The sequence below is a fragment of the Quercus robur genome, chromosome 6, assembly GCF_932294415.1.
Source record: "Quercus robur chromosome 6, dhQueRobu3.1, whole genome shotgun sequence".
Taxonomy (NCBI): Eukaryota; Viridiplantae; Streptophyta; class Magnoliopsida; order Fagales; family Fagaceae; genus Quercus; species Quercus robur.
Genome location: NC_065539.1, coordinates 51,633,282 through 51,705,370, shown reverse-complemented (window position 1 = coordinate 51,705,370; position 72,089 = coordinate 51,633,282). Strand labels below are relative to the sequence as shown.

Here is a 72,089-nt window from a genome sequence, read left to right as displayed (position 1 = left end):
GTCAAAAAGCTTTTTATAAAAAATAAAAAAATAAAAATTTAAAACAAAAAAATTTGCCTCACTATCATGAAATCTTCATGAAATGACACGTGTACAATCAGTTGCTACGTCATCACTTGCCTCCGTGGCTTTCTGTACGACCGTATACTCTAGCTCTAGCTCTAGCTTTAGCCGTCTAGAGTCCTATCTAAATTTTTTATTATATAAAATAAAAGTTAAAAAAAAAATTTAAAGTAAATTGAGTTCAATCTGTATTATTATTACTTTAATGGGAGTAAAAACAATTCTGAAACCCGTACGTATTTTAAAGTATTAAGTTTAATGAATTTTATATTTACACATCTTCTTTTTGAGGAATATGCATTATTATACTACGGTAACCTATTATATTGATTATCAAAATAAAATTAATATTCTATTGACCTGATATTGTAAATAAATGAGCACTAATTAAATAATGTTTCAAATTTTATTTTAACGTTTTTTAACTCAAAATGTTCAGAAATGCTGTCGTCTTTGTTGGGGTAGGGGCAATGCAAACTTTGATCAGAAACAATAAATCTAGTCACATTTTCTTCACAAAATACGTACATATATATATATACACACACATATACATATATATATATATATATATATATGTGAATAGAAAGAGAGATAAAAAAAAAAAAAAATTGTTTGTGTGGCATGTTCTGATTGCTTTTTATGTCCATTTCACCATTTGGTATCATATTTTGAAACTACTTTTTATTTTATTTTTTTCTAAGTAGGGCTCAATTTTTTATTGAGTTGATGCTTTTTTAGAAGATTAATGCTAGAGATACAAATTTTTTTATAAAAAGTTTTACAAACTACCTGTGTAGTGAGTAGTTATTAATAAATAAAAAAAATGATATTAATGGTGAGGTTAAATGAAAACTAATAAGAAGTTGATCACATCACTAGTATGTAAACATACTATAAAATAGTTGGTGGCTATAGTTTTACTCTTGTAAGAAAAAATCATTTCAAAGATCTAATATAATTAATAAATAAATAAGTTGTACCAAAATAAAAACGTTGTGAATAATTAGCTCATGACTCTATACGAAAGTGGTGTTGTTCTAATCAAAACTTAGCCCCTTAACAATTTCTTGAAAAAAATTTGCAAACATTTTATGTACATAACATTGCTTAGCGCTAAAACAACAGCCATGTCTTTTTAAATTTAATAATAAAAATGAATTTGCCACTTAATAAAAAAAATTAAAATACTAAGTACAACCTTTAGGTAGGAGTAATTTCAGGTATTTCTCGTGATGGCATATCTCTTGTGCTCCTTACACATTCCTTATTTGCTCATATGTTCCCTTCTCTATATTCTAATTGAAAAATAGATGCTCCTCTAGTCCTCTTCTCTATGTTTATATATTGACATAATGCCTCCCCAACCATATGTAGTATTTTTTTTTTTTTTTACTTCTCTTGTCACGCAACAAAATGCCAAACCATTGACTAAAAAAAAATGAGATACTTGGGCCTCCTTCATATATAGAGAGATAATGAATTTTTTGCTCTTGCTCAACCTTTGAAGGAGAGTATGGCACCCCGCTCCACATAGCAAGAACTCATACGAGAAAAGGGGTTCACCTTGGCAAAGTCTCCTTATAAGAGTAATCTCGATCTTTTGTTCTCAATTTGTTATAACAATATATGTCATAGTTGTTAGACATTTCATAAATCTCTCGAAATTCATATGCTTACCTTTTTCAATTTATTTCCAATTCATATTATTCACTACCTCTCAAGCTGCCATAATATTGTTTGTTATTAGTCTTTTTGGGATAGAAGTGATTTGAATCTCAAAGATCATTTAATAAAGTTTATCTAATCTATTGGCCCATAATTTTGAAATTGTTTTATAAATCACATTGCACAAATTGATTGTCATGTACTCTGTTCAGAAAGATAATTCTCAATCAATAATATCACACCCTACAATATGCTAAAAAGTTTATAGAAAATGGTAGACAAATCATCAAGCACCTTCGATTTTTGTGGGTTGCATTTGGATGATAGCCTGAGCAACCTCTTTATCTCTGAACTCCTACAAAAGCTCTGCATTCATATCAACTATGACTTCTTTAACCACCATAACTAGCAGATGATCAACACGCTAAGGTTAGGAAGAAGTATAGTTGATTCTTAATTATTAACAATATCTTGCTTTCCCTTTTCATTTGTTTGTCACACTCCCATTCGCTCAGAAACCTTTTTTTAGTGAGTCATTTCTTCATTTTGAGTTGACATTAGACTTTCTCAAAGCTTGTTTGATCATGTTAGAATAATATTTAAGTATTAAATTCATTGTTTTCTATTAACTTAAACTTTTTAGAATATTTCGTAATTTATTATGGTATTGGAGCATATGATTCTGAGTTTAAATCTTATCTTTGCTCTATCTACTGTTTAATAGTTAAAATTTTCACATGTTGAGTTCCACTTACTAGGGAGAGTTTGGACCCACATGTGAGACAAAATTATAGAATAATAATCAAATTATTAAATTTAATATTTCTTGAAATAATGGTCAAACAATTAAATTCATTTTTTCCTATCTACAATTAGTAATTTATCATGTTAAAATAATAATAATAATAATAATTAAATGATAGATTACCGAATTCCATTGTTAATTGTCATAATGCCTTTGCAAATTTACTATTTTTTTTCTCTATAGTTTCCTCTATCCCAGCATGCCTCATCCACATAGCCTCAAACTTGAATCCCAGTTGCCTTCTTTGGCTTGTCTTAGATATCCTAAAATGATTATTCACAACAATAGTTACCTATATATAATAGTTTACCCAAAAAAAAAAAAGTTACCTACATATAATAAGTTATATGATTCAAATCAATCTATTACCTTATTGATTTAAAATTAGCAAAGATCCATACTATTAGGATATCACCTTTTTTTTTCTTTAAATAAAATTTAATAATTAAAATTTTCACATGTTGGGCTCCACTTATTAGGGAGAGTTCGGACCCACATGTGAGACAAAATTATAGAATAATGATCAAATTATTAAGTTCAATATTTCCTAGAATAATAGTCAAGCGATTAAATTCATTGTTTCCTATTTGTAATTAGTAATTTATCATGTTAAAATGATAATAATTAAATGATAGATAACCGAATTCCATTCTGAATTGATATAATGCCTTTGCAAATTTACTATTTTTTTTTCTCTATAGCTTCCTCTATCTCAGCATGCCTCATCCACATAGCCTCCAACTTGAATCCCAAATGCCTTCTTTGGCTTGTCTTAGCTACCCTAAAATGATTATTCACAACAATAGTTACCTATATATATAATAAGTTATATGATCCAAACCAATCTATTACAGTATTGATTTAGGATTAGCAAAGATCTGTATTGATTTAGGATTATCAAAGATCTATACAATTAGGATATCACCTTTTTTTTTTCTTTAAATAAAATTTATGGTGAGAGTTATTCAACCATAATATGGTTGATAATGTATCTTAGCACTTTGTTTGAGAGTTTATAAATAAACAATAGAATAGTATTTGCCAAAATACCAGCTTGATAATAGTAGTAGTTGTTGATAAGCCTAATGTTTGTATTTGTAGTTATTGTTAAAATATCAATTGATTTTTTCCATAGTTGGGTTCGAACCTAAATCTTTTATTTGACTACAAGAAACTTTATCATTTTTTAAAAAATAATAAATTTTATTATTTAAGCTAATTGGATCCCATATACTTAATCCTTTGAATACCAATGTTGTGCGACTTGTGCTTCACTTGGTGCGTTATGTGCCATAACTATGGTGAGTATACTCAGCAAAGTATATTAAAATGTACAATCACTGCCAACCCCTAGACCATTTTTTGGTTGCAAACTTAATGTACTTCTTTATTGTTGTTGGACCAAAAAAACTAATCTAAAAGAAGATCCATTACTTAGTTAATAATTATTATATATATATTGCTAGACCTATATTTGCAGACAGCTAAGAAGGACTAGTTACTACATAGTATTCCCCCCTTTTTTTTTCTTCTCTCCAATTCTATTTATTTTATATATATATATATATATATATATATATTTTGGCTGCTACTCCTTATTTTATATTTTGAGAAAGTTAAAAGAACTCACAAGTCACAATGACCAAGTATTGAGAAGTTGGTAAGCAATTCACATGGCCTCCATACCCAGAAAAAAATTTCTTTTTGCTTTTCTTTTTTTTGGTATGGAGGGGTCTAATGGATGAGAATTTGACAAGGCCCAAACCTTCAAATCGACCAATGTTGTGTTGCAATATTGTTTGAGAGTGGAATCTTTATGAGTTTGGAGGAAAAAGAAATTTTGTATAAGAAAGAAGGTCCACAAAGTGGGACAAAGCGTGTAGTATCATACAGTTCCTTTTTAACCCCACAATGTTAAAATCCTTTTCTTTACAATAAACAAAGTTTCCTACTCTTCATCATGCCCTTTATCTTTTGTATACAATAGAAAAGGGACCTATCCTTGATTTTGTTTGCTAAAATACATGAATCATTTCTTTAAAGCCATTGGGTTTTTAAAATATAGTATTATAGTATGTTATTTTTTTTTTGTAGGTTTGTTTATTCTATTGGAAATTGGATTATTTTGAACTAACATGGCCATTTGAACAATATTTTATCCCTTTAAAAATAATAAATAAATAAAACTAATTTGTGTGATAGTGGCACACGACAAGTTCTCTCATGCTTACTAAAAAAAGGGAAGAAAAAACACAATTATCTTTGTATTAAAGTCCACAAGATCCGAGCCTAAGCTATCGACAAAAGAATTAACATATTATTTTTATTTTGACAAATTACAAAGAGAGGGGATGGGGTATGTGATATGCCACGTGGGCATGGCCCCACGTGGGAAAATGTAAGGTATAGTGTGAAATCGGTGATGTCAGAATTGTTATCATATGATATCAACTTTGCCTTTGTTGAATGAAATTGAAATTTATTGAAAATAAAATAAAATTTCAAAGAAATTGTATTGAAGTTTAAAAAGGCGGGGGTCATTGGCCTCTTTCTTTGTCAAGTGGCAAACAGTCACATTTCATTTTTATTATTATTTTTAGAAATTTTTTTTAAATATTATAATATTAATTTTGTTTTACAATAGTAAAGAAAATTGTTTTGTGAAGCCAGCTAATCTCAAAGTTGGAATTTGTTATGCTATGATGTCACCAACTGCAAGTAACTTGCATGGACAAAGCAATTGAAAACTCGCTACAAAGAGTTGTCGATCCCAAAAAAAAATTTAAAATAAATCTAATTTTGACTACTACATTTTATATGGGACAAATTGATAATTTATTATAGTATATATATAAAATATTTTGTACCCAAAGTGATTCCAACAGATGTTCGTTTCTGAATTTTTGTCACCTCTTAAAAAAAATTATTTGGTAAAGTTTACAAATATTCATTATTAATTGAACTATTTCAAGGGAAAAAAAAAAAAAAAAAGTAATGCTAGAGATACAAACTTTTTTACAAAAAAGTTTACAAACTGCTGATGTGGTGAGTAATTATTGATAAATGAAAAAATAATATTAATGGTGAATCTAGATGAAAACCAGTAAGAAGTTTGTGACATTAACAGTTTGTAAAAATATTGTAAAATAATTTGTATCTATAGTACTACTTGAAAAAAGAAGAAGGCAATTGAAACAAAAATCAAAATTTTAGAACTTGTTAAAAATTTTCATTGTAATTGTGAGGACGAGGATGCACCTCGAACCTCAAGGACGGGCACTAGCTATGTGAGACGCATAAAGTTAAAACATCAAAAATGAAAGAAAGCAGGCTTGGCACAAAAATACGAGAAGGATGAAGAAAGAAGAGTGTATAAGTCATCCCCTCCGCATTAAATACAAAACAACCACTCCTCTGACCGCATTAATGAGGAAATAACCATGAGCAGTGGTGGCACAGCTAATATTGCAGGGTAAAACTTATTAGTGTATTCTGAATGAGACAGGAGTCCTAGGAGTACAATCTCAGCCCTCCAAGTATAAGATTAAGATGCTCTGTGGTTAAGTATAAAAGGAAAATGAAGAGAAAGGGAGGAAGGGGAGTTGGGTAGCCAAGAACTAAAACTTTAGGGGTGATAGGCCCAGTAGTAGGTATCTATGTATATGTTGGGCTGGAAGCTCAATCTGAGGACGGGTAAACATTGTCATGGGAGTCCGTGTTAGTGAATGGAGAGGTGAGTTTTGGTCATAAGATTCCAAGAAGGTGGTCCGAGGATGAATGCATCCTCGGCTGAGCAAAGCCAAGGTACAAGGGTATGGTTTGCCATCCAGGACAACGTTCCGAGAGATTCTATTGGTAAAGATAAGCATCATAGAAGCATAGGACAGAAGGAAGCCATAAAATATCTAAAAGAAAGCTGCTACCACCACATTGAATACTCTGTAGCTAACTCTCTTGCCACATTAATGAGAAAGTGATACCTAAATAGTAATTTTTAGTCTTACAGCTACTCCCCAAAGATTTCAGGAAGGTGCTGATGGGACAATAATCAACATTAGCAATCTAATCTATACGTGGAGGATAGAGATGAAAGGAGGAAGATAATATAAAATAGAAAGAAAATCCTAAGGGAAAGGGATCGGGAAATTAAGAGAAAAACACTGTAACAACAAGAACTGTGCTTGTAACTAAATTTAAGAAATATATACAAGAGCTGATCTCCTTGGATTGTGCCAATGACGATTTTTTTAAGATAAAACTAGTCAGTCTTTACTTTATTGTGATTTGGATCTATTATAATTGTTACCCAACTCATTAGAGCCTAATTTTCTGATCCACTCTCTACAAATTCATTGTATTGGGTTTTTTGGGCCTAGATCCTTTTACTTTTTGGGCTTAGGAACCAAATTGTGTCCTTACAAAAACATTTGTATAAGTCAAAAATAAACACATATATATCAAAATATACTTTCCTTGGGCTTGACCGAGGAGTGTTTTTCCTTTCAAAATTGCTTGTCTTAATCATTTTCTTTACTATCTATCCCATTGTGATTAACATTTAGCTCATTGAACGATTGTTATTCAACCTACTCTCTAACAAATCTATTGTTGTGGGCTTATTGGACCATTGTCCAAATCTCTTTTGGGTCATGGATCAAATTGGGTCCTTACAGTAATTTATACATTAATTAATAATAAATTTGGTAAGAAATTTTAGATTACTTTCAATAGTGAATATAAGTTTAGAAGTAGTTTTAAATGAGCTTTAAATATGAGCAATAAGTAGTTATGGATGGGCTTGAAATAATTTTAAATGGTGTTTCCAAATGAGACATTTAGTGTTCAAATGCCTTATCCTTTACCTTTTAAAAAAAATCCCTTATCCTTTAATTATTGAATTATCAACAAAAAAAGAGCAAAAGATTTAAATGGGCTAGAAATAATTTTAAATAAAAACGAAACTTAGCATAGAATTATAGCAATTGAATTACAAGTAGAATGATGCACGACACAAAAGTAGAATGCAATTAAAATATAATTTGACTAATTTATTAAGTTTTCATTTTAATATATTATACTAATCACTAAGGATGTGCAATATATGCATAAGAAAGTTTGATAAGAAATTATATATGATGCATATTTAATTAATTAGTATTGGGTTAAAATAAGTTATTTTAGGATTATTTGTAACTCTAAAAACCAAATTAAAAATATGTGTTTTCAAAAGTTTACGTGAGTCATGACAATAACAGAAGAAGTTAACAAAAAATCAAAGTTATTTTATTTATTTATATATAATTAGTCGCCAATTTGTACAATGCATGGGAACATTTGACAAAAAAATATTTATATATAATACATGTTTAATTAGTAAATATTAATAAATAAAATTTAAATCAATTTTTAATAGAACATAACTTTCATAATTTAATTAGAATTTGTTTAATGTTGGGTTGCTTTATAAATAAATAAAAAGAATAAAAATATATGATAAGTTAACAACATGATAAAATGTGAGCTTTTAAAATTTGATGTGGTAACATTAGAAGAAATTAACAAAAAGTCATGAGATTTTCATTTTATTATAAATTTAAATCTTCAATTAGGGCTTAAAATTGTATAATATTTAGATAGCAACCCAACTGTATTGAATTGACCTTGTGAATAATAATCCTAAATTATGCCTAGCTGTTTGGTTTAACTGAACATCTTTCGAAATCATTTATCATTTTCTTCACCAAGACATATAAGAACAAAAAATATACACATTAAACCACAAAAAAAAAAAAAAAAAAAAAAAAAAGAAGAAAGGGAAATGCACAAAATGAAAACCATTACGTTTCTGAAGTTGACATGAACTGATTGAAAACTTCACTTCAATATGAAATTTGAAAATTAAAGATTGAATGGTCAAGTTAGCTTCATATGCAAGTAAATTTGGTTAAGTGCACGTAAAATTAAAGATAAACTAACTTAATAATGTAGGCCAGTTAATAGAATATTAGAAAAAAACTGAATATTGCAATGATGAGGCCACACTCTTTCAATGTTATCATCATACTACCTTCAATATTTTAAGCAGGAAAATTCATACGAGAGCAAATGATTATCTTTTATTTGCGGGAAATCATAAAATAATGTGATTGAGTAAAAGCAACAAGAAAAAAAAAAAAAAAAAGATTATTATTGTACGGGCAAGGGCCCAAAATAGTATATTGGGTCTTGGACTTTGTTTGAGGGTATTGATAAGTCCGAAGAGGAGCAAATAGTTGTTAAATGTTCCCAATTAAAGTCTCAAAGATAGGGAGCGAGTGAGAGGTTGTCTGAGGACGAATTCCTTCTCGGATATGATGAATGTAGTTCATAATACGTAATCCATCTGTTAGCGTAATCCTCCAAGAAGCTCCAACGATAAAGACATGCTTCAAGAATATATGAGAAGGAAGAAAACCTAAAAATATATAAGGGAAAGCTGCCACCGTCGCATTAAATGCAGTGCAGCTATTTTTTTGGCCATATTTATGTGGAGAAGACCTCTGAACAGTACTACTTTGGCTATCACAATTCACAGAAAACCAGAGGGGGTGTTTGATGGGACAGATACTCAAGTAAGAGCTCGGATGATCAATAAGTGTAGGGTGAAGGTGGTTCAAATGAGGATATATAAGGTGAAAGACTCTTCATAGAGAGGGGATCGGAAAAATAAAGAGAGAACATTGTAGCAATCTAAATTGTTTTTGTATCCAACTTTGATCAATACATATAATTATGGCCTTCTCGGACTGAAAGTTTATTGATATTAATACCTCTTATTTGTACTTGATTGTCATTTAATTCCATATTAGCTGTTTTTTAATTCATTAAGGCCTAGTTCTTTGACCCACTCTCTACAAATTTATTGTATTGGGCTCATTGGGCCAAGATTACATATATTTTGGATTTGGGCCACAAATTAGGACTCTACAATTATTATTATTTCTATTTTGATAAATGAGGATAGCAAAATAAGTTTGTTACAAGAAATTCCCTCTTTATCAAGGGTACATTGTTGATCCACCATATAGGTGGTGGACTTGAAAACAAAATAAAGGCATCAACACTAGAATTGCCTAATCTCGCTCGAGCATCCGCGTACCGATTTACTTCCAAAGAAATATTATTTTACTATTACTAGTATGGAAAAAGTTAGCAAACTTGGACAATATAATAAGCACATGTGATTCAACAATTAGTTTAGAAAGAATTCTTTTCCTATTAGTATTAGGTTATCGAATTATGACATGCATGGATTTGAAGGAAAAAAAAAGGGGGGGAATATTTATTTGAAAAAGAAGAAGAAGCTAATATATGAGAAAACAATTAATGACCATATAAAAATAGCTTAAACCACGACACCATGTAACCACAAAGGCACAAACTGTAGGTTAAACTTCTAAAATTGTTCTAACAATAATAACTATGTTAAAGTTGGTTAGCATTCAATACAATAAAATAATATATTTACTACATTTAACAACAACAACAACCACCACCACCACCACAATAAAATAATATAATTTTTAATAAATTTTTTTTTTACCATCTAAACTACAATACACAGCCATCTTTGGCTATGCACTATAACTCAACAACATTTTTCTTTGGGGGTTTCCCGCTTTTTAGTATAGGTAGTGCTAAAAATAGCAATATAACATTTTAGCACCACCAATACTAATGCTTTTATGAGGTATCAAAAGTTTATATGGCACAATATTAATAGGTTTACAAAAGTCAAATGTTTTATTTTTTATTTTATTTATTTATTTATACACACATGTAAAAAATAAATTATATTTATCAACACATATATTTGTAAACATACATAATAACATGAATATGGTCACAGTTTAAATCTTGTGTATTTTGATCTATGGAAAAATGCATCACTTTCTAAGTTAACAACTTTTAAAAGTGATTAGGATAAAAAAGAGATGCTTACAGATTTACTTGCCTAAATCTTTTTTTTTTTTTTCTACTTATCTCAACCTAAACACAATGCGAAGTAAATGAATTTAAAATTAATTAAGTTTGTTGAGTTCTATTAAAAATCCATCTAATTTCCCAAGTTACCAACTAGGTAAATTTTAATAATTTCTATCTGATAGGTATAGATTAAATGTGCCAAAATTCAATGAAAATGAGGAATCTAGTGTGTAGTTTAACTGAATCTATAATCATTTATGAAAAAAAAAATTGTTTGATAATTTAGATTAATTATTGAATATATTCTATTTGAGGCATTTTTTTATTTTATTTTAGATGATATAGATAGAAGATATAGGGAGTGAGAAGCTGTTTGAGACAGTTTAGGATATTAAACTCATTAGGAGTAGGTTTTTTTTTTTTTTTTTTTTAATATATTTAATGTGACTAATCAATTATAACTCTAACATGGTAAAACAAATTTAAATGACTTTTCCCATCATTTAGGACTTGCATTGTCATAACAACATTCTCTTTAATTATTACTATTTGATATATTTTAAATAATTTATTAATTAGAAATGAAGGATTTGAATCTTGATTATTTCAATTGAAAATATTAGGAAATATTAACAAATTAAGCTATAGCCTATAGGACTCTTAGCTTCTATTTGATGTCAGAAAACTCGGAACATAAATTAATTAATATCTTGCTTGATTCATAAAAAAACGGGGTAGGGAGGGAGGGGTTGTTATAAGTTTTCAATATACTTTTACCTCCAACGTTGCTAAGGTTTTATTACATTGTAGTATTGTACAAACTATTGCACGACTTTTTTTTTGATAAAAAAATTATTGCACGACTTGAGTTGAAAAGCTGGGTTACTTACATGACACATTAAAGAACCTAGTTTTATTGTTTGTAAATTCAAGCTAATGGGAAAACTCAATCAATTGATGTTAATAATATTATAAATTTTACTAAATGATTTTTAAGTTTAAAATATAAAAATAAAAATAATTTATTGTGTTGTTCACCTGCTCTTGTGGCACTAATAACATTTATCAACATTTTTTTGGTAAAGTTGGTAGTAATTTAGCATTTTGCATATTCAATGAAAATAAAATACTATAATAATCTAATTTAATACTTGCCTTTGGTTTAGCAAAATAAGAAAGAAAGAAAAGCTTGCCCCTTATTTTAATAAATAAACAATAAGCTAGGTTCATAACAATTTCATAACATACTTCAATTTTGCTACCACCTACCACCTCACATGTGGGTCTAATAACTTCACCACAATCTTCCATTTAATTTTTTAAAAATAATTTATGTGTGAGGTGATAGGTAAATTGTGAAATTGTTTTGAAGGATTCATAAATAAATGCTTTATCAATAAAAAATGATTCTATACTCAGTGTTTAATACAAAATTCCATTAACCTAGAATCCTATTTTGAATTTTGTCAAATCATAAAAAAATATGTATAAATAGTTTTAGTCCTATTCAAAAAAATAAAAATAGAGGTTAAGTGATAGCTTAATGGTAATAACATTTTTTGTAATGTTTCATATTTGTGACTCGAATCTCACATCTTCCTCCACTACTATCTATCTATTTATAAGTAAATAAAATAAAAAATAGTTTGATCAATATTTTTTAGTATTCAAAGTGTTACTTAATATATATATATATATATATATATATATATTCAAAGATTGAGTTATAAGTTAGTCCTTTCTAATCTATATATCCTAGCAAAAAAATATTAAATATTACATCATAGTTTAAGTTGAGGGATGTAATAAAACAAGGAGAAATGCATCGTGGATCACTAAAATCATCCATGAAGGTTTGTATAAATTTATGAAGGGTTGCCAAGTTTTTGTGGTCAAGTTGATAGTGGACTGTCTCTTCAAGAACACACCCAGGGTGGTGGATTCAATAGATTTGAAGGAGTGTAGTAATCTAGATATTGCAAATCCCATTTACTACACCATTGTTACGTTAGATTTTTCAGAGTGTTTTATGAGCAGAGACTATAATACTACTTCTTTATAATTTTCTTTATTATTATTTATTATTTAAAAAATCCATAGTGGGCTGCATGAAGAAAGTGAGGTCAAATCAAAATTAAAAAACCAGTATATGGGCCTCTGTATGAAAAAAAGGCCATTTTGGACTGCAATGGTTTGTGGTGAGCCCATATCCTACGCAGGAGTTGATTTTACAGTAACCCTTGAGGTCTTCTCCCATAATCATAGAAAAAAGCCCAAAGCACACAGCAATGTGGGCATTACAATCACCATCTAATGCTGCTAATGCACTTATTACATTGATTTATTTGGTGATGCCAATAATGGCTACAATTACACAATGACTGAAAGGAAAAAATTACATTTTCCGCTTTACAAGAGTAAGGGGGTATTTGGTAATGTTGTTCTAATAACGTCTGTATTTTTTGAAAATACGTGTGGGTAAAAAAATACGTAAAAATACGTGTAATGTTGTTTAAACCTGAAAACTGTTGTTCTAGTTACACTACCAAACAGATCCTAAGTTTTTGATACTCAATAAAACCATCACAAATAAAGTCTACACCATAAATGTTTTCTATCTCATTTTCAAAGTCACAACTAAACACGGAAAAATGAGTTAGTTTTTCTAGAAAATGATTTTTAAATAAATAAGTTTTTAAAAAAAAAAAAAAAAAAAACATTTTTGTTGAAACCAACAGAGCTCTATGTAAACCTTGCAAGGAAGAAAAGACCTATTTTTTAGGTTGAGAAACAACCAGTGGGATTGGTAGTAACTTGTAAGCCCTCCAATGGTTCAAATAGCATCTGATCTGAGAGAATATTCAAAAGAAAACTTTCTAAAAGTGACAATTGTAGTTAGAAAAACATACCTTTAAGTGATTCAAGAGGGGTATTAATTTATGAGATTAAATTATGTAAGGAGGTGATGTAAAATTCATGTTTTATCCTTCAAATCCTAATATGCTACATCATTTTATCACATATTTAAGAATAAGCACAAGCACATCCAATTAATTCTAATACCCATATATAAATTCAACCAAATTGGGAATTTATTGAGATGTTATTAGGTGTCGTAGGATCTATTGAAATTTAAGTAAAATGCTAATATGACAATCACTTATTGGATGGTGTAAAACATGAGTTTTATACTCCATCCTTACCAAATTCGGACTCTTAATTTATAGACAGAAAATCTTGAAGTTTTGTTAATGGTTGGAACTTGAAGCGGTTATAAAGAGTGTTTTATATATAATGGATGACTTTTATGGGTGGTAAAATGAGAATTGATGATTATTATGACAAAAAGTACACCAAGTAATATTCTGATGGGTAGAAATTTCCATCCTCTGTTCTATGGTGCTTTCCCCTATTTATTGAATTTTTTTAAGTGTTTATAAGCCTTACCAGTCATGATTTCGGAGATTCAATCTTTATCATTTATCTCAAAAGGGGCTATGGGAAAATCAGAAATGCAAATTGAAAAGAAAAAAAAAAAAATCTCAAAATTTTCCTGAGCTGAAGTGCTAATTGACTCTCAGGAGCCGAATGTGTACGCAATTGGTAGCCAATAAAAAGACTAATTTCTCAGAAGAGTGAGATTTTCCCCCCTTATAATAAGTGACCATTGGAAGTGGGGATGTGAGAGGAGCAAGTTGGGAACTTAGTTATCAATCTCCCAATATTTGTTTTAGGAAAAAAAGTTGATGGATTCTTTAAGGGCATTAGTTTAACAAATATTTTAGAAACTTTTTATGGGAAAAAAAAAGTATCTAATTGTAAGGACTCGATTTGTGACGACCCCAAATTGGTTTATTGGGTTCGAACGTTAAAGGCCCAAACAATAAATTTGTAGAGAGTGGGTTAAAAGGCTAGGCCTTGGTCACCGGACAGTGGTTAGTCATGGTGTTCATGCTGGACGCACAGAGATGAACTAAGTTTGTCCTTGGACCTCGTCCATTGAGCTTAATGTTCTTATTATTCCTTTTATTTTTGGTTACCATCGTTCAAGCGTCCACCCCCCCCTTTTGGCGCATGAATTCTTACATTATATAGCCCCTCTCAGTTGATCCTGACCTTCCATCTGTTGATCAGGCAGGTAACTACTCAAGTGTCTGTCCCATTAGCCGCCTCCCCCCACTTTCTGTTAGTTGCAATAACCGAAGCCACACTGTTCAGGGGTCTTTTCCCATCAATGTGGCTAGGACGTTTGTTGGCGCATTCAATGCGGAGGTGACGTCTTTTTCTTGAACCACTCCCACACTGTACCCCCATGCGAGTCTCATTTTACTTGCCTTTTCTTCTGGGAGCGCTTTGGGGGATGCCTTTGATGACGTGTCGTTCTTCCCTTCTAGGCCTAGGGATGCCGAGGACAGGGTCATCCTTGGCTGCATCTTTAGGCCATTTGGACTTTCGCTGCATGTCCTCGATAACGACTCTCCTCGGCACGGGCCTTGGGCCCTAATGGAAAGTGGGTCGGGACCACAAATTCTCTAGCCCTACACTAATTTTTTCGATTTTTTATTTTATTTTATATTTTTCATAAAAGTGGTATAAATTTTTTCTCAAAATAGTTCATTAACAAATACCCTAATTAAGGGTATCCACCTTTTGTTTTATTAGGATACACTTGTTTGGAATTTTGTTGACTTCTTTTAATGTTTCCATGTAAGTTTTTGAAAGCTCACATTTTCAAAATCATCATTATAATAATTATATTTTTAATTTAGTTTTTAAAGTTACAATTAGTGCTAAAAATGTTAGTTTGAACTAATAAAAAGTTCCCTATATTTTTGCGTGTGGATAAATCAACTCAATACTAAACAAATTTTGACCAAATTAGGTTTTGTCTTCTTTAAATAAATTATAATTAAATTAGAAAAAGTATTTTCTACAAATTTAATATTTGACCTTTTAGTTATTAATCAAATATGTATTATATAAAAATAGTTTTGATAACTTTTCTACACATTTTACAGGTTAGTGACTAATAATATAATATGATGGTGTTCAAGGATCTACTAAATAAATCGGCTTCTTAAAGGCTTAAACTCCTTAATACAACTCTGTTAAAAATGGTACAGTTTTGATGAAAGCATACATTTCAACTCAAAAAGAAGGATATTATTATGTCCATCTAGGCATATCTAATAGTAATTTTTTTTGAACTTGGTGAGACAGTGTAATTAAAGTATGTGTGTGTGAGTGTGTAGCGGTTGGTTAGTTAGTTTATTTATTTATTTATTTATTTATTTTTTAATCTTCTAAAATAAAGTAATCATTTGAGAGAGAGAGAGAGAGATTACACTACCTAATAACTTTTTATCGAATTTTTTTTTTTAATTTTTACCATTAAATTACATGTTCTCTATAATTTTACATGCATACCATGTTCTTTGCCAATCTAATACTATTTTATATTCGATCTAAAAACTCATATATTATACAATTTTAAATACAAAAAACTTGTAATTTTTACAGAAAGTAAATCAAGTAAATTAAAATCAAACCGAAAAACCATGACCCTAGTGCCCTTTCTCCAAGTTTATTTCACATTAATTTTAATAGTTAAATTGAAGGTTTTGTCAAGAGTCTTATAACTTAATTGACACATTTTCACACATAATGTGTTTGGGGGTCTAAAAGGAAAAAAATTCAAATTGGGGACTTATTAGCATATTGTAACTATCTAAATAAATTTAAGATTAAATCAGATAAGAATGAGAGATAAGCTCTAAAAACATGACACAATTGCTCTCCTTCTTATCATTGAGAGTGTTAAGAATATAAAGTGTGAGAAAGATTGAATAGTCTGTATATTGATGTGTATAAAATAATGTACAATAGATAGCCTTATATAGGCTAGATATGTGTGCAGTACAAGTAAAAGGAGTAAACTACAAGTATAGTATACTAGGCTAAGCCCAATGGGCTAAACTAGTCTAAGCTATACACTAACAGAGAGCAGTTGTACATGCTACAACAGCCTGATCACTTAATCTCAATCTATTAATACTCACACTTTTTTTGTACCTGTAAACTGTAATATAGGAATATAAAACCTCTGTCGTATTTTTTTTTCTTCTACTTTTTACTCCTCCAATCATATTTAACTTATCATGTATTATTTTTACTTTCCTAGTACAATTATCAAAGTTTAAACTATAAACAAATAAGAAATATGACATACTTTCATTAATAGAGTATAAAGTAGGACACAAATCTATTCTATTGCGATTTTCCTTCAACAACAACCAAAGAAAAAAAAAAACTCTGTTTCCTAGACCGCATATATTTTTGTTGTTGTTATTTTTAGCTTGGTATGATTTGTATGCAGCTGTAAGGATCAGAATGCATGTAGACTAATCCAACTTTAGTGAACTGCATTTTTTGTAGGAGCTGGAGCACCTAAAGTTGGATTATGTACAGGCGTTAGGGAACTCGTTCCTCATTGTCACTATAAAACCGCCCATAGACAAAATAATTAACGTTGAAAGGTCATTTTAGGCTTTCCTTCTGCCAAATCTTCGACTTGGCTGTGGTGGTGCTTGTCTCCGAACCCCGTGCCATTGGAAGCTGATTGTTAAGAGCTTTTGCCTGTTAGCTTGCTTTTGCTTTTGATTAATCGTTGATCATGGCAGGAGGGTTTGCACCGGCGGCTAGCACCACCACGTTTGAGGCAAGGATTACACCTCTTGTTATCATCTCATGTATTCTAGCTTCCACCGGAGGCCTAATGTTTGGTTTTGATGTTGGTATTTCAGGTACATGTTTAATTCACTTGATCTCTCATTTTTATGGATTCTCTGTTGATCATATTGTAAATAATATCTAATTGACATGAAGTTTGACATTTGTATTAAGAGCATAAAGATTACATAATCCAACGGTTAGATTTTCAAAATATGTAATAATATTAATGATATTGAATAAAGTTGTAACCTTAAATTATAACTAATTTTGTAGTTAAACTTTTTCCTTTAATCATTTAATTTAACAATTTATAAACATTTTTTTTTTTTTGTAAATTATTTATGTACCATGAAACATTTATTACTAATTTTGAATCTTTTATTCCCTTCCACTTGGGCCAGCAGAAAATAAATTCATGCATGCATAATACATTACCATTTAGTGCATTATAACAAAACCTCTTACCGTTGTCTGAATTGTTTTTATGCATGCAGGGGGTGTTACTTCGATGCCATCTTTCTTGGAAAAGTTCTTCCCTGTGGTATACAGAAAGACCCAGCAAACCGGACTCGAAAGCAACTACTGCAAATACGATAATCAAGGCCTTCAATTGTTCACTTCATCTCTTTACATTGCTGCTTTAATAGCGACTTTCTTCGCGTCCGTCACGACCAGAAGGCTAGGCCGAAGGCTAACCATGTTGATTGCTGGGGTTTTCTTCTTACTCGGAACTGTCCTAAACGCAGCAGCAGTAAACCTTGCCATGCTCATTATTGGAAGGCTCCTTCTTGGTTGTGGTGTTGGTTTTGCTAATCAGGTATTTTAAATTTTCACCCCCATAAACCAAAATGTCATAATCATAGAAATCTTTTTTTTCCTTCTTCTTCTTTCTTGTTTGATCATTTGAAATATCAATTACCTAACAGGCTGTGCCAGTCTTCCTTTCGGAGATTGCACCAACTAGAATTCGAGGAGCTCTTAACATATTGTTCCAGCTCAATGTCACCATTGGCATTCTTTTTGCAAATATCATCAACTATGGCACTGCCAAGTAAGTCCTCTATTTCTTCTATTCTTTTTGCAAACCTTAATTATCTATGGTACTGTTAATTGATTAGTTTTCTTATTGGAAAATACTAAATTATTATCAAAATTGTACTACTAAATATTTTGAATGCTAATATAAAAAAAAATGTGATTGGTGCAATTTTAATAATATAATAAATGAATGTCCATTATTTTTTTTAATATACAAAAAAATCTACAATACATTGGTTTATAAGGTTTTTATAGTAAAATTTGTATTTTCCCCAGACCTATGACATCACTCTTTGTTACAAATTAACATTCCAATGGATAAGGTTTGTACTAAATTAACTACATAATAAATAAAGTTTATAAATAACCTTTTATTTGAGTAATGCTAAAGTTACAATGAATTTAAAAATATATACTTTATAAACTGATGTGATACCTTATTAAATATAATAGAAAAAATTCATAATTTTGTTATAAAAAAAAAATTCATAAATTTATTTATTATATATGATTGATGTGACATGAATCATATTCATTACTATCAATTTTTCTTTTCTGCTTTGTGTTTGTATTTTAAAAGAAAGCACATAGTTTGAAAGCCCTACATCGTAAAATTTGTATGAACTATAGTATCACCATTCTTGTTAACTTCTTTAAATGTTTTTGTGCAATAACAGGATCACAGGGGGATGGGGTTGGAGGCTATCTTTTGGTCTGGGTGGCATTCCAGCATCTATGCTGACCATAGGGTCTCTCATTGTGACTGACACTCCTAATAGTCTGATTGAGCGTGGTCACTTGGATGAAGGAAAATCTGTGCTTAGGAGGATCCGTGGCATCGAAAATGTCGAACCAGAGTACATGGAGCTTGTTGAGGCAAGTCGTGTGGCCAAAGCAGTGAAGGCACCAGTCAAAGATATTTTGTTGAGGAAGTATCGTCCTCCACTTGTCATAGCAATTTTGTTGCAGGTCAGTCAGTGTTCTTCTCACAATTTAATCTGAATATATATATCTCCCTTACTGTTTAGTTCTAAGTGATTTTCCCAAAAACATACATTAAGCACATAAAAGTATATTCACAGATATGATTGTAAGACAAACTGGCATAACATAATATGATTTGAGGAGTTGAAGTATAGTTAAATTGAGAAAAAAAAAGAAAAAAAAAAAAAACTCTGTACCCTATATTTTATCCAAATTGATCAAACTACTTAAAACTATCAGAACTCTTTCATAAGTCATGCATGAGACTAGTATATATTATACAAATTTCTCAATTCAATCTCTTGGTATATAAACATTTATATGACATTCCAATATTGTAAATTAATGTTTTCTTTTCTTTGTGTGTTTGCAACAGATCTTCCAGCAATTCACTGGCATCAACGCAATCATGTTTTATGCTCCAGTGCTATTCAGATCTCTTGGATTTGGTGGTGATGCATCCCTATACTCAGCTGTGATAACAGGAGCTGTTAATGTCCTCTCTACCTTGGTATCCATCTACTCGGTGGACAAAATTGGTCGTCGACTGCTCTTACTTGAAGCTTGTGTCCAAATGTTCCTTTCTCAAGTGGTGATAGCAATCGTCCTAGGATTCAAGCTGAAGGATAACACTAGCGACCTCTCAAAAGGGTTTGCAATCCTAGTGGTAGTTATGGTTTGCACTTTTGTTTCATCTTTTGCATGGTCTTGGGGACCTCTAGGATGGTTGATTCCTAGTGAGACATTCCCACTAGAGACTCGTTCTATTGGGCAGAGTGTGACTGTGTCTGTCAACATGCTCTTCACTTTTGTTATAGCACAGGCTTTCCTCTCAATGCTGTGCCATCTCAAGTATGGCATCTTCCTGTTCTTCTCCGCTTGGGTGTTTATCATGGGACTCTTCGCGTTTTTCATGCTTCCTGAGACCAAAAATGTCCCGATTGAAGAAATGACAGATAAAGTTTGGAGGCAGCATTGGTATTGGAAGAGATTTTTTGATTGATAAACTAGAGCAAAGGTGAAAAAGGCAAAACAAACCCTTTTTTATTTACTTTTTCTTTTTTATGCATTGATAGTTGAGAGTGAGTGATTTGAATCATAAATGTTTCGGTTTTTCAAGAGGTGCCAATTGAATCACATGACTCTTGGTAAGGAAAATTACACTTTTGAAAGTGATAATTTTGCTCAATTCTAATTTCCTAATTAGAGCTTTTATTACCAATGATCCCTGAGTCGGTTGGCACCTCTTAAGTCTCCCGGACAGGAAGGTTCAATATATGATCCTCTCTCCTATCTTAATGCAGGGAAAGAAAAAAAAAAGAAAAAAAAGAAAAGAAAAGAAAAGAAAAAGACTACTTTTACTTAATTACTTATTCGTTCAAAATAATGAGAATAAATGTGTAACTTCAATTGCAAATACGATAATAAACCTTCATATTCTACTGATGTATTTATTTCTTTTTGGGTTCGGTAGAATTTGGAGATTTACCGTGGCTTGTAATTTATAATTATCTGTACCAATTCACATAATATATGAGAACTTATAAGTTTTTAGGTAAAAACCTTTCAACAATTTACCCCTTTTTTGTTTTAAATTAGTTTATAAGTACTTTCTTTGTACTTTAGGAAGTCCTTGTGGGGATCAAAAGGAAAGTTCAAAGTTAATCAAAAAGAAAAAAAAAAAAAAAGAGAGGAAGGTTTGGAACTTGGAAGCTTGCAATTACTACTTTTTATTTTTATTTTTTTTATTGGACTTGCAATTCCTACTTCACTTTAGAGTTTAGAGTAGAGTGCGTCTGGTCCATACCCTTGTACCTAATTTCTCTAGAAGATTTTAATTGAACAAATTGCCATAGTGGTCCCCATCACTTCTTCCATTTTCCTTCACAAATGATTAACCTAGTACTTGAAAAGATAAGAATAATTAAGCATTATATGATGAAGATAGCTTAAATTTCAAGTAGCTGCACTTTAATTACTATTTCTATTTCATAATGTCATTTGGTCAATGTAAAATGATGATAAGTTACCATGTTTTGTGCGCATAGAAAACTTTAGAAAAGATGCTCCTCTGAGTTTAACCACTTGATTTATCTATTGGCCACTACTGGTACAATTTGCGACATTTTTTTTTACTGGTGAAATATAAATGAATTGGTTTATTTGAATAAATGGCGTCCTTAGTTTTTAATTGACCAAGACCTCTCGCTTTCTATAGGAATTTTATGATTACTCATCAAATAAGAAAATCAATATAAAAAATACCTAATTCATGCTTATTTAAAATGGATTCATGACAAATAAAGATATAATTATGTTATGTGCTGCTATTCTAAGATGGTATGATAATTTTGGTTGTCCCACCTAAATAATTACTAAAATGCTATTATTTTTTTTTCTAAAGTTATAACTACAAGTATAACTATTAAAAATTTTGTTTATTTTGTTTATTAAAAAAAAAAATAATAATACTTATTAGAATACAAGAACACGAAAGTATTAGTACTTATTTTATTTTAATTGATTGTTTGATAGATTGGGATTTTATATTATTGTTTTGTTAAGCATATTGGTATGCATTTTGTAGTTTGTACTTAGTGTTCAATATTTGGTTTTGTTTCAGAATTTTGAGTATTATTTCTTGGTCACAGCTATTGGTTATGCGTTTTTATGTCGGTAAATTAAGATTTTGTATTATTATCTTGTTAAACAATTTGGTATAAATGAAAGGTTGTATTTATATTAGTATTAAAGATTTACTTTATAATATTAAGCATGCTAAATAACAAATTACATCCTGGCATTTTTTCAATCAAATTCTCTATTTCATTCATTTAACTTTAATTTGTTGTAAGTCAATACTGTCATTTTGTCCACTTTTATTAAGTAGATTGTTGTTAAGTGCCAAAAAATTTTGATATTTTTTTTTAGTTTCATAACTTAAAAAAAAAAATGATAAATTTTTTGAGTGGAAAATATTGAAAAATAGAAATTTCAAATTGAGGGAAGAACACAAAGAAAAGAAGGGGAAAAAAATAGAGAGTAAAACTCTTCCCAAAATTATAAGAATCTTTCTCATTTTTTTTTTGTTTCGAGATTGAAAAACACCAAAAACCGATTAGTGTTTTGATTTGATGATAAAAAATATAATCATCAAAAGTAGATGTCATAGGTTAAAACTCTATATAAATTATAAAAAAATAATCTTAATATCTTACTACATACACAAAAATTGCTATGTGAATACAAGGTTTCTATACCCATATTCAACCAAAAACCCCACTACACATATTCTACCAAATTAAAATTTCTAATGCCCGAAATTCCATACAAAAGTCCAACAAAAACCAGCTCGTTAAGACCCATAGCAACAGAGAACCCTCGAAACAACATCAAACTTTAAGCTTTTTCAATTTCCTCAATAAATTTAATTGTAAAAAATAAAAGCTTTTTTAACATCTAAACTAAAGGCCTTTATATATCAGCATCACTAGAGGGACGACTGAGGAGGGAGACTGTTGCTAAAGGTGGAGCATCTGAAGTATGAAGGCACCACCAAGGGAGTAATTGGAGAACCTGAGAAGTCAAATGGTGGAGCCATTAGAAGGGGGGATTGGGATTGTAGGACTCTATGTGAGCTATCTTGATTTCAAAAACAAAGTTGTAATTAAAGTGACTGTATTGAGACAAAAATCTGGGTCGCGATAGGTCATGAGCAGATCTAGGTCAAGATAGCTTAGGTCACGAAGACAAATGGGCGAAGAGAGAGAGAAAGGCAAGGAAAAATATTTATTTTTAAAATTTTAACATAATTTTAAACAATTGTTTGAATAAAAAATATTTTTCCTAATTTATTTTTACGTTTGAAATCAGAAAAATAGCAAGACAACGTCATTTCAAATAGACTTAATGGTGTGTATTGGATAGAGATGAATGGAAGAACTACATTGAATTTGGATATGAATGGAAGTTGTTGAGGTATAAATTTTTGGGTCTTAAATTCTTTAGCCCACTCACAAAAATACCCACATGAGCCAACACATTATCTTAAGTCTACATAAATATTTCCCGCATATTACTCGAATATTCTCCATGATATTGGGCTCCCACAAATATTTCTTATATAAAGCCCCATAAATTAATTTGGGTCCTCTCACAAATATTACCCATTACATCCCACAAAAAAATACTCATCATGTTCTACCAAAATTGGGCCACAAAATTATACTATCTCCATAAAAAGCCCAAGCTCATTTACCTTGCGGGCAAAGCTCAAAAGTCCAACAAAATCTTTGCAAAGACCGTTGCTACACGACACCTTTAAAGCCCGCTATGATGCGGCATCTCTAAAGCCCGTTATTACATGGCACCTCTAAAGCCCGGTACGATCTGGCACCTCTAAAACCCACTACGATGCGGCATCTCTAAAACCCGTTACTACACAGCACCTCTAAAGCCCGCTACGATGCCGCATTTCTAAAACCCATTACTACACGGCATCTTTAAAGCCCGTTGCTACACGACACCATTTACAAAGCCTGCTACGATGCAGCATCTCTAAAACCCGTTACGATACGAAAATATTTTTACAAAATCCTATAAAGCCCAAATACTAATTTGGCATCTATTTTCGTAAAGCCTAAATGCTAATTTGGCATCTATCTTCGTAAATCCCAAATGCTAATTTGGCATTATAAAGTGGTGGGTTGTGCTAGTGGTGTTGGGCTGTTTCATGCGGCACTAGGCCTAAGTTTTCTGGATAAGGGAGTCGGGACCGGTCCAGCTGTAACTCAAGCTGGTCCGGCTTGTGCGCAAACTAGGTCAGGTTTGCTAGGAACGTGCTTATGGCAGGCAGAACTGTTTCAGACAAGTTGTGGCAGACAGACATAATAATAATAAAATAAATAAAATATCTAACCACTCAGTGGGAAATGACCAAACAACCCTCACACACAATTACAGCAGCAATAATAATCATTTTTACGAAAGGGAAAGAGAAGAACAAAAGTGAACAAGTATTAATATATATGAGTTAATCAAAATGTTAGGAAATCAACTAAAGTTTGGTCCGTAGGAGCAGAGCCAGAGAGGAAAGAACGTTCCTTCTCAACGCAATTAATCTCTCAGGAAGAGTCCTGCCGTGGAGATTAACTGCCCTGAAGGAAACGAGCCTGAGTGGTTTATGCACAGAGGCTCCTTGTGGTTTTCACAGAGAGCAAGACTTCATAAGGGAGAGAGGGAATCAATCTACTAGTGCATGCCTGTCGTTCTAATTCTCACTTTGTTTTCTTTTTGGTTGTTTTCTTTCTTTCTTTCCCATTCGTTTCTTTTTCTATTTTTTGGTTTCTCTTTTCAAATTTCTATTTCTTAGTCAAGGTTCACGTTGTTACCCCTGTTTTTCTGTTCACGGCAAGACCTTTTTATAGTGCCTACCGTGACCGGATTTTACTGTTTTAGCCCTTAACCTCCTTTGTCTGGTCTAGGTGTACTGGCTGACCATCACTGTTCCGTCTGTGTGCAACCCCCCCATCACCAGATAAAGAAGAGTATTTTGTTTGTTTGTCTGCCGTGGCACCCTTTCCTGCTACGGTCTGGGTTCTTTCTCTCTCCCTATCCCTCATGGTATGCACCTAGTGGTTCCCACTCAGCTTGCTTCTTTTGGATAGTAAGTCATCCCAACAGTACACCTCCTTGAAAGAGCCTGAGCTAGAACCTCAAAAATAGATTTTTCCCCTCTCCCCACCACCAAACCATGCCCTCTGAATCTTTGACCCCCGACCTCACCATACTCTGTATTGGTTAGGTACAGGCTGATGGTACCTGGGCCTTGCGAGTGCCTTCCTTCCATATATGTCCAAAATCTGTCTGCTGCCCATTCGTCTGCCATGGTCTGGAGGCTTGCCTGCAAAGTTTGCCATTCGTTTTCTTTGACCTTTTATGTGGGCTGCTTTTTGATTTCCTGCTCCTCTTAGGAGCTGGGCTTTACTTGATGATGGACCTTATATTTCTTTGGCCCACTTCTTGATTTCCCTCATTTCCTGCCATATTATTCTGTTATTCCTGCTGTAATGACTCAATTTTGCTAGGCCTCTTTAGGCCAGCCGTTTACTCTTTCCCCCAGCGGCTTGGTATGGCCACTGGTTTTTTCTTACTTATGGGCTCTTGTGTCCCTTTTGTTTTTCTCTTGGGCATCCTTGCCCACTTGCTTTCTTTGGGCTTCCTTGGCCCTTTTACTAATTCTGCATTCCCATGGATTTTTACAAACTTCATTGGGCTTCCCCGGCTCAATTACCTTATTCTCATCCTTGGGATCCATTGGCCTGCCATAAACCTCTTACTTTCTTAGTTTGCATTATTTTTGGTCTGCGGCAACTCTTTCTCACTTTTCTACATCATACACTGCCCATGGGATGTTATTTCTCTCTTTTCGGGCTTCTTTAAGCCCACTTACCTCTTCAAGACCCATTTGTTTATTTCATGGGCCTATGATCCATTATTCCTGCTACTTGGGCCTAATGGTTTTACTATCTGCTTGCCAATTCTTTGCTACCCTTGTTATTGGGCTTTTCTTCTTCCTACTTGGATTCTCACAAATAGCCCTCAACAGGCATCTATTTTCGTAAAGCCCAAACATTAATATTTGGCACTTATTTTACAAAGCCCAAATCTATTTTGGCAACTATTTTACAAAGCCCAAAATAATATTTTGGCAAAAACAATTACTTTATGCTCAAAACCCAAATACTAATTTGGCACTTATTTTACAAAGCCCAAATCTATTTTGGCAACTATTTTACAAAGCCCAAAATAATATTTTGGCAAAAACAATTACTTTATGCTCAAAGCCCAAATACTAATTTGGCACTTATTTTGCAAAACCCGAATATTCTTTTGGCATATATTTACTAAATCCCTCACTCATGGGAAATATAATTGTTCATCCCTCAAGAAATACCTCTCTTACAAGATTTATAAAAGCTCATAAATATCACCCATGACAAAACTATTCATTTTGTAGGGGTAACCAAGCCCAAGAAAGCTTAACTACAAAGCCCAGCTAAGTTAGGCCAGCCCACACACAAATCCCAGCAGCTAGAGGTCACGTGAACTGACCAGCCAAATTTCAGTAACAACTGAATAGTTAGAGCCCCTTCCCATCAAGTCCTAACTTGTCCAATCAGGCCAGAAGATGACATGTGTCCATCAAAGGTTGAACCCTTCCTTTACAAGCTGAAATTCCATTATCTCTCATGTGACATAAATCTGAAACTGATGTGACAGAAAGCTAGGAAGTTTTAGCTAGCTGTCCCTTTTTTCTTCTCCAACCCAGCCAGTCAAAAATCAAGAGTAGCCATGAACAGACCACTAAAGCTCCTGAAACAAAATGAAATCAGCTCATTTTCATACTAAAAATGTGTATTCTTCGGTTCATGGACCAAGCACATGAACCCCAAATGGGGAAACTTAGGGAAATGTGGTTTGGAGGGCACCAAGGGAATCCCAACAGAGTTCCCAGCAAGGGCTCCAAGGTTGACACCTGGCTTGAGGTGGTCCAATCTGTCCTAGGGAGCTTTGATTCTAGTTGCAATACAACCAAGATCATTAGCCTAAAGCATGCTCTAATCCCATCAGCCAAGGCCAATCGGCATTCAATATTAAGTCAGAATCCTACCTGTTATTACCCAAAACAGTAAAAACCTTCTAAAGTTGAGCTTATTACTCTTAGCTAAAATCCTAAGAACGATTCTCTAAGGATTTTCTGAAGATTGAGGAAGATTTAGCAAAAATTATTTGCTAATTACCCCCTAAAACCCAACTATAAATGGAATTCTCCATTAAATCTTTAGAGGACACTAAGCTACACACCAAGACTTTTCCTTAACCTCTCTGTAAAAGGGTCTTCTCTAAGCTTTGAAAAAAATATTGAATTCTTAGTTTTTCAAGCTTAGAAACTAAGTTCCACAGCTTATAACTCTATTCATAAACACTCGGCTAACCCCAGCAAAAAGTCCCAACAGTCTTAGTATACACTCCCACTTACTACTCATACTACTTACAAATAACTCTCACTACTCATACTATCTGAAATATCCCTCACTACTCACTATATTCATGAGCATGTCTTGGCACCATAATGATCTTGCTGCACTAGCTGGGATCTCTCTCTCTCCCTTCATCTCACACTAAGCTTTTCTCATTATTTGTCATAATGGAGCCCATGATATTTACTTATTCATTTACTATTGATGGCTATGATGTAACTGTTACTATAGCATTTTTCCCTCATGTTATTGTATTGGAAGACTCTTCTCTAGAAATAATTGATGATGAGTCTGAAAATGTAGACATTTTCCTTAATCTGTGAAATAGCTAACAGCTGGAGATTTACACCGTTTTATCTTACTTATCACTGGGACATTTTACCACTGGACTATTTTCTGTAGAAATATTTTACCACTGGGCTATTTTCTGCAGAAATATTTTACCGCTGGGCTGTTTTCTGCAGAAACATTTTATCGCTGGGCTATTTTTTGCAGAAACACTTTACTGCTGGGTTATTTCCTACAGTATATTTTTTTAACCGTGCTGATGTGTTTGCTGTAGGGATTGTTTATGGGCTACTCTTGTCAGTCCCAATCTAGGCCCAAGGCATAAAATATAGTGGATTTCTTGGATCTTCACCGATAGCCTTTAGGCCATGCATCAAGCCCATCGTCGAGTTTCAGTTTAGACCCTCCAACCCAACATAAATCTCATTTATCGGAAAGGAAACTTTTTTGCCCCCAACAGAATAGTTAAAAGACTGAAAAAAAGAAAGAAGAGTAAAATTAGAGGATTGAATTAAAACCAAACTAAGGTTAGAGGGGTAAATTTTAATTTAGCATATTAAGTATTATGTTTGGTAAATGTTTTATTTATGTTATTAAATATCAATTTTTGTATATTTTAAATTAGGTGTGGGGCAAAGCCCTATGAGGCAAAGTGAGGTAGGATTTCACAGGGTAAAAACATGGTGGCGCAATAATAGAGCAGGGTAATGCCCCTATGGGGGTGGGGACATGGGTAAGGCACCCTTGATCCAGATCTTCCTTGCCCCAATGTCATCCCTAATTTTATGTACTTTAATCATATCTAAGATTGTATTTTTGTCATTAAGAGTGAAGTAAATAGATAATAGTACGATAAACTGTTATATTAGTTTTTGAATAAATCATATATACTTGTAGTAGATAGGAATGTGTTTATTTTAAATTTGAATGTTGTGTTTACTTTGTAAATTCTTCTATTTATATGACGTAATATTAAATAATAGCGCAAAAAATAAAAATAAATAAGTAAATAAACCTTATTATTAAGTGAAATTTCACTTTAAAAATTGGTTTCCCTAAAAAAAAAACCACTTTTGTTTTATAAAATGATTTTGATCAAGAGTTCAATAACTTGGCGGCATTTCCTAGTTAAGTTATCCTACTTAGAAGAATCTAGTGTTGAATCTGATGCAAACTGAGACCGGCTAGATAGATTGTATCAAAGATTTAACCTAATAATAGGATGAATAGTTTAGGAACACTACTATACCGGAGGTAGCAGATGTCACTCAACGCGACCAAGTCACACACTTGATTGTTAGGAAAAATCACTCAACTCTAAAGCAAGGACACTTGCAAATGATTTGTCTAAATAGAAACTTTTTTTTTCTATGATTATAGGTGAATACATTGCATGTGAAATAAATGTCTGCACTAAATGCTTGATAACTTCCAATACAAATGACAACTCCTTAGATTGACTTTACATCACCCTATGATCAGATTTATTAGGCTGAAACAATTACTAACAAAACTTATAATTAACTTTGACTAAATAATAAAGATAAATAAAAGATAGATGGACTTAAAAAAAAAAATGACACAAATTGCCTATATAACTGCCACATAAGTTGTCATTATGCTCCTGCATCAAAATCCCTTTCCCTCACTTATAATTGCCCGTCGAACCCACTGACTATGTTAGTTGGCTTTTGATATATTTTTCTTTCTTTTTTATAGTTTGTTTTGATTCCTGGGTTGCATGCCACTGTGTTTGGCTATCTATGTACGACCTCCAGGCATTGGGACGTGTACCTTTCTTTCTTTTTTAATAATATACTTCTATCTTTTCTGTCAAAAAAAGAAAAATTGTAAGGTAAAAAAAGTAATTTTGTTTATTTGTGAGGTGCCACGCATGTAAACATTCGAGAGTATGTTCATTTTTGTGGTGCCACACATAACAAATTCAGTTCTGACCTTATAGCCATTGGTCAACTAGCTAGCATTCGTCAATCTCTTGTGAGGTTATTCAAGGGTCAAGGCACAAGGTGGTGAGTGCAATAATTTCTCAACCCTTTAGCTCATGAAATATGTTAGTTTTGCGAAATCTTGTGGCAAGAAACAAGCTATCATGCAGAGAGTTACAAAAATATTCGGCATGGTTTTCGTGTCAAATTGTTGATAGGTTATACTTTTGCTCCAATTTTTTCTTTGTCAACCAACGAAAGTCGAAACCCCATCTTATTTGGGGGCTGAAAGTCGAAATCACAACTCCTCCGCACGTATCCTTTGCCTTGGCGGCTTACCTAGGCTTGACCCGTCTCAAAATATTGTGTGCTGTGCATGAAATACAATAAAGATCAAAGTTCGATGAAAGTTCCAACCTTTGGCCTGCGAAGTGTGAACCCTGCACATTCTTGTCCATACATAAATACTTTCCTTTTTCTTTCTCTAAAGTTCAGTTTCCTCGTGAATGACAAAAGGTTCTGTACCAATGTTTGATTGTTTTCTTCTCATCTTATCCAAAAGGACAAAACTCTATAATCAAACTCGATGTGCAATATGCTATTGCTAGCTACCGTTGTTTTTGGACGTTGAAAAATATGGTCAATTTTGGTGCCTCCAAAGTCCAAATCACACATTGGCTTCATGTATATGTGTGTGGACATACGTGGACGTACGTGTGTGATACTGATGTGAATTGATTAATGATATTTGTAAACTTCAGTACAGTTACAGAAATCTACGGTTGCTGAGTTGGTCAATAGAAAACAAAAGTCGACGGTGGTTGTGGTAGAATTTGCAGCCATTTGGAATTTAAAAAATTGTTGTAAATTCAACTATTTTCTATATTAAAAAATTTATTTGATAGTGATGAGTTAGGAAACAAAAAGCAAGTGGAATACATCCAAGATAATAAAATAAAATAAAATAAAACAAGAGGACATGAAAATTCAAGTTCAAAATATTAAAAAATAATTGTCAGTGAAAATCAAATACATTGTAAAAGGAAGTCTTACGGTATTATCATCAAGTTATTTACTTAAAAAAAATTATTATCATATAATTTACTTATGAGTTATGACCTTTATTTCTTCTTTTAATCAATACTAGCTACTTAAATAAAAGCAAGGGCAGCTGTACATTTAAAAGTATTTAAAAATTGTGCAACTGAGCCTTAATTTCTCATCAACGATTAGAAATATAAACTGCAAATATATAAATAAAGACCATGACTTGAGAAGGACGCATTAAACTTCAAATTAGAGTAGTAATGTTACTTTCTCAATCTTTGCTCAGTTGTAATAATAATATAGAGGAAATTCAAAACATGGAAAGAAAATAAAAATTACAACAATTAATTCCATTATCTTTCATGCTATACTTTAAAAGGGTTAGTAACAGATTATACGCTTAAAAGGGTTAGTAATTAATAGCACTTACCCCTACTATTAGTATACAGACATAAAGTGCGGTCGTCTTAACCCTTTGAATGAACCTTCCTCAATTGGACCCTATCAAAAAAAAAAAAAAAAAAAAAAACACCCAATTAACAAAATTGATCCAAAAGGGTCTAAAAAGCACACAAAATCAATTCAAAAAACAAAAATATGAGACAAAGTAATTACTTTCCGCTGCCAATGAAATCGTCTTTTGTATTGCTGTTCCAAACTGCAACACTTATCTCTCTAAGGCCTTCAATTAATGAAAACACAACATTCTCTTGGAATACCGGAGTATTATGACCATCTATACACACACACACAAAAAAAACAAAATCAACATAACTCACTATAACTCTATAGAAGCCTCAAAAATATAAAGAGAAACTAAAGGGGTGGAATTTGATATTTACGTTTGGAGAGAGAGAGTTTGCAGAAACCGTGGCTGTATATTTCTTAACTTGACGTGGCTTTATATTTCTTAACTTGAGAGAGGGGTAAGGTTGCTAGGGTTTTAAGGAGTTATAATGTTTTTATTTTTATTTTTTATTTTTTAAATATTGTGCTGACGTGGAAAATTGTGGTGCCAGCAGAGGCTTCGGTTTTATATATATATATATAGATTATTACTGCCCATATTTGTCTGTTTGCCTCAAAATCTTTTACTCTTTTCTTTTTGTATTATTATTTATTATTTAATTCATTTAACGAAACTAACTTTTAATTTTTTTTCACACATTTAACATAAAAGCTATCGAAAAGAAAAACGCTCATATTTTATTGGCATTTTTTTTTCTTTCCTTATTTTGTTCAATAGGTTGAATTCAATAGATTATGAATGGATAATGGAATTCAATTTCTCTACAATCACGAATATATGATGAAAGTGCATATTGTAAATGGTCGGCGTGAAGAGCTTCAAGTCATATTCTGTTTGAGATCGAGACTCCAGTTGTCCAGAAAAGAACAAGATGATGATCACATGTTTTAGGTGAAAGGTCACGTGTAAAACAAAGGACAATGTTCTTTAATTTATAATAATAATACGCCAAACTATCAGATTTCGAATGCTCAACTTGGCCTACTAGTTTAAGGAACAAAAAATAGCTGCCAGCCTGCCACCTTAAATCATTTCCTATTAAAAAAAAATCTGAAATCATTTTCATATATTTTTTAAAAAAATCTTTAATCATTTTCGATAATATATAAAAATACCCATTTTTGAGACTTGAGAGGAAAAAAAATATTAAAAAAAAAAGAAAAAGAAAAAGAAAAAGGTAAGAGCACCTCTAATATTATATAGTTAATTCTACACATGTTAAATTCTGGATAGTGTCATCGACAAATCAGCATGACCATCACTTAATAATTTAATATATTAAGTGCATTTTCTTTTGATATCGAATTTATATGTCCTTATAAATTTTGCTTGACTAATCCTATAGTATTTTTTTCCAATTAAAATTGGGTTAGGTTTATAGGGAATATAATCATATATCCATGATTCTATATAATAAGAGCACTCTCCATTATTTTTTTAATAAAAAATATAAAGAAGAATCATACTCAATATTTTCTTTTAGGTACAATAGGGGTGGAAATTTGGAAACAATGCTAAAGGATCATATTTTTTTGATGATTGCTTAACTTCTCTGTCAATAAGGTCTTTTCTTGTTCATTTTTTTGTCAGCTCCCAGTAAACTTGGCAATCACTTACACGTTCTTCTAGGAAAGTTATAGTGATGGCTTCTTGGAAAGGAACTTGGAAAGTTATAGTGCTCAATTATTTGTGTTGTTTGAGTTGGAGCTTCCACAAATTATTTGACCTCTCATGAATTTTCCTGTACCGAAGTGGATATTGAATCATGTGAATTTGACCATCATTGCATATTCCATTTTTTTTGAGGGGCCAAAATTCCTAGAGTGCATAATTACAACTAAGTCGAGACTGTAACTCAAAAAAGGTGGCTGTTACTTTTCTTTTGATTCTAGTGGTGGTGAACAATGTATCACCCAACTTGGCTTGATGGAAAGGGTTTTTTTTTTTTTTTTTTTTTTTTTTTTTTGTAGTTTAATTGATTGACCTAAGTAAAAGTAGTAGCTAGCAATAGTTCCTTGTATTAACTTGTATTTCACTACCTGACCCAGAATTTTTTTTATTCTTATTTTTAACTTTCATTCTTATTTATTAGTATATGCTCTCTAGTGTAAATCAACTTTTTTTTTTTGTCCATTTTTTATCAGTATATTCATTAGTTTTTTTTTCTTTATTCAAGAATTTATAAGATAGATGGGATTATGAATTAGAAGATAACTATATGCAATTATAGCATAAGGAAAAAGTTTGATAGATGGGATTATGGATTAGAAGATAACTTTATACAATTATAGCATAAGGAAAAAGTTTTGGATGTAAACTAGTTTGGAGTGATTTTGTTCCAATACATGATGTGGCAATTAAAAATACTATTTATGTGTAGCTTTAGTCACATGAAGTTTTTAATGAGTCATGTGACTTATTTGAATAATAAACATAGATAGTCTTATTATCATGTGTTTTGGTTTGATTTATCTGTTGAGTTTATTTGGTTATATACAACAATTTCAAGTCTTACATATTTTTAAGAATAATTATACTTTTACTCAAGTTAAGCAAACAAGGATAAGGAAGCTCCAAATGGTTTGGACTATCTATGAATATTATTTACACAAGTCACATGACTCATTAAAAAAATTATATGACTAATACTACATATGAATAGTCTCTTTAATCGTTACATCATGGATTCGAGTAATATGGCTCCAAATTGTTTGAAACCAAAATTTTTACAACAAATAAACGCAAGAGCCTTTTAACTCAATTGAAACTTATTGGTATTTTCAATTGAATTATCCAAGATTCAAATCCCTCATTCCTGATTGTAGTGTTGAATTATTAAGAAATAAAAAGTTAAACAAATAAATGTGTTGAATTTTAAATAAAGTGATGAATAGATAGGTCTACTGAATGTTATAGTAATTAAATTTATTATAAAGTTTTCTGTCCATAATAAAATGATATTATGGTTCAATTTTTTTACTCTTAAAAAGTCCTTTCCAATAAGGCAAAACACACACACACACAAAAGGCAATGGGATTTGATGATGATGATTACCAAATTAATTTTTTATGAAAAATAATAATAATAGTAATTGAGGAAGAGAGAAATTGAATTTTAGATAATTGGTTGTAAATATTAGAAAGTAACAACTTCGCTACAACTTTGAAGCTTCTCAAAAAAGGATTTTTTTTTTTTTAATGAAAATCTTATCTGGATGACCATGTTTGAAATATGTAAGATGTAAGTTATTGTGGGTTGGTGTACGTGTAACTGATGAATCCACCTACAAACCTTAAAAGCGTGTTGTTTTTTTAGTGTTTATCCTTTTATCTACTCAGATAAAGGGAAACAAAAAAAGTCATATAATTTAATTACTACTTACAATGTTCTTAAACATTGCCACCAGTTGGCATTGGTTTGGGTTCCCTTTTTTTCCTGAACAGACCATAATTGTCTTAGTTTCTCTAAATTCTGAGAAACTGCACTTTGTTTGGTATTAGTTTTTCTTGCCATAAATTAATAACAGTGGATAATTGGATATAGTTTTGTACACGTCATAAATCCTTTTGTGGTTGACTTTATTAATTTGTTTCACACCTCCTTTCCAATAAATAACAATTATCTTCAACCGACATCAATTTTCCACAATTACGTACGTACCATTAATTTAATAAAAAAAAAGCCAGAGTTTAGCAATACAAATTTGTAGCAGATTCCTCCAAAGTACATTTAAAACCACACTAAAAAGAAGTGGATAATGATCTCAATTATATACTCACCAACTTGAAAATTCTTCACAATTACAGAAATTACTTCCTCCTTCGATAAGATGCAACCAGAAAAATAAAAAGTTGTACCTAATCTTACTCCCAAATTTTATATTATTTTAATTTTTTTTGGAGAGACTTACAAGATACCATACTCTCAATAAATACAAAGAAAAAATAGCACTTCCCCCTTTTATCTATAAACTTATGAAGTGATGCACAATTATCCTCTAAACTATAAAATCAAGCAATGTTCCTCCTCCACTAATGAAAATTAGCAAATACCCCCTTAATTTAGTTAAACTGTTAACCCATAATGAAATCTTTTGATGTTTATAGTATTTCACAATAAAATTACTAAAATGCATTTGATCAGGCAAATTGAAATAACCTAGTAGTTAAAGGAGGGAAAGTTTAAATGACTAAATAGGTAAAGGTAGAAAGTGTAATTTACCTTATTTTTAATATGTTTAAATACCATAAGGTCTTTCTTATAAAACCTCTTGTATTTACACACCCTGTTAGAATATTGCCACATCATATTTTCTTTAAATGAAATAATAAATGACTTCAAAAATAAACACAATCGTAATAGTTACCTCTTAACAAGTATCATAGTTATAAACTTTCATATTTAGAAAAAAAAAGAATATTATAATATTCAACAAAGATATAATATTATATTCAACAAAAGTAAGCAGAGCTTAAAAAGTAAAAAGCAAATGGTAAAGCATAAGTGCTATATATCTTAGATGCCACGCATTAAGTTTTCTAATCAAAATCCAACGCATAGTTGCGTTAATTTAATTATTCTTAGAAATGATAATATTGTTTGTATTATATTGGTGAGTAAAACTAGGTGTTCAAATTTAATTAAAAAAAAAAAAAACCTAATGTATTGCACCCTACTTACTTTTTCCTATAAAAAAAAAAAAAAAAAAAAGAAGCTACCATACTTAGGTTTTGCCCTTCAACAAAAATATATTTATATGAAAGTTGATAATTATGACACTTATTTATTATGATTATTTATTTATGAAGTTATTTATTACATCACTTAAAGAAAATAGGATGGGATAAGAAATGTAGAGTGTAAATATGGAAAGTTCTTATAAGAAATCCTTATCACTACTACATTCGATCTAAATTATTGGCCTTGTTTAGAAAATTCAACTTTTTAAGGAAACATAATTTAATACATTATTTATCAAAAAAAAAGTACAAATTTCCAAAATTATCCTTATTAATTTAAACTTTAATGAAAGAATAATACTGACTTTTTAAATTAAGAATCCGTTAGGATACCGCTTATTTTGCTGAAAATTGAAAACTGATAAAAAAAAAATTAGAAAGTTACTGTTCACACGTTTGACACTATTCATAAAATTACTGTTCATGGACAATAAACAGTGCTACATGCGTGTCTAGGAAAAAAAAAACGTGGAAAACGCATACGCCATTTCATCTGTATCCAAACCGCACCTAAGTAAGAGTAATGTTACAGCCACAAAAACTATTTTATAATATTTTTACAAACTATTGATGTAGTCAGTTTCTTATTGATTTTCAGCTATACTTACCATTAACATCATTTTTTTATTTACCAATAACTACTCACCCCATCAACAGTTTGTAAAATTAGAATACTTCATTTTAGGACATCCTAAACAAAAATAAGGACCAATCATTTAAAAACTGAAGTAGTAATACTTAAACATATTAAAAAAAAATTCTCTCAAAAAAATTGGTGTATTATTCTTATAGTAAAAACATAATTGTGTGTTATCCAAAAAAAAAAAAAAAAAAAACGAAAATTAGTTAAGGGGGGTTGACTAGTCAGCCCCAAGCCCCCCAACTAAGAATATAGTCACCCATTGGAAACTGCCACGTCGAAAGATCAAACGGTGGTGCCCACTAAATATGGAAGCATCATCCACTTTCTCTGTTCACTTTTTCCTCTATATAAAGAGCTACAAGTCCTCTGTCATTAACACACACAAATAGTCCATTTCGTATTTCACTCCATAGTCCTAAACTCCATTCTTCTTCTTTTCTCTAAACCTTTGTTTGATTGGATTAGTCCCAAAAAAAAAACCTTTTGATATATAACACAGACATACGCAACCATGGCCGGAGGATTCGGTCCAACAGGTGGTGGCGCCACGGAGTTTGAGGCCAAGATCACACCTATTGTCATCATTTCCTGCATAATGGCCGCCACCGGTGGCCTCATGTTTGGTTACGATGTTGGTGTTTCTGGTAATTATAATTACCTTTCCATTTATTACTATACCCCTTTTTTTTTTTTTTGGTATACAAAACTTTTCGAGTATTTAACTATATATTTTTTGCGTTCTTGCAAAGTCCCATATAAATAATATATAATATTAGATCTTGTTGAATACGTGTTTTGGGAGATTAGAACTTTTTTTTTTTCCTTAAAATCTGGCTTTTTGAGAGACAAGAAATTGCTTTGCTCGGTGTTTCCAAGAACCAAGCAAAGACACTTTCATGAAGATCTATCAGTTACATGAGTAACCTACAGACATATATTTATTTTTGTATGAAGAAAATAACTGATGAAAAACTTGTATTTGTTAATTTGTTTGGCTTTTTCTTTTAGAGATTACTTTAAGAAAACAATTCATTCTTGTTTTGTATGAAAAATCAGATATATGTTTTTAGTGAGAGTTTTTAGTTTTAAATTTTTTTTTTAAAAAAACCTCCACTTTCTGAGGACTGAGGTGTGATCTTACTCAATTAGATCACATTTAAGATCTGATAACTTTTTCTTTTTTCCTTTAACATGAGAGTTTGGTGAGCTTATTAATTACCCAAAAAAGAAGAAAAATAAAAATGTTTTATCCAATCTTTTGGGTTTTGAATCTGTGACTAAATACAGAAAGTGGGTGATGCAAAAGTAAAAGCTTTTTTCTCTCCCGCCAAAGTGGGAAACAGAGCAATAGGTTTTTTCTCAACAAGGAAAGAGGGTATTTTGGGAATTTCACATAGTTATTCATCATGAAGGTCGTTGACCCATTTTTGTTTGCTTTTCAATCTGAGCATAATGACCAATTGAATTTTGTTGTTACCAAAAGCCTGTAACCTGTGTACCATGTGCTCAATTTTCACGTTCTTCCTAAAATTACATTTATACCCTTCTCAATTATCACTAATTTTTTTTTTATTGTTAATTTGATGTAGGTGGTGTTACTGCTATGCCTGACTTCTTGAAAAAGTTTTTCCCAGTGGTTTATAGGAAGACTCTGCAAGGAGATGACAGTAATTACTGCAAATATGATAATCAAAATTTGCAATTGTTCACATCATCGTTGTACCTTGCTGGTTTAACGGCGACGTTTTTCGCGTCCTACACGACGCGAAAGCTCGGCCGTAGGATAACCATGTTGATTGCTGGGGTTTTCTTCTTAATTGGGACTGCTTTTAATGCTGCGGCCCAAGATCTAGCCATGCTCATTGTTGGTAGAATCTTGCTTGGTTGTGGAGTTGGTTTTGCTAATCAGGTTTGTTTGATAACCTATTTACTATGTTATATATAATAAAGCTTTATTATAAAGTATAGTATATAAGTAATTTTAGTCTTTGACATTTAAAGTGAATGTTTTTACCATAAACTTGCATGTCATCGTTGCATTAGATACAATGAAATACAATTACTTTTATGTTGTTCAGGTACTAAATTGATTTTTTTTTTTTTTTTTTAAGTTTTTTTTAGGGATTACAAACAATTATTTTAAGTTTACCGAGAACTAAATATAATCACTTTAAACTTTAAGGACTAAACCTTGGAATTTTTTAAATAAAAAAAAAAAATTATGCCAAGGCAATTTTAGAAGGAGGTATGCTCATGGGGCAAGGCAAAATATGGACTTAATTATCAACGTCATTTTCTCAAGTGTCAACCATAATATTCTTTAAATTGTATATATATGATGATGATGATGACTTGGTGATATATAATAACTTTATGTGGGTTAGGCAGTTTTGGAAGTTAGGAGTCAAATACAGGCTTATTTAATACTGTTGTAGTCTTGTGTAATTCTTTCCTTTGAAAAAATATATACAAAAGTTAAAAATTAAAAAAGAAAGAAGAAAAATAAAGTTTTAATAGAGAAAAGGAGGACTAATGCTTAATTTGGTGGGGATAATTACCCACGAGCTGCCTCAACCATTGGATCAAATACATGCTCATGATCAATAAGCTAGGAGCTACGAAAGTTACAAGTTTTCTTTTTGTAAACACAAGTCATAATCATCCACAAGTTGTTCCAACTCTTTTTTGCTTTATATGTTACATATATATTCTAGCACATGAGGTCAAGATAAAGACTTTGTGGTATCTTTTCCAGTCGGCTTTTGCTTAAGAAACAATACATAATAAATATCATTTTCTTGGATTCATACTGAGAAAGCCGAGTCCAAACAAAGACTAAACCCCAGTTTGTTTGTATCTTCCTTTTATGCTATAGAAATCAATTTTCTTTTGTAAAGTCCTTGGTTTTTTATGTGAAATAACGTGACGTTTTGGACCCTTTTTTTCCTTCCAACTTTCTTGTCTTCGCTTGATACTCTAAATCTTATCTTTTGTGATTATTAATTTGGACCTTAACTTCAACTGTCTACTTAGGCCGTAGCTGGGGCACGTAGAAATTGATCCTAATTTGATTCTGTAGGTGACAAATTATATGTATTTTATGAACCATGACAAATAATTGCTTTATTAGTAGTGCGATACCATTCTTAAAATTTGAAAAATAAATAAATAAAAATGCAAGTTGTCATGTATTCACAAACATGCTTGGACCACCAATATAATTTAATTGTTTTCGGTAGAAATTTTAATTGCCAGGAGGTAGAAGGAATCTAATTTAAGTAATGAAATTAAAAATTCAAATTGACCCCTAAATTATAATTAAAGGTCCAGGGCATGTGCAAGCTAATAAGAAGGGCCAGGTGAATTTGTTGAATTTCTTCATAAATTATTGCTCTAATAAGTTGCAATATTTTCAATGTGTCACAGGCAGTTCCAGTGTTTCTTTCTGAGATTGCACCAACAAGGATACGTGGAGGATTGAACATTTTATTTCAACTCAATGTCACAATCGGCATTCTCTTTGCCAACCTTGTCAATTACGGCACTTCCAAGTAAGTCTAATTCTCATTCATTATTCTCTCAAATTTTTTTTTTCTCATTCATTAAAAAACAGAAAAATCTTGCCCCAGATTTTGACATTATATTATGCCTAGAGTGAAGCTATTATTGGTAGTAAAACAATAAGATTCCTTGACATATAAAAATTATGTTTAGACAACCAACTTTGGCCGTTGTTCAAATAATTTAGCCGTTATGAGTGTACACACTACACGTACCCCTTAGCTTAGATCACTTATCAATGGTCAATATTGAATAAAGGGCAATAATGCAATAAATCAATTCAAATTTGAAGGTTACTTTGACTTCTCTTCCTCGGTTAGCTCACCAAAACGATTCCTTGACCATTGAAATTGAGATTTCAGCTGCAATATCTTATGGTCAATGAATGCACCGCCCACATATCAAAAGACGTCGGTTTATTTTGAACCTAAAGGGCAGGCAAAAGCTTGTATTTTGGATGAATTATAGAACTAGGTTATCTTGCCACTGATGATTGGTCACTACTTTTCCCCTAATTTCTTTCCTATCAGATTGTTTAATCCTCATTTTTTATGACGGTCAAGTTACTGAGCCATCAAACATTGTTGTTAGCACAAATATCGTATTAATTAGACATATCTACTCCCCATATAGTCAAATATACCATTAATTGACTTGTCAGACAAAATTATAGTGCAGGAATAGTTTCATTGTTCTTGGTATACCGAAAAAGTATTATAATTTGAGTATATGGCTAAGCATTTATGGTAGCAAATTAACTTTAAAATGATTACTAATAATATATATATATATATATATATATTAAAAAAAAAACCCTTAAAAATGGTTTAATTTGCATTTAGAAATGCTCGTTTTTGTAATACCTCACATCCCATACTCCATTCCCAAATGGTCTCCTTTTAGAAGACGAATTTGTAATTTTGTATGTGCAATTTTTGTGCACAACAAATGAAATGGTTTGCATTCAAAGGGAGACAGAACTGAACCCTTAATAATTTATATCAACATTTTTTATATGATGTTTTGGCTTTGTTTGTTGCCAACACTCATTTAATGTTTTTCCATATATGCAACTACAGAATCAAAGGGGGTTGGGGTTGGAGAGTGTCACTGGGTCTGGCTGGCATTCCTGCACTACTCCTAACCTTGGGGGCTCTCTTCGTGGTAGATACTCCTAACAGTCTCATAGAACGTGGTCACTTGGATGAAGGAAAAGCTGTGCTTAAAAGAATCCGAGGCACTGACAACGTCGAACCTGAATACTTGGAGCTTGTTGAGGCAAGCCGTGTGGCTAAAGCAGTCAAGCACCCCTTCAGGAATCTCCTCCAGCGTAGAAATCGTCCCCAGCTTATCATTGCAGTAGCTTTGCAGGTCAGCTCCCATTTCTCACTTTAAATTATGTATTGTACATGTATATTTAATTTCAAGTAGAACTTCGGTACAGTTACATAAATGTCGTACTAAAAATTTCTCAATTAAAGTCAGTCGCATGATTGCATTGACCAATTCTCCCAGAGTATTCAATCATGTGGTTCATAAGTTCATTAATGGTTATTGTAATCATGTGATTGATTTTAATCGTAGAACCTAAGTTACATTGCAACATGAATTATATTTACGTGTCCTACTAATTAATGTTCTCTTATTTGAATGTTTAATTGCAACAGATCTTCCAGCAATTCACTGGCATCAACGCAATCATGTTTTATGCTCCAGTGCTATTCAACACTCTTGGATTTGGTGGTGATGCATCCCTATACTCAGCTGTGATAACAGGAGCTGTTAATGTCCTCTCCACCATTGTGTCTATCTACTCAGTGGACAAAGTGGGGCGTCGAATGCTCTTATTGGAAGCTGGCGTCCAAATGTTCCTTTCTCAAGTGGTGATAGCAATCATTCTAGGAATTAAGGTTAAGGACCATTCTGATAGCCTTGGCAAAGGTTTTGCAGTCCTTGTTGTTGTTCTGGTGTGCACATTTGTATCATCCTTTGCATGGTCTTGGGGACCTCTAGGGTGGCTCATCCCTAGTGAGACATTCCCACTAGAGACTCGTTCAGCAGGACAGAGTGTGACTGTGTGTGTCAACTTGGTCTTCACTTTTGTTATAGCACAAGCTTTCCTCTCAATGCTCTGCCATTTCAAGTTTGGCATCTTTTTGTTCTTCTCTGGCTGGGTTTTCATCATGTCAGTCTTTGTTCTATTTCTGCTCCCGGAGACAAAGAATATCCCAATTGAAGAGATGACTGAGAGAGTGTGGAAAAGGCACTGGTTATGGAAGAGATTTATGGATGATGACGATTATGACAATGTTGCAGCAGTTACCAATGGTGAAAAGAAAAATGGGGTCCATAATGGATTTGATCCTTCTTCACAGCTATAAGTATATTTGGAAATTCCATTACTAGAACGTAGACGATGGCAATATATTATTTTCTACTATTACTTTTTGCTATGGTTTTAGACACTTTAGGAATGTATTCCTTTCTCTATGGTTTTTATAATCCTTGTATCAAATATGTTTTTAAGATTCTTTTTCTACAAAAAAGATAAAAATGATTATTGGTTTTTTCACAGTTTCTTCTTCAACTTGTGATTCCTAACTCCTAAGCTTTTTGGAAGCAATAAGATGTGCAATTACTAAATCACATATGTGAATTCAAATCTAACATTTAGTTCAAAATTTAAAGACCATTTATATGTCTAACAGGTAAGAGAACTACCACCAGCACTAGCAGTATCAATATTGCAATATAAAATGCAGATTTGATACGCAAGTCCATGTAACTTCCAATAGATGAGTGTATTGAGCAAGTTTATACTTCTCCCTTGTATAAAGCAATTCAGCTCAACCAAAATGAAATTTTAGTGGTAGGCAATGTCATCATGGCATTGCCAATAATTTTCTATTGAAGAAGAATGCACACCCCACCAAACCAATACCCCCAAACATTCTTTGCTTTCAAGTCCTTCAACCATGGCCCAAAAAAAGTACATAATGACAATGCAAACAGCACGAGTGCTTAAAGACAACTACAATAATATTATAGTACCAAATATGGATACTTCATTCTCATTAATATGAACACTCATAATCAATGAATTTAGTCCTTTTCACTTAGATCTCAATCTTTTTGTAGTGGTAGTAGCTAGAAGCCGTAAAAGTTTATATTAATTGATTCTTCAAGTAAAAGATAGAAAAAGAATCGCTAAAAAATTAACCCTAAACAAAAATACTCCTTAGAGATACAAATTTCATTTATTTCTCTTTGTTTTGCCCAATCTTAATGGGAGAAAGAGGAAGGGAATTGAACTAGTTCTTTGAGCTTCATTTTAAATTGAAAATGTAACATCGTATCTCTCGATTACTAAACTCTGTTAGAATGGGGAGTTTTGATACCATGTTAGAATTGAGAAGGAATTCTCAATACATTAATGTATATAAAACTGTATAAGTGACTATCTTTATACAGGTAGTTATATGAGTGTTAAGGCAAGTAATATGAGTACCGTACAAGTATATTACAATGGACTTGTAGCCCATTGGACTTATGTAATATCATTGACCATTTGCTTGAGAAGGACAAAGGGAATGGAATGGATCTTTAAATGACAATCCATCTAGTCCTTGATTTGGTAGTTTGGTGAGAAGAAATTGAATAGTTAGAGAGAATTTCCATTCTATTCTATTCCCTTTTAAACATTCATTCTCATATTTTGGTGGTATACTCATTACTTCAATGAAATGAAGGTGACATACTAATTTATTTCAAACATAGTAGAAAAATACACCATATTTATTATTATTTCATTCCATTTCATCTTTTCATTAACTCCCAAGCACACCAATGATCTTTAGGTTAACCATCAGTTTCTTATTTTCAAATGGAGATGTTTAAGGTTTGAATCTCTCTCCACTTCAAAATAATAATAATAATAATAAAAAATAAAAATAAAAAGCCTTCCAAACATAAGCGAATTACTGACCCTAATTAAGAACATGAAATATATTAGTCAATCAACCAAAAACCCAGTAACAAAAAAGAAAAAAAGAAAAGAAAAAGTGAGGGGTACCCAATGGAAAAGTGAAGAATGAAGTGCAAATTCTATAGACTGAATCATGACTGTTATGGAAAATTAGATAACAAAACCTTATGCTATTTTTGAAAGTTCACAAGCATTCAGATTTTGTAAATTGAATTGTGTAGTTTGTTAGGTGACAGTGATATCACTCTGTTTTGACGGGAAAATTATTATTTCACCAAACAAAATAAAAACAAAAAGGATGAATGCTCCAAAAGAGTTGCTCAAAATTTTCAAATTAGGACCCAGCCATTGGGCCACTATCGTCTGTTTTTCACTAAAAGAGGTGTTCTTTATAATAAACAAAAAAGTATAGGGGACCAAGTCACCAAACTCCAAAGTGACTTCCTTAAAAGTTCCAACCACCATCCTACAAAGCCAGGAGGTCCAAAAGATTTATAAACACACAGCATCTCCAACTCTCCCAACCCAACCTCGACCTAAAGAACAAATAGTCAGTCCCTTTCTTCCAGAGCCTACAATACATACCAATGGCTTTGGTGGGGAGAGTCTTTGTTCTGTTCATGGTGATGGCCTTTGTCCATGTGTCCAATGCAGCTGTGTACAAGGTTGGGGACTCTGCAGGTTGGACCACCATTGGTAACGTAAACTACAAGCAGTGGGCTGCTATTAAGACCTTTGAAGTGGGTGACATTATCCGTAAGTTTTTTCTTTTTCTTCATAATTCATTGTTGAATTCTCTTTTCATGTTGGGTTCTTTGTAGTTTGTGGGAATTGGGTCTTGCTAGTTCCTCTGATAGTTGGATGTTCATTTTTGTCTTATCAAGTCTTCAGCTTTCTTCCCCACAAACGAAAATTTATGGTATAAGATTAAAAAAAAATGTTTTCTTGGTGTGAAATTTCTCTCTATCTAGTAGCTTGTGCCCTGATTTTTCTCAAAATAAGTGTTAAACAAGTTTTTTTACAATTGCTGAAATAGTAAGTACAACATTTTTGTTAATTACTTTCCATTACTTCTTTTTTTTGGTCCAAATCTCTTGAAAGAACATTGTCTCTTTCCATGGTTGTATTTTGCTTTAGCTTAAAGTGACCTCAATCTATTAGTGAGTGCTCCAGCCACTGCCTAAAATATAGAGTGTAGGCACTACTAGGCATAGTCTAGCCAACATGTCTAATGGTGGTTTCCTCGTTAAAAAAGGAAGAGAGTAATTGCATCACAATTGACACGTGTCCATCATCGTATGGCTAACACTAACAATCACAATAACACGACATCAATGATCAAGCTTCTGTTTGGGTTTCATGATGGGGTCTGCCATATACTGCATGGACATCTTGACCCCCACATGCATAGACAGTTTGTTTCCACCAACTCGTGCATACTTTCATGATGATAGCTAGCTTCCACTTTTAAATACAATTATTACTTATTGAGTGACCCACCACCACCGCCACTGGCCCACCACCACCATCTTTCATTTTTCACTAATTAACTTGTTTGTCTCTGCAATTGTACTGAAAAAAAGTGCTACAATTGGGACACTTGTAGGAGAGAAAATGGATTTTTATCGTGGAAAATGCTAACTGATGCTCTTAAGATATTAGTTGATAATTCATTTAAAAAAAGTTTTTATGAGGAAAAAAAAGTAATTAATATTTTGACAATTTTTTTTTTTTTTTTCCATAAAAGTGGTGTTAAAACTTTTCTAAAATGGATTGTTAACTAAGGAAAATTATTAGGTGCTCTCGGAGTACCATAAATGCGCACTCCCTCATCTGGGTCCCACTAATTAAATTCATAGTGGGACCTACCATTCATGTAAGAGAAATGACTACACATTTATTGTACTTGGGACCTATCATTCATGTAAAAGAAAGGATTACGCATTTATTGTACTTCGAGAATACCTAATAATTTTCTATTAACTAATACCCTAAAGACACTCATTAGCTTGACTCTTTTATTAAAGACCTATTGTAAAATCTAAATTGACATTCTCAAAGAAATTCAAGCATCTGCACAAGTAAGGATCTTTAAAGCAAGAGTTTTACATTTGTCAATTGGAAAATGTGCTAAAGTTATTATTAATTTTATTACAAAGTTCTTATAATAGCTGAGCTTTTGGTGTTTAAATGTAACAAATTTTTTTTTTTTTTTGGGTATATTTTCTATTGATTTTGTATCAGGTTTTGAGTACAATGCACAATTTCACAATGTGATGCGAGTAACACATGCAATGTACAAGACATGTAATACATCAGCACCTATGGCCACTTATACCACTGGAAATGACTCCATTACTATCACCACTCGTGGTCACCACTTCTTTTTCTGTGGTGTACCTGGCCACTGTCAATCTGGACAGAAGGTTGACATTAATGTGCTTCGCAATATTTCAAGTACTGCTTTAACTCCATCTGCATTGGTCACTCCTAAGTCTCCTTCAGCTCCTTCTGTACTTGCTCCTTCTCCTAGTAAGGCTGCTCCTCCATTGAATACTCTCAAGGGTGGTTTTGGTATGCTTGGGTTTGCTATGGCATTTCTTGCACTTTTTGCTTCTGGCTCTGCTTAATCAGGAGTGTCTTACTTTGGGTTTTGCGGCCATTTTGAGAATTTTGTTGTTTTATTTTTTTTTTGGAGGGAATTATATAGAATGTAAAAGTATTGTGACTTTTATTGAATAGATCATATACAAACATATATTGAAGATTCATAGAATGTTTCGTTAAGGGTGTGTTTGGATACTGCTTATTTTGCTGAAACTGAAAAATTATTGCTGAAAGTACTGTAGATAAAAGTAAAAATTAGTTGAAATAGTACAATAGAGCCTATAAATAGTGCCAAAAAGTGCAGTGGGACCCATGAATAGTAGTAAAAATAAACTGAATAATGAAATAACTTTAATTTTTCATTCTTACCCAAACGCACGTTAATTGTACCAAAATTGTGATTGAACCATTGACAATTGATGAACTGGTAAATGCATAGATGATTTGTATGGGAAGGCTTATTTCTATTTTGATGTATATGCCTAGTAGACAAGTGTAGTATTTGAAATTGAGTTTGAAACTTTGACGGGTAAATTATTGATTTTTAAAATAAAATAAAAAAATTGAACGAGGAGGACTGAACATTCCACACAATAGATCCACTATTATAAGTGTGGTTCCAATTGTGACTAGCATCACATTTTGTTTGCAATTATTTCAGCATCTATGAGATTTGATCTTCTAGAATTTTTATGGTAACTCTATCATGTAGTTTTTAAAATTCTAACTATTCATGCATTTGGATTTTGTTATGTGATTAACATTTAAATATATTCTAACTACATTATTTCGATATCCATTTAAACTACTATTGATACACTACAAAAAAATTGTCGTCTTCAACAAAAATTTCTAACAAATAATAAGAGCTGCCCAAAAAATAGTTTTGACGGTTGACAACAAATCTCTTCGGTCAAAAATGGTTCATCAAAGATTGTAACATTTATTTCTCAAAAAAAAAAGAAAAAGAAAAAATGATTGTAACATTTCTAATAGAAAAAGAAAAAGTTATGTCGGAATTACATGTACTTTTTGTTGGAAATATGAATTTAAACCACTCATTTAATTATGAAATTAGGATGTAAGAACTCCATTCTCCGTACTAGAGCTGTATAGAAAACTATGGTGACTACGCTTAAATCAACTATATGGTCACCGCACTGCTAACTACGGTGAATATGCAAAAACTGAATTGCAACTACAAAGTGAGGTGTGGTTTGCGGTTTTGATTTCAAAAAACCACAAAAACCACACCACACCTATTAATATATATTTTATATTGTGTGTCTATATATAATATATATGTAGGGACACGTTTTGCAATCCAAGCCCAAAGTGTGTGGTATATTGGCCAAGTGAGCTCAGTACAATAAATTTGTAGAGAGTAGGTTAAAGAACTAGGTCCTAATGAATTGGACAACGGCTAATATGGAATTAGATGACAATCAAGCACAAATAAGACGTACTGATATGAATGAACTTCTTGTCAAAGGAGGTAATTTTTCATATAAATCAACTAAACAGAGTACAAGTACAATTTTGATTACTACAGTATTCTTTCTTTATTTTTCCGATCCCCTTCCTCTGAGGTCTCAACTCTCATTTATACTACATCTCTTCCTTCATCTTTACCCTACACGTGGATAGTTGATGGTTTATGCTGATACTTGTCCCATCAGCCTCCTCTAGAAGTCTTTAGGAGTGGTTGTAAGGCTGAAAAAGTACTATTCAGAGATCACTTCCTCATTAATGCAGTCAGAAAGTTAACTACAGAATATTCAATGCGATGGTAGCAGCTTTTCCTTAGATATTTTTGAGTTCCCATCTTTCTTGTATGTTTATAATGCACGTCCCTATCACTAGAGCTTCCTGGAAGGTCACTTTGATCGTTAGGATCTATATCTAATCTGTGTTTAGCTTATCCGAGAAGATATTCCTCTTCGGACCACCTTTCCATTTGTATCTTGCTCATTAAGTCCTAAGTCTGAACCATTCATTACCATCCATTCGTCCTCAGACTACTCACGCTCTCGACCAAGGCCCAAGGTCCAATATATGATTTGGGTTCTTAACCTTACAATATATAACATATAGATTATATTAATGTTCACTCTGCTATCTAAATATGGCATTAAATGAGATAATGAGTAATTTTATCATTACATCCCATTTCCGCCAGGTGTAGTTTGATACAATTCTCTCAAATTGATAGGTTGGGAGTTGGAGAGACATTATAAAAGAGAAGTTTAGAGTGGAAAAATGTAATTTTCCATTATTTTTGCATTAAAATCCCACTTCTTTTTCCACTGTCAACACTCTATATATCTTATTTATGCAAACAGCAAACTCTAGTTTTAAATAAATGTTCATTTAATTTGCATTTATTTGGATTTGGGATATTGAAATTAGGGTTTCTTCTAAGTGAGTTTTTTTGTGCTGGACTTGTTTGGGTGATCGGTTTTTCTTGTGTAAGATCACTGGTGAGAAAAAACCTAATTCTAACATTTGTATACTAAGAGCTATTATGCAGAGGGTTATAATAAATTTTTTTTTTTTTTTTAAACATATAAAGATATTGGGGATTTTGAAAAGCTTAGATTGTTCGTGGAAGTGGCATTTCGTAAGAAGATGAAAAAAGAAAAACAAAAGAAGGTTCTAGTTTTTGTTGTTATTTTGGTTTGATTTGAATGAGAAGCTCAACTTAAGTCAAGTTTATTCGTTTTGTTCGGTAGGTCAAAAAATAAATAAAAACCCGGTAGGGCACCATTGACTTTGCTCCACTAATCTATCATATGATTATTTTTCTCAGTTGTATATGATACAAAATTTAGATGGGTGTGGTCAACGACACCCCCACCTCCCCGGGCGCCCTTTTTCTACCGCGACAAGCCGACAACATTCAATCAAAGGGGGAGTAATTAATTGTCAATTCTAAACCTATAAGCTTGGTACATTTATGATTACAAAATAGAAGAAAGAATTAGATTCAGGAAAGAATTGTAGTAAGCAGAAAGAATGAATCTTCAAGGAAGATAGGACAGCAACATCAGCTGGATGTATGACCTTGGACCAGAAGACCATTGAGAAGTGGGAGTTCTGCATCCCCATTCCCCATAGATACTCTTCTATCATGATGCCGTGCTCTGCAATCAGATGTTTATGGACAGGATTAACAAGTTGAAAATAAAAAATGAATGAAAACATATTGCTTCACATTTGATAATATAGGCACTAAGTTCTGCAGGTAATACAATGACAGAATAAGTTGTCTATAAGGAAAACAGATGGCTCAGTCAAAGACCAGATTGCTAGTACATGGCCAAAGGATGACTTAAAAATTTAACTTGATTATTGAACCCGTAGGCATGAAAGAAATATAATTTTGACATGTTCAAGATCTGGAAAGAATTCCAAAAGTAAAGCTCTAATCAAAATGGAAGCTTTCACTCCCATTAAAATGTACCATATATTCTACAAAATGAAATGAGTAACATGCAATATTTTATTGAAATAGAGGGTCATGCAGTACACCAAACAGCCAAAGTTGGTTTTCAATTTCCAATTCATGTGTGCAACTAGCCGTCTCTTCATTTGAGATGGACTTCTAATCACCCTTCTCTAATAAAGTAATTGATCAATAACCAAGACAGAAGAAAATAAATAAATTACCATTAGTCCAATAAATTCAATATATAATTATCAAATAAATAAATAAATTCAACATATAGGGGGTGACTGTTATACACTCATCAAAACAGACAAAAACTGGCATGTAATTACTGTTAAGTTTAAAGGAACATCAAAATCAACATAGGAAGAATTTTTTGCAGAGTAAAAAATCACATGCTGATAGACATCTCTGAATCCTATGTGCTAAGCACCATTAAAGAAAGAGTTACCGTTTGAAAATTGATTCTCAAGTCATAAGTCCACAAAAAAGTACTAGACTGGCTCTACAGATTAAGTTCAGATTCTCCATTGCAGAGTATCAAAGTTGGTATATCTAAGCAAAGCATTATAGAGACCTTACACTGGTCGATTGGAGCTCCACTGTAGCTGATTCCTCATTATCCTGTGATGAAAACCATCAAATGTCGATTACTATATAGTCTATACAATCTGAATATATAGAAAGGTTAAGGACAGTAGCAATACCTCAATCAACAAATCCCTCCGGGTTATCAGACCAATCACACGAGATGGACGAGGGACAACAAATATATGTCTCAAACCTAGTTGGCGGAAAAGATTATATACCTGTACAAGCAAGAAGATGCAATGTTTATTTGACAAGATTAGAGACAGACAGACAGACAGACAGGACACATGCATACAAAAATAATCCTACATGTAAAGACATATTATCACCTTTGTCAGAGACATATCTTCGGGGACAATGTATGGAGATGGATTCAAAAATGGGGCAAGATCTATGTACATTTCCAAGTCATCAGGACTAAGATGTATATCATCCAAAGTTAATCCTTTACTGGAAACAGGTTTGACAAATTCACTCGGAGTGTGCCTGGAGTTTAGAGGAACAATCAAAATCTTATAGAGAAGTGAAGATAAGGCAAGACTTAACTGTAGTATGAAACCACCAATTACCTTGTAGGCCTGGATCCAGCTCTTGTATCACTGGGCAAAGGACTGTGCTGGAAATCTACCTTAGTCTGAAGAAGTACCAACATATGACTGCATCATGAACCAAATACTAAAAAAGTTAATTTTTTTACACTAACGATCCATTTGTTTTGACATTAACAATTTCTAAAACGAGTCATTTTTTAAAAATAATTTTTGGAAAACTATCTCATTTTCCTATGTTTAATGGGAAATTATCATGTACTCCCGAAGTATCATAAATGCATACTCCCTCCTCTTACATGAATGGTGGGACCCACCATTCATGTGAGAGGAGGGTCCCGAAGTATCATAAATGCATACTTCCTTCTCTCACATGAATGGTGGGACCCACTATTCATGTAAGAGGAGGAAGTACGCATTTATGGTACTCCGGGAGTACCTAATAATTTTTCATGTTTAATACCGTCTTTAAAAATGAGATATAGCTGTTGTCAATAGTTTCCATATTGCCTCTTAACTTGCTTTATTTAGTATGGCTTGAGATAGAATTGTTTTTAGGAAAATTTAAGTATAAAACAATCTCTAAAAATATATTATATATTTAATAGGATTTTCCATTGACCAAAGATAGTTTTTTCCTTTGACATTTTTTTTTTATGACACGAAATACAGGAAAATGCAGAAAACTATCTTCACAAAATGTTTTCCACTGAAACAAATGGAGTGCAAATACATGCTTCTGCTTTTAATAAATGATATCATACATACAGAAAGAAAACCAACTCAATATGCTATACCTGCGAAGCATAAGTCCGATGACAAGCGTTTCCCCATTTCTTGTGTGATCAATCACCTGGGTAGGTTGAAGTATGATAAAGTACTTAAGAAATGGGCTAGAACACCATTAAAATTAGAATTAAAAGCAAAGTAGAGTTAAGCTTACAGGAAAACCATTATGTTTGTTGCTCTGCAAAATAGAAACTACATCTGCAACCTTAACAACACGAGGGAAGGAGACCACCTTCAAAGTTGGGAAAGAAAGTGCTTAGTGAATTTATGATGGCATGCACAATGCAAGTAGAAGAAGAAAAAAAAAAAAAAAAACAATATAATGCACCCAAAGCCAAATAGCAGGAAAAAGAAATATATCCACCACCATATTATATATGCATGTTCATCAGAAGGTACACCTCTTGATTTGAAAAGATAATGAGCATAACATTTGATATTGGAGGTGCTATTTTCCCCCTATTTTTTGTTATTAGTTTCCAAATTTTTTAATAGTTACTAAATTCTCCTTTTCAGTATGGAGAGAAATCATTTGCAATCTTTTACCAAAAGCTTCTCCATTTTTTGTCTTCCTATTCTATTGTACTAATATGATTATATTACAGCACAACAGCAAATGCAAATCTTCCACAAATAAGACCATTTTATCTTTCTTTCTTTCTTTTCTTTTTTTTTTTTTTTTTTTTTTTTTTTCAATAATTGAAAGCCAGCAGGGTTTTCTTCCTCTGAAAGCCTCAGTCAAATTATGTGAACCATGACCCTAGGTTCTGCATGGCCTATTTCAGGTAGGCATATTCCAATTTGCTTAGGCCAAAATACCAATCAAAAAAATTAGTTGGGCCAGAATACAATAATTTTTTACACCTATACACATTACATGTGTCAACGTCCTAACATCTACATTTATGAAGGCTGCTGTTGGGAAAACTCATGTCTGTCTTGACACTAGACATATCCTCGTTCAAAATCAATAATTAATGGAAAATTTGAAATTATAAGTGACATTCACCCTTTGTCCACAGGCCTCTTTAGCTGCCATTTTACGCATCTGGTACTTAGGTCTAGATTCCAGTAATGGAATGCCCCTCAGTTGTGCCTGTTCCTCATATAGGCCTTCATTAAAAGCATCACCAACAGCCTGCCATGGGAAAAGACTAAGTACATTTCATAACGCAACTATTAGTAAAATGACAAACCCTAAAAACAATACCTTTGAAATTAGAAGAACAAGCATGATCAGAGGTAAAAGTTTCAAGTTATTTGTGATCTCAACCATAATGACACAAAGAGAGACTGTCATCCGCATTGAACCTCCAAGAAAAGAAGCAGCTCCCAGTAGAGCATATCTAAAAAGTCCAAGAAAAAGCACATCAGGAACAAGAATGAAGGCAGCATGTAGCAAATTGTATATGCTGGCAATCTAACGGAAAACAGTCTTAAGCAAAGCACGCGATCATGAAAATAGAAGCAGCAATAGAAAAGGTTCATATGGAGGTAATAGCAGCATATGTATTGACTATAACACGGAGAAACAAAAAAGAGGGCACATAATTGTGTGTTACATAGAAATGTTTTTTCATATAGGTAAGACAAAATGTCATTAAAAAGGGACTGCTACATGTAAAAAGAACATGCAGCAGTCAGAAGAGTACATCAAATAATAAAGAAGAAAAGAAAAGGACAAAAAAACTATATAAAAGAAATAAGGGAGTCTATAAACATCGGATGGAATCACTAGATATGAGTCCCCAATCCCGAGACCAATCAAATAAAGTCCCTGTGAAAGACGCTAGGAGCTGCCCCGGGCCACTTCATATCCTCAAATGTGCACCTATTCCAGTCCCTCCAAATACACCCATCAAACATCTCAAGAAGCACCCAAGCAACCCCAAAAGATCTAAAAACAAAGCTCCACAACTGATGCGCCACCCCACAATGGATTAGAAGATGGTTAACAAATTCCCCATCACATCGGCACATGCAGCACCAATCCACAATGGAATAACTGCTTTTCCTCAAATTGTCTGCAGTGAGGATCTTCCCCAAAGCCGCTGTCCAAACAAAGAAAGAAACTCTTTTGGGGGCCTTGACCCCGAAAATAGCTTTCCAAGGAAAGACAATAGAAGAAGGCCACCTCAACACACTATAGAAAGACCAAATCTCAAAATCCCCATTCTTCCTTAGCTTCCACCTCATCTGGTCCCCACCCTAACTAAGTGGAATATTAGACTCCAAAATATGAGTAAAAGCCGCCACCAAATCTATTTCCCAATCATTAAATTACAATGGAACCGCAAAAAGGAATTCAAAAATCAGATATAGCATTTTCTAACTAATTGTTGGCAGAGCCGCACAAGTACATAGTATTAACAGGGAGACCTATTTTCCGGAGCTTCAGGGAAGTTTTCCATGGTTAAACTAGCATTTATAAAATTCAGACAGTGGATAGAGCTTCTGTTCATTTGATCTTTAAACACAAAATGTTGGTCAAACCTACATATACAAGTGTAATGCCTAAAGTTATGGCTTTCAATTGAAGAACTGGAAATTTTCAACAAAGAAGAAATAAATAACCAATTTAAGGCCCTCATCCACTCATAGACCAATCTCAAGAAAGAAGAATTCTGAAGCTCGAGTCGCAAAAAATATGAATCTGATATAAAAATTCCACAGGATGAAATGATCATGATACTCACGTTCCCTCTTCGATGTTGAGCTTCTTGTAAAAGTTAACAACAAACATGCCAACTAGACGTCCATAAGTTGATCCTATCATTATTCCGGGAACAAATTGACCAGCTGGGACTGCAGTACCAAATGTCACCACAGCTAGGGTATAAAACATAACCTGCAGTTCATTAAAAGAAGGAAAAACTTGCATTAAGCATAATTTCAAGCACCAAAACAGCAACAATATCTTTGCACATTATGAGAACTTCAAAAGTTTAATTCAAATGTTAGTTGGAAGTCCTGGCTCAACTGATGTATATGCAAGTATGCAACATAGTTAATCAGAATAAGATGCTGTAAAGTAATTAAGAGAAAACAGTGTAGTGCATGAGCAGTATATCTGTCCAAAAGACTATGCAGTAAGCTAGTAAATGCAGTACCAAAAAGGTCAACAAACTTTGGGCACTGTACTCATGAATTGTTTTTGCACTGAACAAATTCCTTATGGCATCATCCTGTACCAACAAAGACAAATTCCAGTAAACTGAAACCATAGAGGCACCATGCAAATGTAGCCATGTAAATGAAAGAATAGAGTTTCCGAAAATAAAGAAAAACCTGAGTATTGAAGAATATAGTTGCAAGGTCATTGTATTCATTATCCTTACTGCAATAAAACTGAAAATGGAAAAAAATTAAGATAAGAACATGTGAAAGCTACATCAAGACTCCACAACATATATCTTAAGGTTAAAAATTAAAAGTACCCACCAAAAAGACAAGGGTTGACATTCAAAACTTTAAGAAGGAAGAAAAAAAATAAAACAAAAAGTTCTCATTATCTGCAACAACAAATTTCATCATATGAAAGGATCTACAATTAGGTTATAAGAATATTGATTGAAGTAGGGGTTCTATTAAAATAATAAGGGGGAGAAAATCTCTGGTATTACTAAAAAACAGGGAACATGTAACACTTGCACATGCATTTGGAGTCAGCAACGTCACACCATTCATGGTTTAGGGTCCAAATTCTAACCACAAATTTATTTTGATATATAAGTGGGTATAATAAACTATTTTTCTTTTCAAAATCACAAGAACACACAATCTATTCAAGTTTAAGATAACTGAAAAAATTATGATAGTAATTTAGTAAAATAAATGGAGTTTATGTTGGGCATGTGATAGAACTTCAAAATTACATGTCAGATAGATAATCAACTGTAAAAGAAAACCTTAAAAGTAATCCAAAAGGAACAAAAACCAGTATCAGAACTTACATTTACATAATTCCCATACATTCCAGGTGGCCTTGGGCATTCTATACCAGAATCAGGATCCGAATCAGGACATGGACTGCATTTTCTTAAAAGTGGTAATCCAAAGGAAATAAATGAGGTTATCAGGGAGACAAGGCATGCTTCAATAATCTGCAAGGATTTTTTTGTTTTTGTTTTGGGAGAGGTGATGGGTAAGATATAACCATTAGATAACAATAAATTATAGGAAGAAAAGAACATAAGCATATAGAACATGTAATTTCCATAATTGTTCCTCAAAACACTACCTTGACTCGGTTCCCTCTCTTGTGTAAATGATTTCGGCGCCAATAACATATATAACGAGTAAGTTGGTTAAACAGGGCTCCTGCCAAAAAGACAAAAATTAAACCAAAAACTTGATGAAGAAAATTTCTATGTAAACCATCTTCGCAAAACTTACCTAGTAGACCTCCAATAACTCCAATAATTGCCATTGGCAGCATCTCCTCAAAAGAGTAGTCCTCTTGAGCACTGAAAATAAGATCACTTAGAAAAAAAGCAAAAGCTCAAGGCAAAGATGAATACAGAAGAGTCAAGTAAGTTTAGATTCTAACCCTGATATATCCCAGATTATGAAGCCACCAGAGCCAAAATGTCCACATTTTCCACTCTTACACCACCCCATTGCAGTACGCACCACAACAGCCACAACAGCAGAAGTAAAGAAGACACGCCACATAAGTTGACTCCTCCACCTTCAATTGTATAATGCAAATCAATTTAAAGGGTCTCCCATATATAAATTTATAAATCTGAAACATTTCTAGAGTTGAATATTTCACAGCATAAAAAGTAGCACATTTCCAAAGAAACTAATGCTCTTTGAACCATGCATACAAAAATGTGTCAAGAGATATAAATTGATCAAGAAAAGGCACCTTTTTACCCTTCCCAGCATACCCTCTAATCCCAATATTAATTATGCAATCAAGAACAAAATTATCTTACCAAGATGTAACTTCTTCCAATGCAAATAATACACCACCAACTGGAGCTCTAAAAGCAGCAGCAACTCCAGCTGCACACCCACAGGTTACCTTTTCAAAACATTAGACAAATGGAAAATGAGCAAGATTTAGAGGCATACCACCTACATAGTCAGATGACAGGAGCCCAGAGTAGTACATATCTAAGCACACTGACAAATAAGAAAGATTACAAATAAAGTAGCAATTCTTCACATTAACATACAAACTGAAGAGGTTGCAGTACAAGATTATCGGCAGAAAGTACCAGTTTTACAGCAGGATTAGCCTTTTAATTGGACAGAAAAGGTTTCTTATGGACTGTAGATCATTTCCAAGTGAATGAGAAGCACCCAAGTCAGTACCATCTTTTGTAGTTATAATCCATATTAAGAATTAGAATTATCCAACAAAAATACTTCTCTACTCCTAATATAACCCCTTTAACTAAGTAATAACACAAGTGCACACTCCATAGATAAGACCTTGAGAACTATTGTGATTAAAGCATATTATTATGCATGTACAGATTGATATGATGCCCTTGCATGATACAATCATTGATAAAATATTAGCACAAAAATGTCTATAAAATGGAAATGAACATAAAACATGTTGAGAACTCTGAACTGGAAAATTTTTCAGATTTATTATATTACACATGGTACATTCCTCTTACAGCAAACCCAAAAATACAAATACAAATTGTTGTGCCAATATCCTGTGATATCCAGAACACTAAACAAAACTTGCACAGGGCATTAAGATTATTAGTTATGACTGTCACAAAAAGAGATTAAACAAAGCATATTATCCTGTCTAATGGTTTTTTCTACATGTCAAAATCAACAAAGAAATAAATTTATGGTTAGAGGATACTCAGTTGAATTTGGAAAATATGACACAGGTGGAGGCTTTAGACTACTAAATAAAAGGCTTAAAGTCACTCACAAGATCACGGCGATCCCGATCACTCTTAAAAACTTGCAACCATCTGGAACTTAGATGATATTTTGTGGATCCACCCTGAATTTCACACAACACAAAAGAAAACTTTAGTTTGTAAGGCTAACTCTAGAAAGAGGCTACACATAGTGTCAATAAATAAATAAAATGAAGATATGGTAATAGCTAGGATTTTCTTTCCTCCAACTCTGGGAGCATGTTTGATTATTAGCATTATACATAGAAACTTCAACAAAATACAAGTTACAAAAATCACTAATAAACACCAGAATAGATCTTCGCATCAAGTTGCATGAAAAAGAATCATAAAAGCAATGAAATAAACTCCACCAAAATTGCTAAGCAAACTGTTAAGGACCAGCAATACAGAACTCCCACCGTTCAGGCGTATCAAGAACCAATCTTAGATTATGTCATAGAACTAAAAACAATACATGGTTGTATAGTAAAACAAATGTCTTTTGAGTACAGATTTACGAAATCACACGGGGCAGCTCTTATTAAACCAACCTAGATTCATGATGGCAGTGCCATGTTCAAATAAGAAGAACAGTAAGACAAAACATTCATGATAAATAAAATATTGACACACCTCAAGCAAGCCAGACGAGGGATGTCAAAGAAAAAGGATCAAGATATATAAGTACCAAACTAATACATTTGACCTCCCTTAATACAGAATCAAGTGGCTGTGGTTGCACAAAAATCATTAGTAGGAAATGGACTTGAAACTTGTATTGGAGAATAAAATGAATCATGATCAAAAGAAATCAAAACTTTTCTCCGTTAATAATATTTAGCTTCCTTGTGAAGTAATAGTCCTTCATCACATAGTGCCATGTCTAATATCTGATTTTATAATATTGCACGTTAGAAATAATCAGTTATTGTCTTGGAGCAGGGACACTTGGGAACATGACTTTAATGACCTTCTCACCATGAAAACCACAATGTTTTCTTTTAATTTCAAATTTTTAATTTTTTTCTGTTGAGGCCTTAGAAACCCGTAGTCTTCAAATGGAAAAAAGGGTAATAAAAGACAATGAACTGTAAAAGGGGGACTTGTGTTTGGGAAATAAAAGAAGAATAAAACAAAAGCATAGGACATAGGAATCAGCACTAAAGGTTTGTAGAGATCAGCATCAAGCGAGGGAAAAAAAATTAGATAGAGCCTAGGCATCAACACCTAGGGTTGCTTGGAATCAGCACTAAGTATGATAGAAACCCAGGAATCAGCACCAAGCACTGGAAGAAAACTCCCTACCCAAATTTTACAAATCCATCAACTGTTTCAATAGTGAGATTTAAGCCCTTTAGATAGAGCCCCAAATTACATCAAACATGGAAGCAAATAAAATCATAATAACATTAGATCATATATGGAAATAAAATTCAAATAGCCATCAAATCTCTCTAATAGCTTCAATTAAAATCACTCAACATCAATTACAATCAATCATAATTCAAGTCCAACAAATTCAATCAACATTAATGGGCCTCAACAGGTCTAATTTGGTATCTGCAGACTCTGCACTGAAAGGGGGGAGGCGGGATTTGAAAAAAATAAAAAATAAAAAATGAATTTATTTAAAACAACCAAAAAAAAAAAAAAAGTTCTGCCCAGTCAGAATATATTTAATTACTAGCAGCATGTGCTTACCTGTCCAAGCAAAGAAGCAATACAAGCACCAGTATGAACAAGAGGACCTTCTTTGCCTAGAGCTAGACCACCTCCCACTGAGCCAATGCTTCCAAATATCTGTAAATTACCAGGAAAAGGACCACAATTAAAACACATATCAAGTGTAAACTAAACAAGTAACTCAGAATGCAAAGACAGACCTTTGTACCTTTCCAATCAAGGTTCTGAAAAGAAGGATACCATGAATATCAATTCCTGTACATTAGATTGACACTTCACTGTCAACATACATGACATTGAGACAGTTGACTGATGAATACATCTCAAAATAGCTAACTGACGGGTCTAGCTCACCATTCAAATAACCCTTGATTTCAGGAATTCCGGATCCAGCTGCTGCTGGTGCAAAATTCGTGACAATATATACAGACGACAAGACTAGAACTAAGTTGATTAATACGTATACGAAACACCCAGCCACATATGATTTTTGTATTATAGCAAAAGTCAATGCAAACTTCCAGCCGGCAAAGTTCTCAACAGAGAGATTTATGAAAACGGCAGCTAATCCAGTACCTAAAAAAAAAGTTCAAAAGGAAAAACGATATATATAACATAAGCATCAGAAGATACAAACAACAAAAACATCTGAAACTAGACTAACTACATGAATCTAACCCTTCGCTCACATCTATAAATACGAAAAGATAAAAACAAAAAATCTACTATCGTCTTTGGAGTACAAAACTATATATTATATAGCATCAAATTTCATTTTTGATGAGTAGAACTTTATTTTATAGCATCAATTCTTATCAAAACCCGTGGGAATCTGAAATAAACTGGATTAATGTACGGAACTACATTTTTTTTGGATCATTTATTTTCCAATCCACTAGTTCAAATGCTTCGTTTAAACTAAATACTACCATTTGCAATATTAACAAGCACATTTCTGATCAAAGTATCTTCGATTCTCGATTTCCTTAAGTAAACCGACTATCTATCAATCTATCTACCAAACCTAAAAATTCCATTGTGATGAATAAACCGGCAATAATCGATTTAGTCTAAATAGATTCACAAACTCACTGAATAAAATAAAAAAACTAAAGAGATTACCTATGCCAATAAGCAAAGAAAAGAACCACTTCACCATTACATTATATCCAACGTAGAGCTTTCCTCTCTGTGCCTATACATCTCAAAAAAAAAGCACACAAAATTCAACTCGGAGAAAAACGAATTTTTCAACAATTTCAAGTACAATTTTGTGATCACAGAGAAGAAAACAAAGACCTGCTCTTCCCAATAGGCATAGTTCTCGACGACTTCGTAGTCAAGGCTCTCAACGCTGCTACTCCCATCGCTTCTCTGCACGAGCCCTATGTCTTCTTGCTCGCCTTCCTCGGCGTTCGGTAGCCGCGACCACGCGAGCCTCGCAGTCTCGATCCCATTCTGAAGGTGATTCGATAACATGATATTTTGATCTTGGTTTTACGAAATCGAATTCCAAAACCCTAGAGTTCACCGAAGAAGAATTCAATTTCCCTCCAAAACTCTTCCGATTCGAGAATTCAAGTCCCGTACGGCATTCGAATATTCAGAATCTTGAGCAGATCGGAGACTTTCAAAAACCCGAAAATTTTGCTTATTTAGAGAAGAGGAAGAGCGAATTGAGAGATGGAAATGACCGTTGCGTAAAACGAAGACTGGCTCTCTCTCTCTCTCTCTCTCTCGCGCGCGCTCAATCTCGGTCTTCCTGGAGTCTGGATGTTGAGTCTATTTCTTTCTTTATTAGGACTTAGGAGTAATGAGAATGACAGTTCGATTGTCTTTGCAACGAAGGTTGGCCGTAAAGGCATTCATTTAATTTTATTTTTAACATGATCTGAGGTGAGCCATCATGCTCAAATAAGAATAGTATATAAAATAAGTATATATACTCTATTTTTTTTTTTTTTTTTTGAGGGGGAATAACTGAATAAGTATATATACTTATTTTCAAATTTATACCATCAAATGACTTAAATCTCAAGTTTATATCTTTCTCAAACAAAAAAAAAAACAAAAAAAACAAAAAAAAAAAATCTCAAGATATATATATGTTGATAAGAGATTAGTGGTTCTATTTTCGCCTGTATCAAATATTAATTGGTATATTAATTTGATGATAAAAAATAATCACCATAAACGAACATTATAATTTGAAATACTATTGTGTCTATTTTAAAAATAAAACATATAATTAAATAAGTATAATTTTAAAAAATTTGTTTAAAAATATATTATTACGTTTGAGCTTAGTTAGTTTAATAGTTTAACTAAATTTAGGTATAAACTTGACTTATTTGTTAAGTAAATTGACATAAATAGCTGCATCAGAGGATATAATCAGAAATCGAGTTTCATAAGAATTTGTTCAAGAATATATTGTTATATTTGAGCTTAACTAGTTTAATAGTCAAACTAAATTTAGACATAAGCTTCACTTATTTGCTAAATAAATGGACATGATACATCAAGGTTAGTGTAGGTTATTGTACTGTTGGTTGCACAAACATGTTAGATGGACGGCTGGATCAGTGTCTGTGATGTAAGATTGGTGACAACTCCGTGGAAAGCACTGATGTGAATTCGCTGGTGGTGGCAGCTGATGACGTGGGCCAAAATTGCAATGGAATTACTGAAAGTTCGTTGTAACCAGTAGTTGAGTCGTGGATTTGAAAGTGCAACTGTTGTTGTGGACTTGAGTTGCCTACCACCGTTGACACCATGATTGGTTGGAACTTGGAAGGGAAAATTGGTTTTATTTGTTTGTTTGTTTGTTTTTTTTTTTTTTTTTAATAGCTTAGGAAAAATTCTGTCCAATGTATGTGCTTTGATGGGACATTTGTTGAGGATTGAGGAACAAATTAAGTGCACCTTCTCTCAAAAGTAAGTGCACCAATGTAAAGGGTGGGTGTGGTTTTTATCCAATGTCCTATGAAACTAAATTTGCTGCAATCATAACATGTGCTTTGATGGGACATTTGTTGACGGTTGAGGAAAAAATTAAGTGCACCTTCTCTCAAAAGTAAGTGCGCCAATGTAAAGGGTGTGGCTTTTGTCCAGTGTCTTATGACATTAGATTCGTTGCGATCATAACACGTGTTTAAAAATGAACACATATCATGATTATAATGGATCCAATGTACTAGAGTCATTGGACAAAAGTCACACCTCAATATAAAAATATGCGTCTTTTTTAGATTAAAAGATGGAAAATATCTCATAAAAAAAATGAAAAATAAAAAGGAAAAGTATCTAAAAATATTCCATAGTATTATCTCTTATCCTTAAGATGCATTAAACTCCAAACCTTCAAAAGAGCATTTACATTAGTGGGTGTAGTATAATAAAAAAAAAAATGTAAAATTTACACAATTTTGCCTAAAAATGATCTACATTAGTCAGTATATAATTGTGTAAATTTACACTAACATTATTCATTTTGCATTTAATTTTTTAAATTTCTTTACATATCCCGATGATAAATGAAGAAAATGGATAGTGGTTATTATATGCGAAGAAAGAGAAATAATTTTTAAAAATTAAGAAAATTTTATATTTTAATGAAATGTAATGTAAATAGATAATCCGATGTGGGATATTTTGAAAAGTAAATATATAAAATAAAATAAAAGTAAATTCTTATGCTAAAATAAACATAAGTTTTTATACAAACTGATGCGAATACTGTAACGATGGAATCACCTCTCTCTCGGTGGGCTTTGTTTTGGTTTTACTATTAGAGGCCTAATGGTGTAAGGGGAGGGAGGATTTGTTTCTCATTTAAAAGTCTAGGATTTATTGTGTCCCAACTTCCAAGTAAAAATTATGAGTTTTTTTTTTTTAATGTAATTTCCCCAAAATAAAAATATGCATTTAATCGCCAACTATTAAAGCTTCAAAATTAATGCCAAGACCGTGAGAGCACAATCAAGCTTTCAAGTTGTATCATGTAAGTATGTAACCATCCTCTCCTCTTCTTTACCTGAGGGAAAAAAAAAAAAAAAGTAACCATCCCTTCCATTTAACATGTATTTATTTATTTTATAGTTTTTTTAATAAATGCAATAATATTTCAAACTTATGATGCTCGTTCAATGATGATTGCTCTAAATATGTATTCGGTGCACAACCAAATTCATAACTGAAATGGACTATATCCATCTCTATTGAGAGAATATTCAGTAGTCCATGCCAATACAAAGGAGACATTATTACAAAACTTGGTCATGGAAGCATTATGTCACATCATCCTAGTGAATTAAATCATGTTAACACCGTTAGCCTCTCAAGCAAAATCAAATTTAGGGTCCGTTTGGATACAGTTGAAAACTGAAAACTGAAAAACATTGTAGCAAAATAATTTTTAAATGTATGAATAATACCATGGGACCCATTTTTAATGAAAAAGTTGCTGAAAAGTAAAATTTGTGAGTCCGTAAACAGTACAGAATGTGCACTGATTGGCTTAAAAAAATGAGAAAAGTCAAATTTTGCGACTACTGTTCATTGACTAGTGCATGAACAGTAACCGCAAGTCTCACAAACACGTGAAAAAAAAAAGAAAAAGAAAAGAGCGAAAAACGCAGACGCAGACGTGGTTTTCAGCCCAATCCAAACATAACCTTAATCTTTGAATTGGCAGGTTAACGTCATTAATTTATCAAGCAAATTCAAATTTAATTCTGAATTTTTTTTTTTTTAAACGAATTCTGAATTGGCAAATAAGCTGATGGGAAAAAATTTCAAATGTCAAAAGGTTTATTTATATATGTTTTATATAAGTAAAATAACTACATCAAATGTATACAAACTATTCAAAAAAAAAAATTCTTTTGGCCTTTTAAATGTGCATATATTTGTGTATGTTGATTACTGAGATATAGGGGGGAGTTTTTTTTTTTTTTTTTTTTGATAGTTCAAAGATGGGGGATTTGAAACTTAGATGTTTCCATTAGAAACACTAGAAGATATCAACCAATTGAATTACAAGACTTTTGACTAGAATTTCAATAGTGTTTTATGTCTCACATTCAATGTCTATTAATTTCCTTTGTTTTTATGCTTATTTTCTTTTGGGGTCCATTTTTTATGATTGATACAAAACAAAATTAATAATTTCTGGGTTGTGGTTAGGACTTAGGAGCCTGAAATTAATGCAAAAGAATTTATCTCAAAGTTAGATGCAACACAAGGAAGTGTTAACCAAACTGAAGGCGGCTTGGCAATAAAAGATTTGGGGAGAAATACAGAGGTTATACAAAGTATACAGAAAAGAAAAAGGCGTTATGCAGAAGAAATATGCACAGAGAAGAGTTTGTACAGAAAATGAATACCTCTCATTCATTACCCTTGAATTTACAACTGAGTTTGTATCTTATATATACAAGGTGAGCACTATCCATATATATGCAAGGTGAGCATTATCCATTTCACAAACTCAGAATCAACATTTGAGTATAAACTCTTGATGGATTGGTACCAATGGCAGCTCCAGGAATTTTTCTCAAAGTGTTCCTTAAGGAGCATAAATTATACAATTTAATAAAAAAAGAAATTCATATATTGACAACAACAACAATAAAAAAAACACGCAAATACATAAAGTTTACAATTACCTTCTACGAGTTTTCATATTTTGAAATCGTTGCATGATAATCTCATTATCAATGCTACAAGCTATATCTCTTTCAATGTACACAACCAAGCAATCATTTATCCATTGAATGTAGAACAAATTATGGTGCAAAATTTAATTTTATTGGCATAAAAAAAACTAAGAGTGTTCCCAAATTTTTTTTGAAGGGTAGACAAATAAAATTTTTAAATTATTATATATTAAAAAAAAAATTCAGGTCAGGTGGTCCTAGGACTACCCTAGCCTTAAGCTCGCGCCACCCCTGATTTGGTACCCATCCTATTCCCCCAAAAAAGCAAAAGTATATGCTCCCCGTGCATTCATTCTGCCATGTTGTAGTTACTCTGCATTACTAATGGTAAACAAGTGCTAGTGGTAGTTGACTTTGAATATGTGTTAGTGCATTACAAAAGCATGTCTCTTCAGGAATATGTGATCATTCTTCAATTTCTGCTTCTGGTGGTCCTTCATCAACTGCCGTTATTCCCAATTCAAATAAGTTCTCCATTACAAATGTAGATAAGCAAGAATATATTAAATGGATAATAAAAGTAACAAACAAGAGGAAGATTATAAATTTCAAGTTCATTGTAGTATTCTATATGTTTAAAACACAAATGTAGAAGTAGTTGGGGAAAGTAGAATTGGTAGCGGGGCTTTGAGTACGGCTTCATATTTTGTTATTGGGTAAGTCAAGTAAAACCTAGGATTTCTTGGTGTTCTCAGGTGGTTTGGAACTGGCAACGCAACAAGGTTATCGGGGATTTACTTTCAGCAAATGCAAAATTTTGGGTTTAGGCAATCAAGTACTTCTACCTCCTATTCTCCTAGTTCTACTTCATATTGTAGAATATTAGGAAAACAGAGAAAAAGGATTTCGAGCTTGGAGAAATTTCTGTATATTCATCTATCTGATCTGTTACAGAGACTAACTATATATATATATATATATATATATACACCTGGTAAAGGAAAAACAGGGGAAACGGATCAACTAACTAATCTAACAGATTTCCCTTAAAACCGGATTAATAAAAACTAACTTCCACACACGTGCTATTCACGTGCTTACTAAAACCAAACACCAGTGATACAAAAACTACATGCAGTATAAAATGAAAACTAACACAGCCTATGAAGTTGTCGTTTAAGCAGCAGAATAAACAGCAGAGTGTATTTTGCTGTAGTTTAAGCAGCAGACTTGGGAGTCTTCTTCTTCACTTGATCCTTGCTTCTGTCATGATCCTTTTTATCTTTCTTTGTAGAATCTTGACACCCCCTCTCAAGTGGAAGAGGGGCAAAAATGTTGACCATATTCAACTTGGACACAAGAAAAGAAAATTGATGAGCATTTAAAGCCTTTGTCAACAAATCTGCAATTTGGGAATTAGTTTTAACATGTAACATTCTGATATACCCTTCCAAAACCTTATCCCTCACTAGATGACAATCTATTTCAATATGCTTCATCCTTTCATGGAAAACCAGGTTTGCAGCTATGTGAAGGGCTGCTTGACTGTCACAAAACAGAAGGGCTGCTTGAGGATGGTTGACTTGAAGATCACTAAGCAAATACAGAAGCCAAACTACCTCACAAACAGCTACTGCCATGGCTCGATATTCTGATTCTGCTGAGGATCTTGAGACTGTTTGTTGCTTTTTAGACTTCCAGGAGACTAGAGACTCACCAAGGAAGACACAAAACCCTGTCACAGACCTTCTAGTGTCAGGACAAGAAGCCCAGTCCGCATCTGTGAAGGCTTTCAAGTGTAGGTCTGATTTACTTGAAAAGAATAGGCCTTGACCTGGTGTTGCCTTGAGGTATTGCAAGACTTTATTGGCTGCATGTAAGTGTGGTTCTCTAGGATATGCCATGAATTGACTCAAACGATTCACAGCAAAGGTTATATCTGGTCTGGTTATGGTTAAATATAGAAGCCTTCCTATAAGCCTCCTATAGGAACTAGGATCTTGCAAAGCTTTACCTTCATACTTACTAAGCTTGGCATTAGGATCCATTGGAATCTTGGCTGGTTTACACCCCATCATGCCAGCTTCTTTTAATAGGTCTAGGATGTATTTCCTTTGACACAAGCTAATGCCACTTGCAGCCCTTGCCACTTCAAGACCCAAAAAGAACTTCAAGTCACCCAAGTCCTTCAATTTAAACTGTTGATCAAGAAGAACCTTTAATTCATCCACTGCCTGCTTGTTGTCACTAGCAAGTAAAATATCATCAACATATACTAAAAGAGCAATGAATGAGGTAGAAGTCTTCTTAGTGAACAAGGAGTAGTCTGCTCTAGATTGAGTAAAACCCAGTATGAGTAAAGCAGTGGAAAACTTAGCAAACCACTGTCTGGAAGCTTGTTTCAGACCATACAAGGATTTGACAAGTTTGCATACAAGCCCCCCCTTGCTGTGGAAGCCTGGTGGAAGGTCCATATATACCTCTTCCTTCAAATCACCATGAAGGAAGGCATTATTTACATCAAGTTGACATAAAAACCAGCCTTGCACAGCAGCTATGGCAAGGAGACTTTTGACAGTAACCAACTTTGCAACAGGAGAAAAAGTCTCCAAATAATCAAGGCCTTCCTTTTGAGTGAAGCCTTTGGCAACCAGCCTAGCCTTATATCTCTCCACACTCCCATCAGACTTATATTTCACCTTATATACCCATTTACACCCAATAGTTTTCTTATGAGAAGGCAAGGGAGTGAGAACCCAAGTATGGTTAGCTTCAAGGGCAGAAATTTCAGCAGCCATAGCTTCTCTCCACTTGGGATCAGTGACTGCCTGGTGATAAAACTTAGGTTCCTCAATGGAGGAGATCATATTGCAGAAGTGTAAATGTTTAGAGGACAACTTGTGGGAAGACAAGTAGGAAGACAAAGGATGGGCAGTACTAGAGGGAGTATGACATTGAGAAGATACTTGATGACATTTGTAAGCATCTAGGTAGGCTGGTTTATGACTGACCCTAGTAGATTTTCTAAGGGTAACAGGCTGATCAGAATTAGATAAGGAAGTGGGCTGATCAGGCAGCACAAGAGGTTGATCATTAGACATAGGGGAAGGTTGCTGATTAGTGAACACAGCAGGATGATCAACTGACATGGAAGTGGACTGATCAGGATCAGCAGGCAAGGGAATTGGTAAAGAACCAACCAAAATAGAGGAAGGACTAGGTGAGGGAGTCCTTGGATTCAAAGGTGTGTCTGCAGAAACAGAACTAGGACTAGAAGAATCATAAAAAACAGGATGACAAGAAGTAGTATGTAAAGGAATTGACAAAGGAAGTGACTCAGATAACAAAGACTTATAAGAAGGAGAGAAAGGAAAAATTGATTCATGAAATATAACATCTCTAGAGATAGTGATTTTCCTAGTATGTAGATTAAGGACTTTGTAACCTTTCACATTGAAGGGGTAACCAAGGAAGACACAAGGAACGGCTCTAGAGTCAAATTTCAACCTATGAACAGGAGGAGTAGAGATAAAACACAAACATCCAAAAACTCTAAGGTGATCAAATGAAGGTGGTTTATGGAAAAGAAGTTCAAAAGGGGACTTATTTTGTAACAAAGGAACAGGCAGCCTATTAATGAGGTAAGTGGCAGTGAGGATGCAATCACCCCAATAAGCAGAAGGGAGATTAGATTGGAGTTTAAGAGACCTTGCAACATTCAAAAGGTGTTGGTGTTTCCTTTCCACCACAGAATTTTGCTGTGGTGTATAAGCACAAGTCTTTTGATGCACAATGCCATGAGCATTATAAAAATTAGGTAAAGAGAATTCAAAAGCATTGTCTGACCTGATTACTTTAATACCAGTGTCAAATTGGGTATAAATCATGTTATAAAATGAGATTAAAAGATGTTTAACATCTGATTTAGCTTTCATGAGGTACACCCAAGTAGACCTAGTAGCATCATCAACAATTGTAAGGAAAAACCTAAAACCATCATGAGTGCAAACAGAATATGGACCCCAAACATCCACATGTATTAATGAAAAAGGGACATTACACAGATTATTTTGAGAAGGAAAAGGCAATCTCTTTTGCTTTGTCAAAGGACAAATGAGGCAAACATCAGTACATTTGGATGAAAAAGAAGGTAAAACATTCTGTAAAACAGACATTCTGCTCAAGGATGGATGGCCTAACCTAAAATGCCACAAGATTGACATGTCTTTTGAAGAAACAGAAGAGGAAAAAGCTGACTTGAAGGACCTGTGATTGGAAAGATGATCTGACAGAGAAGGTGTAGTCCTAGAAGTACTCTTCTGTAGCAGATACAAACCATTATGGACTTCACCCACTCCAATCGTCTTCCAACATGAAAGGTCCTGAATGAAACAATATTGAGACAAAAAAACAAGACACAGAGGCAATTTTTGAGTAAGTTGACTGACAGACAAGAGATTGAATGAGAAGGAAGGAACACAGAGAACATGCTCAAGAATCTGTTCCTGTTACCACTCATCAAGCATTTCCTTTTACAATGGAGCAATGCCAGAAATTGTTTGCTATGATTGGAGGGAATGATGCTTAGGCCAACACTATTGCCATGGCAAATAATGTTAGGAAAACAGAGAAAAAGGATTTCGAGCTTGGAGAAATTTCTGTATATTCATCTATCTGATCTGTTACAGAGACTAACTATATATATATTTATATATATACACCTGGTAAAGGAAAAACAGGGGAAACAGATCAACTAACTAATCTAACAGATTTCCCTTAAAACCGGATTAATAAAAACTAACTTCCACACACGTGCTATTCACGTGCTTACTAAAACCAAACACCAATGATACAAAAACTACATGCAGTATAAAATGAAAACTAACACAGCCTATGAAGTTGTCGTTTAAGCAGCAGAATAAACAGCAGAGTGTATTTTGCTGTAGTTTAAGCAGCAGACTTGGGAGTCTTCTTCTTCACTTGATCCTTGCTTCTGTCATGATCCTTTCTATCTTTCTTTGTAGAATCTTGACATAGAATCAGGTTACGAAGAATTGACTAGTGGCCTGGGGCTTGAATGAACCTGGTTGTTAATCTAAGCACAACAATGCAAGTGTGGTTTTGATTCAATTAGACTTTAACAGGGGAGAAAAGCTGCTACTAATGTGCATAGAGCTTGTGAGAGCCTTGGAAAAAAAATCATTATTATATATATAATTTAAAAATAGGCTAAAATGCAAAACTGGCTTTCTAAGTTTCAGTTTTGTCATTTCAGTCCTTTAAGTTTCAAATTTTGTCAATTCCGTCCTCTGTCACCTTTCTGTTAGGTGCTACCGTTTATTAACCAAAACGGCGCCGTTTTGGAGTATTTTTTTTTTAATTTTTAATTTAATTTTACTGAAAAACGTTAATTACCAAAAAAAAAAAAAAACTGAGGAATAACGTGTGAAGGAAAATGCCCCGAGTCCATCATCGGTACATTCCCAGTTGAACGACGAAGCACATGTGGCAGTTTCTAGCGATGGAGAGGCGACTGTGGTAACAGAATCGATGGATATCGTTGCCGGCGATTTCGCAAGCTTGAAGAACTGTCATGCCCTTTGGGATATTGTCGCCGACGATTTTGCAGGCTTGAAGAACCGTCATACCCTTTCGATTGCGTGTTCCTGGTTGGTGAAATGGACTCAGGCTTCAACCACTAGGGGCAAAGGCAACGGAGGAAGGGGATCTGGAGTCGGGTCGGGTTGTGGCTAGGATTGTGCCGATGATGTCCTAGGGGCATTCTCCTTCACGACGTCGTTTCCTACTTCCCTTAATGTTTTTTTTTTTTTTTTTTTTTGGCAATTAACGTATTTCAGTAAAATTAAATTAAAATTTTTTAAAAAAAATCCTCCAAAATGGCATCATTTTGGTTAATAAACGGTAGTACTTAACAGAAAGGTAACGGAGAATGGGTTGTGGCTGGGATTATGCTGATGATGTCCCAGGGGCATTCTCCTTCACAATGTCGTTTCCTACTTCCCTTAGTGTTTTTGTTTGTTTTTTTTTTTTTTTTTTTTGGCAATAAACATTTTTCAGTAAAATTAAATTAAAATTTTTTAAAAAAAAATCCTCCAAAACGGCGTCGTTTTGGTTAATAAACAGTAGTACTTAACTGAAACTTAGAGGACTGAAATGACAAAATGTGAAACTTAGAGGACTGAAATAACAAAACTGAAACTTAGAGGACTGAAATGACAAAATGTGAAACTTAGAGGGTCAGTTTTGCATTTTAGCCTTAAAAATATTATGATTTTTTTTACCTTAAAAAAAATGTGTGACCACCCTAAATTTTTTTTAGGTCCAATATAATTAAACTTTGAACAAAGTTTAACAACAAATTTGGTTGTAGATTAAGGTTACAACTCCACTCAATATTTTTTTTTTTTATTAGATATGAATTTTAACAATTCTACAATTAGATTACCTTTTTTTTCCTTATATCCTCCATGCTTGCAAAATTTTAAGAAGTTTAAAGATAAATAGCTTATGTCATTAATCAAATGTTTAATTTTCAATTTTTTGTAGTCTAAAATTATAAGCAAAAAATAAGTTTATGAATCAAATAGTAAATAGTATTTGATTGACATGAAACTTGAAATGTATTTTGAAAATATAAAAAACATACAATTCAGTGGTTAGATTTTCAAAATATGTAGTTATATTAATTTGCTTTGTGAAAGTTGTGGTCTTAGACTACAACTAAATTTGTAGTCAAACTTTGATCCTTTTAACAATGGACAAAATTTAGGTACAATATTTTAGGTGTTGTTCCTTAAGTTTCCCTTTCAAGATTCTGCCAT

The 72,089-nt window shown here is 32.8% G+C and overlaps 4 protein-coding genes and 1 long non-coding RNA gene across 5 annotated transcripts; 3 read left to right on the top strand and 2 right to left on the bottom strand.

Moving 5' to 3' along the window:
- The first annotated feature begins 17,174 nt into the window (after positions 1-17,174).
- Positions 17,175-20,626, top strand: LOC126690351 (sugar transport protein 13-like). Its single transcript, XM_050385456.1, has 5 exons — positions 17,175-17,304; positions 17,728-18,050; positions 18,160-18,284; positions 18,949-19,240; positions 19,632-20,626. The coding sequence occupies exons 1-5, from the start codon at positions 17,175-17,177 to the stop codon at positions 20,256-20,258; spliced, it is 1,497 nt and encodes a 498-aa protein (XP_050241413.1). The 3' UTR covers positions 20,259-20,626.
- A 10,201-nt stretch (positions 20,627-30,827) lies between these two features.
- On the bottom strand, positions 30,828-31,441 carry LOC126689374 (uncharacterized). Its single transcript, XR_007644508.1, has 2 exons — positions 31,194-31,441; positions 30,828-31,079 (listed from the first exon to the last, which is right to left on the bottom strand). It is a non-coding gene; the product is annotated as an uncharacterized LOC126689374 (long non-coding RNA).
- Positions 31,442-36,861: 5,420 nt separating this feature from the next.
- On the top strand, positions 36,862-42,625 carry LOC126689373 (sugar transport protein 13). Its single transcript, XM_050384545.1, has 5 exons — positions 36,862-37,134; positions 38,080-38,399; positions 39,917-40,041; positions 41,131-41,422; positions 41,719-42,625. Exons 1-5 carry the CDS (start codon positions 37,002-37,004, stop codon positions 42,430-42,432), a joined length of 1,584 nt encoding a protein of 527 aa, XP_050240502.1. The 5' UTR covers positions 36,862-37,001; the 3' UTR covers positions 42,433-42,625.
- Positions 42,626-44,476: 1,851 nt separating this feature from the next.
- On the top strand, positions 44,477-46,823 carry LOC126689372 (mavicyanin). Its single transcript, XM_050384544.1, has 2 exons — positions 44,477-44,792; positions 46,281-46,823. The coding sequence occupies exons 1-2, from the start codon at positions 44,624-44,626 to the stop codon at positions 46,664-46,666; spliced, it is 555 nt and encodes a 184-aa protein (XP_050240501.1). The 5' UTR covers positions 44,477-44,623; the 3' UTR covers positions 46,667-46,823.
- Positions 46,824-49,384: 2,561 nt separating this feature from the next.
- Positions 49,385-61,444, bottom strand: LOC126689371 (chloride channel protein CLC-d). Its single transcript, XM_050384543.1, has 23 exons — positions 60,887-61,444; positions 60,710-60,782; positions 59,942-60,163; positions 59,796-59,842; positions 59,606-59,704; positions 57,931-58,005; positions 56,963-57,051; positions 56,569-56,709; positions 56,415-56,485; positions 56,260-56,339; positions 55,973-56,122; positions 55,308-55,367; positions 55,130-55,204; positions 54,716-54,867; positions 53,230-53,365; positions 53,029-53,157; positions 52,174-52,251; positions 52,028-52,083; positions 51,252-51,338; positions 51,012-51,168; positions 50,799-50,900; positions 50,669-50,715; positions 49,385-49,786 (listed from the first exon to the last, which is right to left on the bottom strand). The coding sequence occupies exons 1-23, from the start codon at positions 61,064-61,066 to the stop codon at positions 49,690-49,692; spliced, it is 2,403 nt and encodes an 800-aa protein (XP_050240500.1). The 5' UTR covers positions 61,067-61,444; the 3' UTR covers positions 49,385-49,689.
- Positions 61,445-72,089: the final 10,645 nt, after the last annotated feature.

Excerpts from the sequence above, each read along its gene's own strand:
- LOC126689373 (XM_050384545.1), top strand. The coding sequence starts at position 37,002 with ATGGCCGGAGGATTCGGTCCAACAGGTGGTGGCGCCACGGAGTTTGAG. Across the intron at positions 38,400-39,916 it reads GAGTTGGTTTTGCTAATCAG|GCAGTTCCAGTGTTTCTTTC; the intron begins GTTTGTTTGATA and ends AATGTGTCACAG. Across the intron at positions 40,042-41,130 it reads GTCAATTACGGCACTTCCAA|AATCAAAGGGGGTTGGGGTT; the intron begins GTAAGTCTAATT and ends ATGCAACTACAG.
- LOC126689372 (XM_050384544.1), top strand. The coding sequence starts at position 44,624 with ATGGCTTTGGTGGGGAGAGTCTTTGTTCTGTTCATGGTGATGGCCTTT. Across the intron at positions 44,793-46,280 it reads TGAAGTGGGTGACATTATCC|GTTTTGAGTACAATGCACAA; the intron begins GTAAGTTTTTTC and ends ATTTTGTATCAG.
- LOC126689371 (XM_050384543.1), bottom strand. The coding sequence starts at position 61,066 with ATGTTATCGAATCACCTTCAGAATGGGATCGAGACTGCGAGGCTCGCG. Across the intron at positions 56,123-56,259 it reads AGAGAGGGAACCGAGTCAAG|ATTATTGAAGCATGCCTTGT; the intron begins GTAGTGTTTTGA and ends AAATCCTTGCAG. Across the intron at positions 53,158-53,229 it reads TTGTTCTTCTAATTTCAAAG|GCTGTTGGTGATGCTTTTAA; the intron begins GTATTGTTTTTA and ends TTCCCATGGCAG.
- LOC126690351 (XM_050385456.1), top strand. The coding sequence starts at position 17,175 with ATGGCAGGAGGGTTTGCACCGGCGGCTAGCACCACCACGTTTGAGGCA. Across the intron at positions 17,305-17,727 it reads TTTTGATGTTGGTATTTCAG|GGGGTGTTACTTCGATGCCA; the intron begins GTACATGTTTAA and ends TTATGCATGCAG. Across the intron at positions 18,051-18,159 it reads GTGTTGGTTTTGCTAATCAG|GCTGTGCCAGTCTTCCTTTC; the intron begins GTATTTTAAATT and ends ATTACCTAACAG.